Below are 72089 nucleotides of genomic sequence, written 5' to 3'. Positions count from 1 at the left end.
GGAGACTAAGCCATACCATGTCACCGTAACTCTGTTCCAACCTATTGTAAATGTGATTCATATTGCGATATACAAAGTGAAATATGACCGTCTGTCAGATCATACTAAATATAGTCTTGGGATTTTGAATAATTTTATCCTTAATATAACTCTTAATTGCACGAATATTTCTTTAAAATAATAAAACAAATAATTTTCCAACTAAAAATAAAATTTTATTACAAGGTGTAAAAAACATACAAAAGATATATAAAAGACGTTAATGCAATAATGTATAGTTAAGATTATAATAAAATATAAAGTTTTTCAAATATTTTATTATTATAATCATTAATTTGATAAGTTTTTATAAAAGTGTACATTGAACTTGAAGTATTTGCAATTTTCTTATAACATTAACCGTCCGAGTGGACTGATAACTCCAATGAGTAAATGTCACAGTTTAAAAAAAAAACTGACTCGTGGATTTATTATTGAGCTATCGCTACCAACGCATTTATACTTGAAAGTTTAACGAATCAGACGTTTGTAATTAGTAATTTGGTATGTATTATAATATTAAAATTCTCTATAAAATCTTATAAAGAAGCATTATAAAACTGCGTTATGTTTTAAGAATAACTCAATGAGTTTCCATGTAACATTTCTCTTTATTATATTAAAAAAATTGTTTGTAAAAATAAGTCCTTCTAATGAGTAGTACACAGCCGTTTGTAGGAAAAAAGACTTCATCCTTTTTTGGTCTTTCTAGTTTTAAGCAAAATAAAGACTCTTTGTGTATTTACTTAGCATAATATTATAAAACACTAAATAAGTAGAACTTAAGTAACATTAAAAAGAGATGTAAAACTTTAAAGTGAATCTTTTCTTTGCATGAAAAACTTATTATATTAAAAATAATCTAAGGCAATATTTTTTGTGAGATAAATCAGATTATAAATTTTTATAGCTTCATGGATAAATATACTATTATGTATATTTATTTTTTCTACAAAAAATATTAAATCACTAAATTAATTTATATTGAAATCATGTAGTTTTTATGCTGTTATATATTCTCATATAAATAAGATTATTTTTAACCACATAGAGTAAAGCGTGAAACTAATGAAGTCGTATATTTAAATATATAATAAATATATAATGAAGTTATTTTGGCTTAATATTCATCACAAAAAACGACTTCTCTCATAAAGGGGAACATGCGTGATTTATCCTAATAAAATATTCGTTTCGTTATACTTTTCATTAAATGAATTCTAAATTCATGTGTCATTGTATTTGTAACATAAGTACGTCTAATATTTACATAATCATATGTATTTACGACAAATGGCATTGCAATAATAAGGTCTGTATCAATAGTACATACAATAATTGATACGAAAAATAAAAGTGGGTCAATGTACAAGTTAATTATATATTTTCTAATAGGCTTAGTACGTTTCAATTAGTAGCGCCCGGCGAACCCTTACTATCCTGTCCAATAAGTTACAAAAACGCTCCAAATTAAATTACTTAGATTGTCTCGAGAATGCTACGATAAAGTTTATCTTCAATTCTTAATAAAAATAAATTATATAAATTAGAATGTTACTCCTTAGATACTATTATTTTTATATATTAGAGGAAAATTTTAGTATTGAATATTATAGTTTAAAAAAAAAACATGTAATAAAGGCTTTATAATATTCTCTTACGTTAAACTTAAAAGATGAAAAAAGAAAGTGGAATTTAATTGATCGTTAATTAAAATTAATTGTCGGTTCAACAATCAGTTATGGAGGATTGATGTTAAGTCCTGCGGGCGTGTTATTTTAAGGTAGTATGGTAACATAGAATATCTTAAGATATAATTACAGATATAATAATGGAGATGCTACTTCAAGGAGTTGCTAAATACTCAGCACCCGTGCAGTCTTCCAACCGAACCACCTCGTAATCTTGGACTTATTGCCCCGATAACACCTGATGAAACTCGGAATTGTGTTCGACGCATGAAGAATTGGAAAGCGGTGGGACCTGACGATATTTCAATCGAAGCGTAGAAATCATTGGGCTCTCTTGGTGTGCTCATACTGACAGACCTTTTTAACCGCGTCTTGAACACTGGGACTATGCCACATCAGTGGCGTTATTGTTACATTACCCCTATATACAAAGGCGGGGGCAGTATTCAAGATTGTGGTAGTTATAGGGGCGTTAAGATCATGAGTCACTCCATGAAGCTCTTTGAGCGCATGATCGACCTCAGGCTCCGCCGAGAGTGTACTGTCTCAGAATGTCAATATGGGTTCTAGCCAGGATCGGGCACCTTGGACGCCATTTTTGCCATCAGGACTCTGATGGAGGCATACAGGGAAAAAAGGAGAGCTCTGCATGTCGCATTCCTAGATCTGCAGAAGGCCTTTGACTGCGTGCCTCGTCAATGTATCTGGTGGGCATTGCGATTCAAAGGGACCCCTGAGGCCTATATTGATATCATCAGAGACATGTAACGCGATTCTGTTTCAATGGTTAGGACTGCTGTTGGCGATATAAAACCCTTTCCGATCTCAGTAGGGGTTCATCAAGGTTCCGCTCTTAGTGTTCAATGTAGTGCTAGACACTGTCTCGGCTAACATCCAGGACCAGCCTCCATGGCTGATGATGTATGCCAATGACATAGCGCTCATTGATGAGAGCAGGTTGACGCTGGAGCGAAAAGTGAACAGCGCTGCTTTGGCGAAATGGCGTGAGGACAAAGGTGTGGTCTGCGACCGCAGAATACCGCCCAAGCTCAAGGGACTAATATACAAGAGCATAATCTGACCGGTTCTCTTACATGGCAGCGAATGTTGGCCAACACTGTCCAGGCACACTCAGGAGCTTCACGTCACGGACATGAAGATGCTGAGGTGGATGTGTGGCGTTACGCGGGCTGACCGTATTCGCAACACATTTATCCGAGGTAGTCTTGGAGTCCGTGACGTAGCGGATAAGCTTCAGGAGAGTCGCCTGAGATGGTATGGCCACGTTGCACGCCGGCCTGAGAACTACGTCGGAAAAATTTGCCTTGATATGTCAGTCCCTGGAGCAAGATCCCCAGGACGCCCAAGAAAGCGATAGCTGGACACCGTGAAGCAGGATATGAGAGCCAATAGACTTACCACCGAGGATGCTAAAGACCGTGCAAAGTGGAGGAGTTTGAGCAGGAAGGCAGACTCTGGCTAATGCTGGGATAAATTGCCAGGAAGACGAAGATAATTACAGGTGTCTGTTGGTGAAAATCACCATTTACCTGTCACGGGTAAAAATGTTTTACCCTAAATATAACATACTATAGAAAAAAGGTGTATCGCTATTCTTTAAACATATCTAAACAAGTCAATTACTATTTACTGAACTGTGGCTTTTAAAAAAAGATTACATAAAGTTCACATAAAACTAAGGTAAATTATTTGTCAACATATTTCCTCTACGTCAATTGTGTTATAAATATAAAAGCTGGGCGTGTCAGCTTAAATTTTCCAAAGTAAAAAACTTTTTCTTGTAAAAATCTTAAGTAAATTAAAAACCACTTAAGAGTTTAAAAGTTAATGATTCTAACATAAAAAAAATTACATACACACAACAAGTAACAATGTTCCGATATATCTATGTCTGTGTCTAATTTACTTAACAAGCAGTTGGATGAATGCCAGGAAAACAAATTCTATTTAAAGAAGAGTGTTTCAGATCGATTTTATGAGCGTCTTTTACATTCTCGAGAAATTTCATTTTTATTCAACTAGACTCGCTGATGTCTACGGAATATATTGGAAATAATAGCTAGTAGAACCTCATACTAGATTTTTATGATTAACATTTAAAAAGAAATTGTTTATAAAGAGGGTATTTTAATAAATAAATAATAGAAATTTATTTTATGACCCTCTTAAAAGACATTTTATGTTACGTACCACTAGTAAAATATATATTTTTTTATAAAAATACCTTATATTGGAATAAATATACATATATATTTTTTTATTTTATATTTTTATGCAAGACACAAGCTTAAGAAATCATAACTAGGCGTGTGTAATGATAATAAAGCTGTTAATTTATTAATTACTCGCATTTGTCGCAGCCCTGTAATAGGAATAATCAGATTAATGCTGAGATAATAATGATTTAAGCTCTTAGCTGTTAATTAACATAATTATGATCATATGACTATGTCACTTACACATATTCGTAATTATAATTGTTTTTTATATAGGAAAATTCCGTTGATGTTAGATTTTACGAGTATGTGTATTACGTACGATCCATTATTTTTTACAGTGCATTTGTTCTACGTGCGTTGGACACCTAATCAAAGTTCATTATTTTGGATCAGATTTTTTTTAAGCGTATTTAACACTTTAAAGCACATGTTAACGTCTAAAGTAAATGTTTATCTCTTGTTTACAAAATTCCACCATACAGCCCAGGGTAAAATGTAGAAAAATAAAAATACTTGAAAATTGTTTAAAATCATAAATTTCTAAAAATTAAGCTACAGAAAAAGTACAGTAAAAAAAATTGTTTAAAATGTGTAGAGCGAATTTTTGTGTCGTTAAGGACAAAAGGTACTGGATTTAATATATTAAGTCTTCGATGTCCATTTAATTATGTTATTACATAATCACAGTATTCAATAATAAATATATATACAATTTATCATAATTACGTAATATATCATGCCTAAGAAAATATTTTTAAAACGTAATCATATAATATTATATTCGAACTTTCAATGTTTTTTTTTGTTTTTAAACCGTATCTCACTTCTAAATACATATACGATCGACAAAGTAATTTTAATATATTAAATTGTCATTGAAACGAAAAACCCACAATTAAAAAGATGGCTATTCTAGTGTTGGAATCATTAAAGAGTTGAAGCATACCACGTAAGAAGTAATTTTTTTTTCCTTAAAAATATATTCGTATATTGAAATATCTATAATCATTTATAGTATTTATCAATATTATTATAAATTTGACAAAATAACCTATAATTTTGATACAATTATATTGTAAATGTCACAAAAAAGTATCTCTTTCGTTTCAACATTATGTTAAGCAATGAATATAAGTGACAACAATAATCCATGAAGAACTGAAGGGTGAAACATAATTTTTATAATTTAAAGCACCCTTACGAATGAAATGTGAGAAGTCTCCCTCAAAAATACAATATTCAACGTTAAAGTTTCTTAGCATCCATATTATGTTCCCTCAAAAAAAGGTGTAAGAAATTTATATAAAAAAATAGACAACATAACATTTTATATATTTTTTCCTAACACATGTTAATCTTAGCATATTATTTCTTAGCACGTATAAGTGATTACATAATGAAGTCATATGTACCTATGTATTCGTAAATATTTTCCCTTCATTACTATACAGTCGGGAAGGATAAATAAAGTTTGCAGAAATTTATTTATATATAATTTTCAACACGCATATTTTAAGAAATGTTACGAATACGTATAATAATTTTTTTTTAGAGTTTCTGTCACTTTTACAGTTAAACGGTTGACTGACTCGAGTCTCTGAATTAATCTTATAAATATCTAACCGTTATGATGGAACAAAGTGAAGGTGCCACAGGTAGATGGGGTAATGATTGCTTTCTTGATAATAGCAAATAGAACGAATACAGTATATAATAGTGTAAAATAATTTTTCGTTCTAAATTTTATATTATTAGTTTTTATTCAATGTAATAGGTAATTTTAAAGAAATAAAATTGAAGGCTTATTGTTAAGAAGGTGTCGAATGCTCGGGTCGTATATTAAAAATGTAAAACACTTCAAAGGTTGTTATGTAGTACCAAATAATTTACATTAATTCTGTAAATTCCTGGAGAGGCTCTGATGTTAAAATTTAATTTATTTCCCAAAGGATAGATTTATTCAGAAGGTAAAATAGAAATAAAATATTGAGTTTGACTTCACTTTATTTTGAATGTTGTTTTGAAATAGCGTATTTAGCTTTTCTTGCATGGAGTAGTTGAATTTCGAATGTTTTATCGGTAAGGATTTGGACTGCTCCAACTTAGACAATTTTTAAGTACTAAATACTCAGGATTCTGAAATATATAAAGCTTTGTAATATTCTTACTATTCTGGTTATTACTATCTTTTTCATAATATATACTATATTCTTTTTAAAGTTTTTTTGTAGATATTATTTAAATGTTAGTTTTCTTTATAGTTTATGAACATACTATTTGAGATCAAACAAAGGTTTATTAAGAGAACTCAATATTCTGTTTAAAATATATGATACAAATAAACTTTTTCTTACCGCCTGATTGTTATACCGTTAAGTTATGATAGTGATACACGTTGACCTTTTCTGCTAGAGAATAAACACTTTTAAATCAATAAAACAATTTAATGGAAATTTTATCATGGCGTTTTACAGCACATTAATTCATCGATATTTCAATTAATTCTCATAGATATTTTCAACAACTATTTTAATTTAATTTGCATTATATGGATGCAAATTTTATTTTAGGTGAGCTTTTAATGTTATCTAATTTAATATTGTACGTAAGTTGTGCAGGAGATATAAAATTTTGCATTTTCCCAGATATAAAAGATATGGAAAATTTTAAAATCCGCCGTTCGTTTAATGGTAATGAAAGATTTGTTTATTACAAAAACTAGTATATTTTTTAGACAATGATAAGTTTATTGCTGGTTACTTACTTTAAGTTAATGTTATTAAGGTTTAAGTTTGATTTAAATAAAATCTCTATTTTTATTTGTACCTAATGTATCCAGAAGAAAAAACATTCAACCGAGAAATGTTGTGAGTCTCAATGTAATATGAAGAGACTCGGTGAACTGAGCACTTTCTACGAACTCGAATCTCTTTATCGTTAGTATAATTTTCCACTGTCAATATGAACATTAATATTTTCAAGGTTTTTCAATAATAAATCGAATTGTTTTAAGCCTTTTAATTATCATATTGCTGTCTTTGTTGCAAAAAAAAAAAAAAATGTTAAAACCAATGATCTACGAACAAAATAAATTTTTATTTTTATACAAACAATAAAGTAAACAATTAAGTGAGTTATTCGACAAAAATCCCTTGTTACTGTCTTTATACAACGTCAAGCTATTGTAATGAAATATGAAAAGTTTAAATGTCTCTTCATAAGCTCCTTCATTCTGTAACATGGAAGCAAAACTTACGGAATTGTTCATAGAAAAAACTGCAAAGTCCACTGAATATGAATTCCGAGCAGCCATTGCGTTAGTGAACTCACCGTTGACTCACAGACAAGAAATTTTCCAGGGAGAGTTGTGATTGAAAAAGAATAGCATAATAATTTTATCAAACTACCAAATATTTTTATAACAATGTTTTTCATGAAAAAAACATCGATAGGAGAAGAATTAATTTTAATTTTGATTATTATTTAGAATATTGCGATTTATTTTTTAAAAAAGCCGTAATAGCATATACAACTTATTTAACATTTAGAATATTCGTCTTAGCCATTAGTTTATCTTTAACTATGTGCACATTAATTCATTAAAAAGTTCAAAGTTTTTAAAACGATGCAAACCTATTCGAAAGACACTATTGGCGTTTAAATATTCTGCTATCACTTGTCTTCTTGGGTAGTGCAACTTTTATATTTGATTGCTAATTTTAATATAAAATAGTTATTAACTTTGTACTGTGATTTCGTTTATTAGTAGAATTGTTTATGCATTCTTATAAACAAGTTTTCAAATTACAGATTTGTGTCTAAGAGAAACTAAGCCTGAGTTGAGTAATGAGTCGAAAATATCCATCGAGATTGGTCTTTTTGATTGTGGTAATTATATATGTGTTCAAAGTATCATATTTCGCTGATCTATATTGGAGGTGAACTATATATAACTATTAATAGAGGAAATTATTTGAAATTTTACAAATAGTTTTTTTTTGGATTCTTTTCTTATTACTTTATTATAATTAAATAGAAATATATACTTTTATTATAGTAACGGCAGGAATTTTTTTTTATTTTATAAAAATAGGATAAATATTGATGTTACAAAATTTTACAGCCTTCATTGATATTTAAATCTGATCTTAATTGATTTGTGTTTTGAAAAAATATCAATTCATATTTTGTTTTATTCAATTTGGTCGATTTAACTTTTAAAATGAAACTTCTTATGTGACTCCAACAAGATTGCGTTAAAAGTTTAACGGTTCTAAGGGGGTGGGGGTGTAAAAAGAGAGCGAGAGAGAATACGTGGCGCTCGAACGCATGAGGGCAATCAATTGCGTCTTGTAAGTAATGTTAATAAAGTTTATCTTTAAGAAACACTAAAAATTCCTTAAAAATCAATTTCTACTCCTTCGTGTTTTCATCCCCTCATTACGAAGTTTCACTTCATCTGAGCGGAGGGACTCCGCGCACAATTATTTTTTTTAATTATTTAAATTGCATATGAATAAGTATATGGATACGTAAAAGTAATTTTATAAGATAAGATGTTAAAGGATAGGATATAACAAAAATTCTATTGTGGCTTTAAAAAAAAACTTAATATCTCTTTTTAATCAATACATATTTAATTTATTCAACTATGGTGTCAATTTTTTTATTTGAAATACATGCCAGTATAATGTCTGTATAGCGTCTCCTTAAAAGACTTTTAAAACGTGTGCCACCTAAAATAATAATGTAGTTATAATTTCAGCTGAGCTCGTTCTAAAGTCTCTGCTGTCGACATGGAGGCCATTTCGAGAAAAATATCGCTCCTCGGCCGCGTTGCGACAAGGCAAAGGATGTACCCGGGAACTTGTACAACGCATTACCCCAAATACATTATTTGAAAAAGAAAATAGAACGAGCATTTAATAGTGTTCTACAGACGATACTATAAATTTATACATACCTTGGGATAAACATAATTGGTAATTTTATAGTATAAAATAAAATAGAAGTATAGAAAATTATTGCAACAAGTGATTTTATTCAATTAAAGTAATAACAGTAACTTAAGCCGTCCAAAATCGTGAAGTCAATGGGAGCTTAAGAAAAAAACGAATGTCTAAATATAAATGAAAAATACATAAAATTTCTTTGCTTTTTGACGACTTTATTATATCTTAAAAAATAGTTTTCTGACATGAACGTTGGACTGATATTATTTAAATTAAATATTATTCTTGATATTAAGTTCATAAAATCTTGAATTTATTATGATACGTCTAGCATAAGCAATCCTTTAAGAATTAATTAATTATATGATACAGTATCAATAAATGTTGGTAAAGTTTTGACCCTCTCGGATTCAAACAGATTACGAAGACCAGAGAATCTATACCCTGCCCTGTAATTGGCAAAATAAATGTTAACTCAATTTCAATCCAATGCTTATTCAGCTTTCATTCGGAAATTAGCACGTTAGGAGACCCCTCGAGAGTTTTGCAAATATCTATTCTTGAGTCAGAATCAATACCACGTAAAATTGCACCTTTATTATAACGAAAATCACCTTTTTATTTGATATTCATATAATTTAGATATAACATTGCGTAAGTTTTGTTACACTTATGAAAGTATGCGTATGTCTACTGACTACTATTATGAGAATTTTTTTGTTGTTGTAATGGCTCAAGTGTATCTAATCTAATTTAATATCCCCAAATCGAAAAATAAAATAAGAAAACCAGTTTATCATCAACGAAATAGAAATTAAGCAAGGTGAATACTTACTAAAAGTTATATTACAAGAGATTTGAGGAATCCTGAATACTGGATATTTGATCGTAACTTTATACTTGTGAATAGGAACGTCGATACTTATTGTGATAATCTCCAAACAAATTTCAATATTTTTATGTTTTTTCTAATTGATCTACAAATTTAGATGGTATATATTAGTCAAAACAGATCTTAAATATTCTAGTGTATTTGCATATTTTATGGTCCGTCTGTTCTAAGCCTAGGATACTGATTCAATGATGTGTCAAAAAGTTAGATAATTTGAGTTTTGTATTTTGTTACAGAATTCTTTTGTATATATTTGTTTTTTAAGAAAAAAAGCTAAAAACACATCAATAACTATATTCCATATAATATTTCAGTCACTTGAAACAGACACTAGATAAATTTGTTTTTCCACAGAAGATATTCTTTGTGGAAATCCTTCATTTCACTTCTTTGATTAACGGCATGCTATTTGTCTTTGAAATGGAGCCTAAGCCTGTTTAGTTTCCTTTTTCATTTGAAGTTTATACTATAATGTCCTTAGTTAGTTAAATAAGTTGCTTAGCAAATATGACCTTTGTTTATTATAAAACTCAATATTAACATTTCTTCTAAAACAATATAGAGATTTAACTGTATGATTTTATTTCAATATCATATTTTGATTTTTCCTTATTGTAAACATAACTATTTAAAGTTTTAATACTAATATTCTTAATATATATATTTTAAATAATTATGTTTTAATAACAGCACGCTTAATTTTGTTTATTTTTGCTATTTATTAATTTATAATTTAAACTAACTCGTTAAATAAAGAATGATTTCAAAATCAATTAAGAATATAGAGAATAGATAATAGAACTTATTTATTAGAAGATTCACAGTCAATTCAATTAAGTTTGAAAATATCATGCTTCAGAGACCTTTTAAAAAGGAGTCTAGACTGAGCGGTCATCATGTGTACACAGTACATAGGGAGCTCAGTAGCATCTCAGACTATTCATAGTAGACGGGTAAATTTTTATAGCACTCTAGTTTTATAGGTGACCAACACAAACACTGATATAGAGTACGTAGTCCTAATTGTTAAATTCCAATCTTTCAAGAATATGGTGACTAAAATAAACAATGTAAATGATATCCATTAAGTAGTAATAAAAATTCATACGGACAGTATCACAGATGATAACTAGTATAATACAAACTTTATATTAGTGAGAAAAATTTCAATGGAGCTGACTGTGCAATGTAGATAATGGTTTATATTCACTATTTTACTATCTCCTTGTCTTTATGTAGGGATCGGGAAGTTGACGAATTCAAGTTGATTACGGTACCCGATCGTACGTCGCAGTCCCCAATCGTAAAAAATATATAAGACGTTTTTTACCCATCCCTAGAAATATTTATCGTCCCGTTATATGAATGCATTTGTCAGACCAATCTTGGAATTTTGTTTCTCTTATAAATATTTTGATATATATGATCTTTGAAGGGTTCTTCAATAATATATTATAGCATGAAATAAGTTTTATTTCATCGTTACACAACGTGGTGTAAAATTACTCTTATTTATATTTTATCGCTTAAACCAGAATCCGGAAAAGTAGAGGAAATATATTATTGTGATTAATACGTGAATAGTAACAAATTGAATATAATGTGCTTGCAAAAAGTTATAGGTTATTTTAATAAACACTAGACGAAACCTCTCAGTATTCCATGGATTCACCGTTCGGGTGCCGGGTCCATCGCGTTGCAGAACAGCTTCAACAGTGCCTGGGCCTTGCGACCCAGGTGTAGGTTTAAAGGACCACTATCTCTCGCGCGTTCAACGCTTGTTGACCTTGATGGCATATTCTTTGGGGATGTTCGTTACATAAAGAACCGTGAGCTCTATTATCACAACGCGCTTTAAAATTCGCGATTATAAAAATATGTCTGGTCTGGACGGCGACGCACAAATATCGTCTGGGATTTTAGTCCTCTTATTATTAGATATTGTAGTCCTAGTGCCTTCTCTCACAAAAGTTATTGATCAATGGTTTGTGGTTATTTATTTTTGCGCTCTGGCAACCGAAAGACAAACCGCTTCACGTATGACTTCCAGAACCCTAGCGACGCGAGTATTGACCGCTATCCAGGAGTACCCTACATCTCACCAGCAACTGCTTAGCAGTAACAACTGCCTCCCCGCAGATGTAACAAGGTTTTTCGGTACCCTTATCCCACCTTACTAAATTTACTGATCTGCGAGAGTTATCTGGAACGCATTGAGATAAAATTTTATTTTAAAATTAAGGCGTGCCATTTTAGTGCTAATGAGATGCCAAAAACTAACCACCGGTTCCGCATTTCTAAACTCATTGCATGGACCTTATATTAATATCTTGCCGAATTATATCCGTATCATTGGCCTTGTTACTTGATCAATAATGCATTGAAATTTCAGAATAACGAGACAATATTATTATAATATGGTATTATATATTAAATATGAGGTTTAATATATTGCATAGAAAATAAAATAATATTATTTTACTTCAAGGTTTTTCATGTTTTGCAAATTAAATTTTAGAAGTTGAGTTCTAGAGTTTTAAAATTTTAACTATACAAATTATATTTAAGAGAGAATCAATTAGTGGCAAAGCAAAGCACAAAGCAAAGCACAGTTTTATACAACAATTATTTATATATCTGAAGATTAAAAAAAAGAGTGAGGACCATAAAATCATAAATTCATGTAAAATTTTTGCTGTTACCATAAAGTGAAATTAAGCCACTAGGAGATTCATTAAAAGCGATATTTTATTACATTTTTGTAAGTACTTCTTGATACCTTATATAAACGACAATTATTATATTATTTTCTATCTGTGTGTAAACCCTCACAAGGTTTCTCCTTATCTCTTCCGAACAGTCTCAAGATTATCTAAAAATGAAGCAGTTTCTATGTTCATCCTTATTGCGACATGAATCTTTCTGTAATTAACAATGTAACTAACGGCATATTCCGGAGAGTTATGCAAATATTTTCAGTCTTATCTATAACTGAATCTGAGATAGAACATTCTTTCCATCAGACCTTTTAGTTTTACTCGACGAAAATTAAAGATACCTAATTTCTAAAGTTATTTTGTTAGTAGTTCTCATATCATAATCTAGCTGCTGATCCATGAAACAAACGGATAGCACTGTGTATTCGGTTGTAGTTAGTGCATCTTGTTGTGATATCTAAATTAATACATCGCATGCACAATCTGTTTTCTACCTGTAGTAATGGGTTCTACATTGTGCCTTTCATGCTATAAATTGACAATGTGGTAATAGCTGATGTACAAAGTGTATTTTTTTTGTAAACATTGAATTAAACCCTTCTTTTTATTGACAACACAGAAAATACGATTCTGATAAACTGTCATCTTTGCGAGACAATCATCTAATATTATTAAAAATACATTTCTTTATAATAGTGTTCGGTCAAAAATTATAAAACAAAATAAAATTGATAACTATTTTAGACCCAAAGTGAGATAGGAAAACATTTTGTTTCATTGATTCCGTTCATTTAACATTTGTAAAGTAAATACAAAAGGACAAGGATAATAATTTATTTTAGAAACGATAACGAACATATCCATACACATATAATTATTGTTAATAACATAAACCCTCTTTTTGGACAGACAGTAGAAGGGAAGGGAAGGGAAGGGACTGTCGTGGGAAATCAAAAATAACCACCGTACTGTAATGGTTGGTTGGATCTCGTTGAAATAAGGAAACAACATGACCCGAAATAAGATAAACATGTACCCAAGACATTTAACACATAATGAACCAATAGTTATACAACTTCAAAATTATAATTATATATATGTACTTTTTTAAATTGAAAACTCGTAGTTTCGTTTGTTTTAGTCTAAGCTCTTAATCTAGAAATTAAAAATTTTTATACATTTTACTATGTGATAAAGTTATTTAAAAGATAGCTTCATAAAAAGTGCTTGAACGATGTTTTAACAAAAACCGGCCTTCAAGTGAAGCTGCTGTTAGTGACAGTTTTGCAATATGTTTTTTTTTTCAACCTTATTCGATACATATTCAAAGCAAAAATTTTCACTGCAATTATTATCTGCTCATTCTTATCGTTTTGTTTTAATAGAAGATTTAAGCGTTCATAATTTTAAGACCATATCCGCTTTACTCGTATCATTTTACTGAGTCGTAATATAAATTTAATTTGTTGTAGGAAAAAGGAGGACATACTTATGTATTTTAACTACATTCCAAATTAAACAGAATTTTGTTATTAAGCAAAAATTGAGTTGAGAATGTATTATTTTATATAAAGACAATAAACGGAGAATGCGGATTCCGATTTTTTAAGTTATTACTGTTTATTACAAGTTGATCATTATTGTAAGTTTAGTCACTTTTAAGGAAAGAATAAAATACCTTTTGTCCGTTCGAAAGTTTATAGGTATTTTTCTTTTTGCAATTCTATTATTCTCCATGAAAATTTTATATACAGAGGCCAATCGATATTTATATATGTATAGTATCCCTGAAGCAGTTTTAATCTGTCAATTTTATTTTTATTTTTAATAAATTACTGTCTGAAACTAAAGTTCAATATATTTGAGAGTATAACCTAATATAACATTTTAGTCCACGGCATCATTTCGAATGACAGGCGCAATCTGTTCCCAAATAATATTAGTTGTGAGCGTCGAGACGTGTAAAATAAATTTCTTCACTACTCAAACAATGCTAACGAATGTTTATAATCCGTTAAATTGCAAAATACATACCATGACGAGACATTTCTTTGTAATCCACATTTGAGCACGGAATTAAAATTTGAATGCTTTATAAATTAACATAATGAAATAAATAAAAAAAATTAAAAATACCTCAATTAGTATTTGACGTTATTAACAAAGTTATAAAGACTTAAAATTAGATTTTAAAATTGAAGCAAAAGATTGAAAGCACACAAGGGAGATATATTTTATTAGACGAACATCCTTGACGCCTCCTTAATATACTTTAAAGGTTGTGCCGCCTGAAATCATAATGTAGTTATTATTTCATCTGAGCTCATACAAGAGACTGCTGTCGACATGGCGGCCATTTTGGGAAAAATATAGCTTCTCGCCCTCGTAGCAACTTTCTGAAAGACGTATCAGAAAACTCTTTTTTTTGTAAAGAAATGTAGAGAGAAAATTCTTTATATATATGCGTGTGTGTGTGTGCGTATTATACGTACGACCGATATTTTAAGTTTTATTGGTTGCAACTAATAACATAATTGGTTGAGTAAGCAAATAATCACATCCAGCTAGGTAAGTTAGTAGTTGGATTTCTTTATTAGATTATTAATAGGGTTCGGTTACATAAGTTCAATGTTATTCTATACTTTTGCAAATTACTTAATATATAATAAAGGTACTCAATATATAGGTATATATGTATAATATAGGAGACGAAGAAGGGTACAGTAGCTTCAAAGCATCTTATCGAGAGAAGAAATCGACGACCCTTACCAAAAGAATTAAAATAACCTTTCTATAACAAAAGTATAGTTAATTGTTAAGTTATTTTTATGTTTACTAATCTTAATAATTTGACGAAATGAAATAATATTTAGTAACAAAGTAAGTATTATTGTAATAAATAGCCTATTTTTATTTTATTTGTTTTGTAACAGCTAATATTGTTTTATTTACATATACTTAACAAATTTTCATATAATTCGAACCAACTACAATTGTATAAAGTAAAAACAAACAAATTTCGCAAAGTAAAAATAAATCATTTAATTTGATGGAAATTATTTTAGTGATACAGAATTTATATTTTTGTTCGTAATTGTTTTTGAACAATGGATATTTTTTTTATTAGTATATATATATATATATATATATATATATATATATATATATATATATATATATACCTTAATATATATATATATATTAAGGTAACGAAATAAAACGATATGAAAATGTTTAATTTAGGTTCCATTATTATTCTCATAAATATTTAGTACTGTTTCCATATGGATCATTATATAATTTTATTCATAAATTTGGTCTCCGCGAGACCTATTGAGAGACTTACAAATAAATACCCGAATATTAAAACGAACACTACCTATGATTGCACGTTTATTTTGGCTTTTGACGTATATCTCTAAATAAACGTATTGTATTTTATTTACCATTTAGATTTCGATTTTAGATTCACGATTTTTGGTTAAAAAGGTATTCAAATAGTTTTTAAGTAATATTATAAAATTTTTAATATTTTTTTCCAGTTATATGCTAAAATCTATATTTTTATTATGGTAAGAAATGAATGTTTTTTTTTATTTAACCGTTTATGTCACATCTGGGTCTCCGGTCCATTTATTTTTTTGAAAGGGTTGTCGTACTTGGAGTTCAGATAGACGAATTACTCCTTAAATTAAATTTCTCAGACTGACAATTTGTCTTCCTGTAACAAATATTTTATTTTACTTTTCTTACTACTTTTTAAAAAATAGTTACTTTACCGAGATTATTAATAATATTAATAGTATTAGAAACAGAACGGAAAAGTTGATTAATAAATAGAAATCTATATATAATATATATATCATTTAACTTTTTATAATTGCTAGTTATACTTAATATATGAATAAGAAACTATAGAAAAAATTTATTCTTATTATTGAAAAGCCAATTTTTATGAATACTTAATTTTATAGATCTGTTTTTGGCAATTGAAAGAATGATTTTTATGGATTAGTTCTAAATCACATTTTCATTTAATAGGAAATGTTTGTAAAGCTAATTAAAAATTCTAAACAAGAAATACAAAGAGTAACAAACAACAAATTGTAGTAATATAAATAGTTTTGTGTATCTTTTCAGCTTCGTTGTTGAGTCTAGAGGGAATAGAGTAATCGATATGGTGAAGCAAAAAGTATTTTATATGGATATTATGGGAACGTTACAATATATTTTTAATAAGTTATATTCTGTTGAAATATTGGCATTATTTAGATGAGATCAAAGAAGATACAGATTTATTAGAATCCATTATGTAAAGAGAAAAGTTTAGGTTATTTACTGAAGCTGTTAAAATAAGAGATTGGAAGTTCAGAGTTTGTTTATTTGTCTCATGCCTACAAATGTTCGTATTCATTGGGAATCCGATTTCAATGTTCATAACAAAGAAGAAATATTAATAAAATCTCAATTTACATAAGATTAATAATAATAATATTTAATAAAATCTCAATTTACATAAGATACATTAAGTATATAAGATTCAAAATTTTTTGAAATGTTATTGAATTAAAAACAGCACTACACGGTAAAAAAACAATATGACTTTTACAGTAACTTTCTTTTTTAATTATTTTTTTTTATTTAAGAAAGATTTTAAACAATTCCCTTACATTCGAAAACAAAAAATATTTACAGGATACAAATGATGATTAAAGCCTTTCCCTACTTGCCTTAAGTCTCAGACGGCTATTTTTTCTCTTGAAATTTAAGTGTTTGAACTCTTTGCTCAAATGAAAACCACGAACATGCAACGAAAATAAGAAACTAAGATTTGTATACACGCCTTAGTATCTATATAATTTTCTTGAAATAAGGTTTTCATTTCCAAGCTTATAGCTTTTAATTTTAGTTAACATCAAAGAAGAGTAAATATTTTCTGCTGTCATTACTACCAAATATTGGACTTTTTAAAATTTTGATACCATATAGGAAAATTTTAAACTATTCCTTATAAGTACTATTAAAGGATAGCAACTTTAATCTTTAAAAGAAAACAGTTTGTATGAGTTATCTTTGTATATTGAGATTTGAAAGAAACATAAGGAAACTTCATTTGACCATTCATTTCTGTACACTCCTATATCCTAAATCTCAATATAAATAAGTTACTAAAGGGATGTATTTTCTTCCAATCTTATTTATTTGATCCTTAGAAATTCTAAATGAAGTAATAAAACACACAACATATTAAGTTGAAATATCTCATGAATATTAAATAGACAAGGAAAACTTCATGTAATCGGGGTTATAATTTGTATAAATTAAAACGTTTTTAATAAAAAAAATTGCATTACAAAGCCATTTTTAATTGATATATAAAAGTAATTACGGTTATTCGTTTTTGAACTTTTATAAAGATAACAAATAAGACTCCAATGTACAGCCACGTACATCCATCACGATAAGCTCAACATCAATCTTTTTCTTACAGCAACGGTCCTCGTAAGTTTGTTGCGATATCAGGAATGAATATTAAAATAACGCTTGACTTTATAAGGTTACATGGACTCAAGTCTATTTTGCAATAGATAATTGTAAAGTTTTCACTGATATTCTTTGCAAATTTTTTTCATTACAGATAACTTTTAAATGGATACAAATTATTGATTTCATGCTATGAAGGTATATAATGGGTAAATTGTGGTGTGTATTCCTTATGGAGCAAGATCCCAGGGCCCAGACCCTGCTTATTTCCTGACAGGCAAAACGTAAATGATGGGTTAGTATTAGTGGGTATAGTAACAAACCAGCTAGCTTAGAGCGACGGCTAATTCTCAGATACCAACTAGATGGCTTAGAATCAGGAGAAAGAGAAAAAAATAATAATAATAAAATGCAAAATTTGCTTATTTAGCACCTCTAAGGCGGAATTTAGTTCGTCCGGTCAGTAATACATTTGTAATTCTGAAACTCACGCAGACCAAGTCGCGAGCAAAAACTAGTACTTGACAAAATATATTCTGATTTAATTGACAACTTCTTTCATATAATCTATAGACATTTTTCTCAGTCTTCCTTTACCCCTGTATCCACCCAATCGTCTTACGTTCTACCGATAGATAAAACCTTATACAATGTTTTTTTATTATTTGGTTCTCAATCTTTAAATCTAAAAACATAAAAAACAAATACATAACTGGTTTCTAGCCATGTCGCCTCTTATTATTTGTGATGTAATTGCAACCTGCGAAAATGGGTTCTATTTTGTGCCATTTTAATGTTAGAATTGTTAAATAGGTTGCACTTACAATAATTTATGTGATCGATTCTTTCTCTCACTTTATATAGATTCTAGTAATAGGTATGTTTAATTTATTATGGCACAAAAATATATAATTTTGGGTTGGTTTTAATATTCTTGTGAGTTTTAAAAGTTGAATGACCTTTTTAATAATAAAAATTTTCTTATATTCATAAATTTATGGGGTCTTGATTCTAATATCACCGCAATTAGTAATTGACTCACTTTTCTATAATTATTATACAAGTCATAAGAGCACTCCATATTGGTGAAAAGATCGGTAAATGGGGTAAAATGTTAAGGTATATATTTAAAAGTAACCAAATTAAAAAAATAAATAGTAACGTATTTACTTTTTATCAATAATAAATATTATAAATGTTAGAATGCTTTTACCCTACATATGTCTTGATTGGAGGCCGTTTCTGTAATGTAGAGAGGTAAAAATCATGAGTTGGGGCTTGTTTCTTCAAGACATTATTTTCCAAGAAACAAGAAACATCTTTGATAAAACTTTGCTTGTATTTAATACCACATTTTCGTATGCAAAATAACGTGATTCATATTTTATATTCCTTTATAAAATATCTCTGTAAAGCGTACTGTATAAAAGCAAAACAATTTTAAGGTCATAAACTTTATTGAGAACCATATGATACATAATAAATAAATTTTGTAGTGGTTTCTTTAAAACATGAGAGGTTTTTACAAAGTGAAATACGTCTTAAACATGTCTTTTAACAAAAATATTTGAAGGTATGTGTTTACAAATCTAGGTTCTATAATAATTTTGAAGCCTTTGTAGATGTTGTTATGAAGCATTCAATTTCTTATCATGGAATCAACAATCTCATAAAATGTAAAGTAACCAAAAAATATATATTCTGTTAATTTATCAATTACAAAATAATTTTAAAAATCGTTTGTGACTTAACGGAGATACGAAATAACATTTTAATATTATGGGCCCATAAATGAGACCTTTTTAAAAATATGTTCCATCCTCATGATTTCATAAAATTAAAGGAATCAAATGCAAAAAACATAATTTAAATTACGATGCCGATGAAAAATAAACTCGTGATACGTTAAAAACATATAAATTGGAAAACTAATTTTGTTCAGTAGATTTAAAGCAATCGAATTCGACATAATAAAACTATTAAAGAATTCGGAATGTGAAATTAATGTTTTAATTTAAATTTAACATCAATTTTCTCTGATAAATCAGCAGTTACCCAATCGGAAGTACTTATGAAATTAAATAAAATTGAAGTATATACCCTCGTAACCAGTAAATAAGTTAACTATTAAAAAAATTATGCATGTTTATATTTATCTATACATAAAATTTTAAATGGTTCCATATTTACATATGTATCTTGTCATATTTTTTTTTGGGGAAAAAAGCTTGTGAGGGATCGTCACAATGTCTGGGGATGGTAGCACAGTATGTAGAACTTCCAAGACCCTTCTGATGGAGAGGCGCACTGCTACTCAGGTATATTGTCAAGAGAGGATAACCACTACAATTTCCTGTCTCAAATAAATGCCATAAACGTCGTGATGCGTGACATATAATGCTCTGGCCTTCTGCGCTACCGTCATTGGGGTAGGCCTAAAGAAAGGCGGATTAATTGTACCTTCCAAGATGATAAAGGAGAGGCTGTTGGGACTGGACAACCGAGAGGAATCACCTCGTCGAGATTTATAAGAGTGAGTGAATACAGTGAGTGACCAAATGCAATGTCGCCGTTAATAATTCACATAAGACGTGGACCAGCCATTAGACAGTGCGACAAAATAATGTTAACACTCTCGGCTCGCATCATTTTTCCCTTGCGAATATGGGTGGGACAGGATCTTCCTCCTGTTTTCGCTCCATCGATTCCGTCCGCTCATGTTTTTCTTCCGAGAAATGCCAGTATTACCGCCGGGATAAGAGGCTGATGCCATCCAGAGGCTCTCGCTCGAAACCATTGCTACCAACATGCCCTTAAGTGAACGTTTTTGTTGACCTTGTCTATAACATTTCAACTTATCGATAACATCAGGCTTCAGAAAATATTTTCATACTTTATTACAACCATTATATTCAGCTTCTGAACCGACACAATATATGATAGAACAAGTTCAAAAATACACCCATAAAGACCTTCTCCATTTAATGGTTACGATGAGAATGCAGTCAATAAAAAATAAAATATTTTAAATTATACTTTAGGAGAGTGCAAAGCATTTGACAACATAATTATGGGTTGCAGTTAAAGTAGGCAGCCTTACCTACTCTTAAATCGGAATGTACTAACTATTTAAGTTGTTTTTAATGAGAATGTTTAAGAAAAAAATATATATTATCTATAAAACTTTCTTATAGTACTGTTTACAGTATATGTATACTGTGACCAATTGATTGTTCTTTATAAAGAGTATTATTAATCAGTGCAAATATTCTTTTTAATTATTACTAGTAAAGACAAGTAAACTACACAAGTTTTTTGTTTCTAAAATTTCATAGAAAAGCTACTTACATTAGTCATCAAACATCACAGAAACTTTTATGATGAGGAATAGTTGTATATATTAATAACAATATTAGTGTAATAATAGGTCAAAAGCTATAACAGTTATACTTATTTTTTAAGTTTAATCCCTACAATAATGAGAAGTAAAGAAAGCTTATAAATTTATTCCTGCTTTGCTTATTGTTGTGACACCTCATTTTTTTTTCAAACTTAATACAAGCTACAGTGTAATAACCACGCATTTATGGATACTTTGTATTCCCTAATTTCTTATTTCAAGTTTAATATCAGAATAGTTACTAACTATTCTACTACCTAATTTATATGAAATTGAGTTATAACACACCTAATATGGAATCTTGACCAATTGCGTATTCTATGTTTGTTTCAAAATAATGGAAGTATACATAAAGTACTTTTTATGATACATTGTGTCTCTCATAAATGTTATGTCTATATTAAAAATATATTAATGCAGTCCGTCCTCATATGAATTATGTGTTAAAATCCATGTTCATTAGCCCTGCTTTTTTTGCTTAACGTATATTGTGATAAAACATGGAAATATGTAAAAAAAATCCAAACAGAAAATAAATATACAACTAATATATGTACGAGTATATCATTATATCTTTATTTGGAATAACTTTGCAACACTGAAATTTGGTGTATAATTTTTCGACTTATAATGTTATACAAATTAATTTGGTACTCAACCGCCGGAACTAAATTAGTTTTATCCAACTTTACTGACTTCGTATCTAGAAACAATTCATAAATATGTATAGAATAATCGATTATTCTTGTTCCCATAGTGCTGCTTACAAAAACATTTCGTTGCTGAGATGTTGTTTTGTATGCGTTCTCCGTAACGTATTTTTGTACCTTATTCATTCACGCAGCAGAAAACCTGACGCTATATATAATAAATATTAAGAAATTTATGCGTTAACTTTTGATAAATAGCAATTTTATTCAATCATAAATCGAATGGAAATATAAATATCCGTGAACACTCGTATTGAGTAATATATTTATAAAATGTTAGGAAGACCATAGCCTTGAAAAAATGTTTTTTTTATGGGTAAAGGATATTGTTCTTATTTGCATTTATGGAGCACACGCCACTGAGACGACATCAAACATTTTAGGAAAGACAGACCATGATAAAGCACATTATTTTAAAATTTTACAATTTGTAAATTTCTACTACCAAACTACCAAAACGCAAGAGGAGTTCATTTACCTCTACTCAATTTATTCAAAATGTACCCTTAGAATACTTCGACCGTCTTCAGTTGTTAGGTATTGAGGTACACTCAAACCTTAATTTGGTCTGTTCATTGAGCCCAAGCCTAAGGCAGCTAAAGGAAACTATGCTTGCAAAATAATGGCAACCCTTTACGTCTTCGTATTTGTCTCTAATGAAGCACAAAATTTTGTGTCAAAATCGATTGTGTCACTTTAAGTAATTTTAGAATTAAAAATTTTTGAATGAAAAATTCAGGGATACGAACAGAATTTGCCCCTTACTTTAATTGGGCATGTTTATCGCACCCGGACACATCTATATTCTTCCACCACCATGATGTGTACTTGTACTATCATAGTTTGCCTGCGTCTGTTTCCTTTTACGAACAATTCCGATGTCTTTAAGGCAAACTTAATAGGCTTTTAAGTGACATAGTGTATTATCATCGACGACTTCATTTCTTCTTACTGTCGGATCGGATGATAAACAGTAAATATCGAGATGTTAAAGTTAAGACAACGTTTAATAAAATTAAAAAAATCTTTGATGTATAATTACAAACTAAAGGAGTATCTCAAGGTAGTCCTTAAATTGAAAATACCATTTTTTATGTCTCATTGATTATATATAATTTATAGTTTTTAAACTAAAGCGTATTAAAAATTCTGTCAGTTTATGTCAAATATTAAAGAAAAAATATAACTTCAAAGACTTTTCAAAACTAAATATTCAGTCTATGCGATTCATATAATAATATTCGTTACAGAATCACGCATCTTTTTAAGGGTGGTGAAGATAGAAAAATGTGAATAACCAAGATCTCTTCCACTTTTTATTATCCGTTTGTCTCGATATGTGGATCCGGTGTTTCCTCAAACTATATTTGATTTGATTAAGTTCTTGGGACGAACTTCTTTTCCTCGACACTAAAAGACAAAAGTATTTTTCCTTGAAGTTGGAAATGTATTTTAAATGAGTTAAATAAAATGAGCTTCTTTATAGTACATTTCTCATGAATATATGCGGCCGTCTTACTAACGAGTTGGTCATGAATATTCTTGAATATTCAAGAGAACATAAATCACAATAATTCTTGACATTTGGATATTAAAAAACAATTTAAGCTTTAACAGCTTAATTTAAATTTTAGGTCTCAGTAATAATTTTTTTTAATTTAAAACTGATACGTCAATATTATTTTGGACGGATTTAGTTCACATTCAGAATTTAACGACCACTTTCATAAGCTAATAAAATATTTGTAATGGAAACAGAAAAAGGAATCGTAGAGATATAAAATAACTATATAGTTTAAATTGCTCCTCATTCCCAAATCATTCAATGTTGCCATGTGCCGGTTTAAAAGTAGTCTGTATTTTTAATGAAATTTCATATAGTTATCATATTGAATATTAATTAAAAAAAAATTTTGTAAAAAAAAACGAACAGGGACGGATATATTTTTTGAAAGATCAATATCAACATTATACGTAATTAATAACCACTCTTCTGGACATACGTTTAACAAGTAACAGTGTTGTCATTTGAAATAACTTTTGTAAAATATTTTTGTAAGAAATTCCTAAGATAAAATTAATAAAATTCCTTAGAAAACTAAAATTTCTCTTCACTTAACAAAGCGCAGAAAGGTATATATATTTTTTATATATTTTTTACTAAATAACATGTTGTAAAAAGGAAAACAATTTGGAGGACGAAATGTTATATACTGAATATGATTTCCAAAAACAAACAAATTTTATTGGTTTTAATATTATAGAAACACGAAAGTTCTTCTAACACAACATATATTATGTTTTAGAATATTTATTTAAGGCACCGTACACTCTCGAATCACTATGTCGTTTTATCCTAAGGATTCTCTTGGATAATATTATTGCAGAACTTCACCTAATGTACATGGACATTAGATTATAATAGTGCGTTACTCAAAAGGTATTATGGAACTTAATATATGGCGTCTGTAAGATAAAATGATGTTCGACTTGTAAATCATTATAAATTTGCTGAAATTGGGCCCTAAAAATTTTAATGATTAATAAGAGCACATTTAACTTAACTTGAGAAGCATTTACATGCTCTTGCATTTTCCATTTACTTTTAAGATTTTTCTTATGGAAATAAATATTCCATCAACACGTCTGATTTTTATACGTAGAAATGAGTAATATAAAGATTTTTAATACATATATATTATATGTTTAGTTTTTCTTGTGATGTAGTGAAAGTGTTTTTTGTTTTACAATATTACAAATTGTTGACTGCTATCTCTTTTAAATAAATAAAAATAATGTTACATCTATTAATTTCACTGTATTCACAGTGAAAAATTATATTATATTCGTACATAGTAAGAAGCAGAAACAATATTCACTCATTACTTATTTTTAATAGGTAACAATGAAATAATAAAATTAGAACTTAATGAAAAAATTAGCCTAGTATAATTAAATTAAATGAAATAATTGAATTGGCACCGTTTTTATATGTAATTGTATAAGGTCGCAAAAGGTTGTATAAGGTTTGCTGATGAACCAGGTTCTTTCATGAATACCAAACGGTTGATAACAACAAAATCTTTATACCAAAGAATGCTATTTATATATTTAATAGAAAAAATTTATAAATTTAACTATCATAACTAAGGGTTAATAATAATAACTTATAAAGTGATTCTCATTAAATTTTTAGGTTGCTTGAAATATTTTTTATGATATTTATAATAAGAAAATCTAATGTATGTATTTTTTAATAAGTACAGCTATCCCGTCTCAAATTTAAATAGTCACCTAATAATGACAATATAAAAATTTAAGTCTAGAATTGTTCTTTCTTCATCTTATTAGTTCATATCAAATATCAAATTGAATTTAAAAGAAATCTCTTCCCAGTTTCCAATGCACTTTTAATTTTCTCCAAGCTTCCAAGTAAATCCATCTAGAGAGTCTTAGAGCTAAGTCTGAAAATCATCTTTGGGCTAGACCGTAGTAGTGATTTATTTCCGTTACTTAAAATAGATGTAATAGGTTTTACAATATAGCCATATTTCTTTTATTATTTCAAAAATACATATGTTAAATAATAGAAGTCATTATTGAAATTGAATTGATTTAGAAAATTGGGGATGACGTCATAAACAGTAGGAGTTTTGAATTAAAACAAGGTAATATATTAATTACTAAATGGGTAGAGAGGACAAATAACATATGCTGAGGGTATATTTGAAGATAACTTATTATTTATCCCTAATATATTATATATTTTGTTCAATATGGACTGAGTTATAATTAAAAAGTTCTTTATCATGAAATTTATAAATTTAGAGCCACCCCATATACACACACATATATATATATATTTATATTGTTAGGTATCATATAAATTGATATTCGAAGACACCCCTCAAAAGTGAATCTCGCCTGCCTTCAGGCTAAAGTCCCATCGCCTTGTAAATTGCTTATTGAGCAAACTCACAGCCTGTGTCTCTTGCCAGCAGACTAAAAATATCAACATAAACGCTTTTACATGCACGTTGCTCACTTCTTTACCAGTTTTTGCAACATATTCACAGATATCAACTAAATGGTACAGTATTGTGATTTTTTTAATGAACCCTAAATAATATGAAAATCCCTTATTTTGTTTTCCAATTATTGTGTTTGTTTTAATTTCTATGTGCACACTAATATTTAATTAACACACTATTATTTTCTTAATATAATACAATAGTTACGAGGGTTGAGTGATTCGGGACGCAAAAAGGTGGAGTTGTTGTAACTTCAAAAATATTATAAATTGTAAAACATTAAAATAAAATCATCACCAAAATATGTAGCATATATAACGGAGTGCAATATATTTTCTCAGAAATATTTATTATATTAAATTCATGAAAGTCACTCAGAGTTCGCTACTATATTATTATTTATTTGTAGACTAATATGCACTACAAATTCAGTAAATAGTTAAAAAAATAGACCCGAGAGTTTTCCAGTAAAAAAATATTTAATGTATATTTTGAAACATTATTAAAAAGGTTCAAATTTTACTTATTATTATAATAATTATTTAAAAAAAGACCTGATCAAATTTAAAAATGCAAAGTTTTATTGATATTACTTTTTGTATTATTTAAATGTATTATCAGTATACTTGTATTTTTATAAAAATAATATTATACAAAGAAATTCAATGAAATTACATATTTTTAAGATCAAATAATCTATATACGTTTCCATTATATAAATGTATGAAGAAATCGTTGATAAACATAGTCTTTTTATAAAAAAAAAATATTTTCCTAATTAATTATGACTTTCAACGAAAAATATGCAACTTTAAGTGAAATATCTCGAATTGTAGGATTCCCTTATGGTTTCTTTAGAATTTTTTAAAGATATCCTTTGTTTTATTTGTAAAAATGTCATAAAAATGTCATTTAATACACGTGAAAATAATGAAGAAGATATACATGGTGAGAAAATAGAATCGTTTTTAAGTGATCTGTAGTAATATGGAGTAATACTTATTCAAACAATATAATTCTCAATAAAATCTAACACAATTTGATAGCACAGGATGTAAATTAGAATTCATCGCACACTTAGCGAATATCGAAATTGAAAATCAAATAAAAATCCTATATTTTCCATTTTACGCATTTCCTTTAGCAAGTCATATTCATATTCCGAATTGATTTTGGTATCTCACTCTATAAAAGATTTTTTCCGTCTTTATGTGAATATCGTCCTGAACCAGTTCTTATCGTGCAAACTTACCAAATCTCACGTAGTAGTAGTAGCCATAGTATTTCTTTTTTCAACAGATGTAAAAAAAATATCGCGGGTTGACAGTAATACCCCTATATTACTAAATAAGTAGAACCAGTGTTCTAATTCGTTCTAGATAACTATATGTCTGACAAAAATTAAGTTGCAATACCAAAATGTGTAATATCGATGCGATTATCTAATAACACGTGACTTGAAAAATATTTTCGTTTTAGGAAGAGAGAGACAACAGAACATATAATGGTGAAGAATTTCTTTCATAAGTAAATTTAAATCTATTGTATTATTAAAAAAATATAAAGCTCATTAGACACTTCTTGTTAGCAAAGTTCGTACCACAAGATTCAGAATAATATTAAAAGCATAATACCTTTATTTTATTAAACTTTAATTACTAAATCATTGAAAATATCTTGAAGAATTATACAACAAAAGTATTTTCACCTCCCATGTCTCAGAATAGAAATAATTAATTACCCGGCGTTTTTAGTATAAATAAAAATGAGCAATAAATTTTTAAGAAGCTAAGAAAAAGTTTAAAGTAAGTAAGGAAGTTTATGTTTTTAAGATTAAAAAAAATTTTTCTTGGGAACAAAAATGTTATCGACGTTTAAGTAGAAATAATAAAATGCTCCAAGTGTTGTGTGTCCATTACGTGTTCATATAATAACTACAAGACTCAAGAGAACTGAGTTTAAAATTATTTCATAAAATAATGTTTCCCTTGTATATAGATCAGTGTAAGCTTGCCATCGATCTTTTCCTTATAACATAATACTTGCGAAGTCGGGTAAGTTTGTTTTTTACAGCCTCTCTATACTTATTTCAAATCATGGATTAATGAAATCCTATAAAGACATATATATTTATTATAAGTATAATATTTCTTGTCACGTAAATAGTTAAAATCAAGGTATTTTATACATATTTATTACATAACTGAGTAAGTGAGTACAGTACTGTGAAGTTACAAAAATAAGAATTATAATTTTATCATAAATAAGAGTATATACTACCTGTATAAAGATTGAGAAATTAAGCCATTATTGGTGAACATGTTGTCCTATATACAAATGTTTATGGAATAATAATAAACCATTTTAATTGTAAGAACAAATAATATAACCTAATAATCAAAAATTCCTTGCACATGTAAGATAATTTTCGTTACTCATTTTGTTTTGAGCTACTTTCGGGTAAAACTTAAGTAACACTGACTGAACGGTACGACTTGCGATTTCTTATTAGAAAATACTAAATCTGACAGACAGTAGAAATGTTAGCAAATATATATATATATATATATATATATATATTATGAAAAAATTGAAACGAACATTGTATAGAACGATTAGGACGAAACCTCTTAGCATTCAATGGATTCACCGTGCGGGTGCCGGGTCAATTGCGTTGCAGGGAGAGGGGCTTCAACAGTATCTGGGACTTGCGACCCAGGTGTAGATTTAAGGGGACCCTATCTAACGCGCGTCAAACTTCTACCTCCACCGTCCAAACTTCTCTCTACCTAACCAAATTTGAAAAGAAAAAAAAAGAAAAAGAAAAGAAAAGAACCTACTAGGGCTGCCTTGGAAGTATGTTCCAAGAATTAATTGATATAAGTTCTGGACATGCCCAACTCTATTAGTAGTTTGTAGAGAGATTGCGCCGTAATATCTCCCACTCCCACTTCTACCGCTTACAAATCGATGACGAACCTATTTCGAGTGAGTTTGTTTGTGAGCTCGTAATATTTATGGACCTTGATGGCATGGTCTTTGGGGATGTTGGTTTCCCAAGGAACCGTAAGCTCTATTACCACAACGCGCTTTAAAATTCGCGAATACATAAATATATCTGGTATGGAGGCCGACGCACAAAAATCCGCCGGGATTTTGTATTGTTTCTCATACGTATCCATCATTATAGTCCCATACTACGTGGTTGTTAATTCATAAATTCTAATTAAATCTAAATAAATATAACCATAAACAAAGTTTTAATTAAAATTTACAAAACATTATATTGGAAATAAACTCAAAATTTAGTAATTTCAAATTTAAATGAAAACGTTATTCTACAAAAAGCAATAACGCCATACACTTGCTGTAAAGTAATACGGTACTTGAATGTAAATGAAATATGAATCAATTAAAATTAAAGCTCACGTTGTTAATTACTTGGCAAAAAGCCCGTAGTAATGTTTTTCCTAGTTTAGAAGTAACTGAAAAAATTAATTTACAATAATAAACAACCAAGTTATGTTACTTTACAAATATGAGATGGATTTGACGTAGGTAGCTGATTAATGTACAGTATTTTACAAATAAAATTGATACAGAGTTCTCAATTTATATCTCTAAGAAGGATTATCTCAACATTCAATTCGTTACTAAATTCTATGCCTTGATATCGAAGGATGGAGTACTAAGAGAGTACTAAGAGTAAAATCTCTTTTATACTAATAATCCTTTACAACTATAATTGGCTATTATATGAGAATTTATAAAATGTTTCGTAAGAACTCAAAGTACCGTCTAAGGGACTTTCAGAGGAAATATTACGGATTGGATTTCTAAACTTCAAAATGATTTTCTTTAATGTTCAATTGATGTTGTTTAGGTAAATGGATTCTTAGTCCAAATTGAAATCAATTACCTAGCACACAAATTATGGTATTTTGGGTGCGATTTACACCAACCAACCTATCCCAGTAGTCAAGAGAGTGCTTTCAATGCTAGTGCCAGCTTTGTTGCTGTTTAAATGAATTGGTTGCTTAAATGAATTGCTTTTTACTTGAGTATGATTTCGTGATTATTTAATATACTTTTTACAATTTACATCGTATATTAATATGAGAAAATCCAAGAAGGTTTAAAACGATTTTGTCATTTGAGTTTGTCGAGCAATCATTAAGTTTAGTTTCATTAGGAATTGTTAAAAATACCTCAATTATAACAATACTTCAGAATTACTTGGAAGCTATTTCATTTCTACTTTAACTACTATTATGTATAAATTAAAGAAAGAAATATAACGTTGAGTGACAGGAAAAAGTTGTTAAAACATTAAATTTTGTTTTTTATAATTATTGTGGTAACAAATGATTTGCAAGGTAATTAGACTAGAAGTTTATGCACAGAAGAACATCTGATCGTAATACATTCCCTCCACTTGTTTTTTAAAACCAAGTATACCAACGCTCTCCTCAGTATAAAAGGACAATAACAAGTTGAATCAATGCCCGCAGGGGTAAGATCGCAACTTGACGTGATCCGTGAACTAGGAATATTGAGAAGTGTGAAGAGATCTTGTCTAACAGTCCTCTACTTAAATGGGTTGATTATATATTTTAAATTAATCTTAGATTTGTGAAAGTGTATAAATTGAGGATTTTACCGAATATCCAGTAAAGGGCTACCTTTGGTGTTAAGGTGGTGTACGTATGGTTCCGAATGGGAACAAGGGGATTCCATGTTATATTTGTGAGTTACTTTTAGAGATCCACCTCCCTGAACAGGATATAAACCGAACCTCTCTTCTCCTGTAACATTTCTTACACCTATCTTTGGATAACATTACAATGTAGGACATATTTAAGGTTAAAGGAAATATTTTTTTTTATTTATTTGGTACGTTTGACCTAAATATACATACAAACCTAATAACATAAACGAAATCTATAATAATTTAAGTTTTTACGTGTTTCTTCATAAAATTAAAAGTATCTATTTTAATTTTTTAATACTTTATTTTTTTGACCGGCTTATAATTAGTAAAAAAAAAAAGTAAAAAAGGCTAGTCTTTCATTAATAAGACGTGTTGCCTGGTCTGTGTAGGTGATGTACGCTTCACGCTTTAATGCTGGTAGCATAAAATTCCTCTTATTTTACTCCAATGTTTTATATATTTCAATTCAAAAATGTTTTTATTTATTTGTAAACATAGCTCTATGAAACCTTGAACATAGAAAGCTCGGCTTTAGATCTCACTTATGAGTGCTTGAAAGAGTGAATAAATTGAACTGAATATTCCAGAAAATTAATTGAAAAATTATATTTTGATATATTTATTATTTAATCTATATGACTCGGAAAAATCACATTGGTACTCGAAACCTGGCAAGTACCAATGGGATTTTTCCGAGTCATATGTATTTTCTAAGAGTATTTAGACACCACTGACGGACGGTGAAGGAAAACATCGTGAGGAAACCTGGTCTTATAATTTCAAATTATAAGATTGAAATCGCCAACCCGTCTTGAGCAAGCGTGGTGATTAATGTTCTAACCTTCTCCATGTGAGAAGAGGCCTTTGCTCAGCAGTGGGCTCCGATAGGCTGATGATGATGATGATGATGAATCTATATACCACAATTTTTGCCACATTACAGTATAAAAAATGTTGATAGGTAATTTGGACACAAAATCTACGTTTTTTTTTTACATTTCTTGTTCTTTTCAAATATGGTTAGGTAGGGAGAGGAGCTTGGACAGTGGAGGTGAGCGTTTAACGCGCGTTAGTTAGGGGCCCCTTAAACCTACACCTGGGTCGCAAGTCCCAGGCACTGTTGAAGCTCCATTCCCTGCAACGCAATGGACCCGGCACCCGCACGGTGAATCCATTGAATGCTAAGAGGTTTCGTCTCTTTAATACAAACTCACATATTTATTAGTCTAGTTACTTGGGTTTTATGTGTTAATATTTGTTGTTGTTAAATTAAATTGTAAAGGCAATGTGAGACTTTAATTTGTAGATCATTCAATTTCAATTTGCAGAATGGTTAAAAAATATATAAATAGTACAAATCATTGCTTTCAAATTTAAAACATTTGGTAGAGAAATCATACTATACTTACACTATTTCTTGCAACAGAACCAAATAAATCTGCTTTAAACATTTCTACAATATTGAAAACGCTATAAAAAAGACATTACGTAATCTCATTTATGTAAAAATCATGTTCAAAGGAGAAGCACTTACTGTTTCGTGTGATACTAAAAGTAAGTAATTTAAAAAATTAATGACACCACTTGGCCTGCATTTTTCTATACATAATTTAACATTTCATCTGAAAGGAAATCGTTCCCGGAGGATTAAAAAAAATAAAAACTTTACACTAGCTCAATTCAAATAAACCTCATAAATATGTTCTGACAATATTAATACTAAAACAGATATATTTTTAAACTTTTTTTAACATATACAATATACATATATAATTTCTAAACGTAAAAAAAATCATATATATTAGAGCTACAGTCTTTCACACAAATTTTGAAAAGGGACGTAAAAAGACACAATTTATACGTTTCAAGTAGTTGAGGCAAAATTTAAACAAGCAATTAAAGGATTAATTTTTTTTAAGTCTTTCTTTAATCTAATCGCTTGTGGTATTCATCCTAATAAATTGCAAATATTATTTAATTATTATTAAGGATACCTGATGAAATTATAAAGAAAATATAAGTAACATTATTTGATCTGTTTTGTATCTATTATAGCTAACAAATAGAAAAAAAACAATTTTATTCGACGTCTGTTAACTAACATAAAGCAGTATAAATTATATTTACATCAGTTATTTTGCACGCGCGACTAGAATTTATGGCGTTGTGGTGAGCTTAAAATGCAATATATTATTTTTGCTAAATCGAAATGTAACGTTTATATACATTTGGTTGTCTTAACTATTAATTTATAATGTGTTTTTTTAATACATCCACAACGTCACGAAAAATCAAAAGGGCTATGTAGCTCTTTGGTTCATTTAAATAAATGAGACGGAACCACAATCGAATCCCTACTTGATTGAAGCTCTCAACGAATTTGAATTCTATTGGAAACAAGTAATACAATTTTATTTGGAACGTTCTTGGGAAAAAAACGTGGAGGATATAAACGCAAACAATTTTTACGTAGACATTCAATTTTGTTTACGGAATTACTTCTGTTTAACTTACAAATGCTTTGAAGGTTCCTTTCGTGAATGATGTATCTGTTAAAAATCAGAACCACTACTTTGAAATATGATTGAGGATATATGAAATTCGGATAGTTTAAAATTTCTTAAAAATCATGAACTAAAAATCTTCGTCCAAAACGATAACAATCGTCTTTATACGAGATCATCGAGTGGTTTGTACGTAAGTTCGGTATTCCAAAAGGACTAGTTGAGTATAGATGCAAGATTCCTAATATCCCGTTCGTAATACCTGCCGTCCGTTTTTTATTAAAGGTACCAATAGAGATATAATTATTATTATTTTTTAATCTCACATAATACTAAAAAATATCAACTTTTTTAAGATAAATTATGAATGAATTCATGATGTACGTCCACTTTTACTATCAAACTTGTTATTGTGATGATTGTAGAACTCAGAAAAATGTCATGAACATCAATATCTTAGGGTACTATAGCTAACCTACGAAGAAAGTAATTTTTACCGTTATACGCTAACAGTCCATTATTTCACAAAAAAATTATCGTTATTTTTGTTTAAAATCTTAAATCTTATTTAATTTTTTTATTAATAGTTCTATTTATCTACTCGAATATTAAAATATAAAATGAAAATCTTCAAAAATAACAGTTTTACTCGTTGTAAGTCCTCCGTTTTCTTAACAAGTGACTGGAGTTTTGCCAATGAAGGAACCATTATTCAGCTTTGAATAATTTTGTAATTGGAATTTGATACTTATGATCATTTAGTGGATATTTGGGTACTTCAAAAAGTATTTGGCTTAAGTTTTAATTATAACCATATTTACTTATATATAAATATAATAATTCTCATTTAGATAACCATTTAAACAAATTATTACGATTGACTAAATATGTTTTGCAATATGAGAAATATGAAATTACAATATTTTTTTTATTTAATTTAAAATAATCAATAATAACTATAACGTTTTATACGAGCGTAAGATAGTATGTCTAAGCGAGGGACGTTTAACAGTCATGAATCTAGAAGTTCACTTAAAAAATAAGTAAGGTATGGAATAGATCAAATTGTTATCTTGAGCAACTAATGTCTGAATTATTTATTAATTTAGTACGTCTAGAACAAATAATATCTTTGTTTATATTATAATGAATTCTTTCCATGATACTCAAATGTTATCATATTATGGATCTGGTGTAGACATAAAACTACGTACACTTTCTTTTTTATTTATAAAAAAATGGTATACTTTATCCAAATTAATAAAAATGTTTCATAACGATGTTCGTAAAAGTCTTTTGATAGATAAATGTATGAAGGTTACTTAAAAATAGATCTAATTAAGAACATTATACTTTGATGAGATTAATTCTTTAAATAATTATTAATTAAAGTTTAAATGAGCTTGGAAACGATACGATTTCATGAATTTGTTTTTGTATATTAATAAAAAATTGTATATAGGTATGATAATATTAATTATCAAATTATAATAGCATTGTAATATTTACATAGGAAAACATTATATAGACGATTTTTGTGATTTAACAAGTCATTATTTTTATTGAATATTGTTGTTTCTACCAATTACCAGAACTCCGAAATTCTTGAAATATTCGGAGACTTTATTAATTTCGAAGAGAATTTTCCATTGTTTTAGTTTTAAATTCATAAATTAGTATTCTGTTAACATTTTTTTTGTAATATTATTAAATACAACAACTTGAATGATTTTATTAAATAAAATCTTTGTTTTGTTCTTTCGAAAAAAATACGTTTTAATACAATATATGAAGAATAAAACATACCAACTTTCACAGCGGAAGATTGTGTTTGAAGTTTAGAAAAATGAGCTAATAAAATATTTAAAATATTACATTAATTTTGTTGTATTTAACGAGTGTAAACTTTGTTTGTGTGTGTGTGTGTGTGTGTGTGTGTTTGTGTGCCTCTATCTATGGCATAGTAACTCAAACGGATTGACCAATCTCGATGCGGATTCGTTAATTTCAAAAGTATTTTCCTTGTGGTGATTCTTAACTATGTTTGGTTAAATTATATCAAGCAATGAAAGAGTATCAGGTTTTTTCCAAAACGATTCAGGGTATTTGGCTTATGATTACTCAATTTTATGTTTTACGTGTGCCAGTATAACTTTTAAAAGACAATCGATAATAGTTTTTTTTATTTAATAAATTTATCATTTATTTCTCAATTATTTTTCTTTAATTTTGTTTCAGCAATTGTTTTTCTTAATAAATAGATTTGAACATGAAATTTACACATATAAAATAAAATGGAAAGGGATACATTTTATTGTTTTTAAGAGATAACGAACATTTATTTAATATATAAGTAAAAGGCTTGTAGCTTTAAAAAAAATCTATTCTCTAAGAAAAGAAAAAAATGAAAAAAAAAACGCTTCATAGGTTCAGGAATATTAATATTATATATAAAATAATAATATTTGTTTTAACTCCCTACTCTTCCTCTTAAAACCCTGCTTATTTCTGTTGGAATGAGGCCGAGCGCAATAATTTTAAGGAAACGGCCACACCGTCGACCGCAGAATTCTTGATTCTTGTTCAAGTGAATAAGAAATCAAATCCTTATCCAACGTCTATACCATTAGGATATATTTGTGGCTAAATTGTGAACTGGACGGAAACTTTATAAATCTATGAGCATTTTAAAGTGTTGTCGTCGAGTGACTCATACAGACCGGTTCCGTTATTTTAGAAAATATTGTAAATGTAATCAAGATCGATAATTTTGGGAATTTTTATTTTGTCTAAATAGTGCTTAACTATCTCCCTATCTGATGTTAGGTAGAAATATAGCCGGAATAGTAAATCTCCATCACAGACTGTTCATCCAGTCTGCTTTATTTGAAAAAGGTAGTGTCACAAAGACTTTACTCCCTGATGCTTATTTTCTGACTTGTGTCTATAGCTAAGTAATTTTTAAATTAATAACTGAATTAGTTTATGCTGACCAAAAACATTAATTCTTATGATCTGTAACAATAATAGGTTTGTTTTATAAACGAAAAACTAATTTAGTACGGGGAGTGAAAATTAAATTTCATTTCATATTTTTAATAGCCACTTCTCTCGGAAGCAAACATTTAATTAAATTCTAGAAGAAATTTCAAAATAGTATTACAGAGCTCTGTACTAGTTTCTTCGGCGCTTTTAATTTTCTCCTAGCTTCCGGATGAATCCAGATCGGGCGTCTTAAAGCCATGTTTAAAAATGTTTACCACAAATTAGACACTAGCAAGGATATTATATTCATAGATTAAATTATAAATAAAATAATTTTTAACAAAAAAAAAAAGACTTGAAACAGTGAACTAAAAAGCATTAAATGATTTTATTTCGTACAATGTAATACGTATTTTCATTTAGTTAAATAGAAAATAATATAAAAAAATTATTTTATAATTTTGAAGTTGGTGCCAACTAAAGGCTACAACACCTTACTACAATATCAAATTACTAAGTACACACAATAATAGTTGAATACATTAATTAAAGAAATTACAAAACAACAACCGTATAAGAAAAAATATATTAATCGCTATCTACTAATTCTCAAACTAACTTTTAATATTATGTACTTAAATACTGGCTTACGGACTACTAGTTATGAATTATGAAAAAACACTAGTACTTACATAACAAATGTATATACTCAAAATGGACTATAACTAAAAAAATACTAAAGAAATTACAGAAATTAAAATACTCAAACATGTAATAATTATTATTTAATATTTTTTCTATTTAACTAAACGAATATACGTATTACTTTGTATGAAGTGAATTTATTTTAAATTTTTTATTTCACTGTTCGAAATTTTTTTTTTTTATTATTTTATTTCACGATTTTAAGTGATAGGTAGACCGAGCAATGGTCTTCATCATCAAATATACTGCAGACCTTTATTATAATCCATAAAGGTGAAAGTACTCATCAATATAAATAAATTAAGTCCAAACACAAGGTAACTACTGTAAACCGTTAAGGAGTTCCCTGCACTACCCTTCATCTTCATCATCAGACCCCTAATGACAGTGACCGTCTGTCTATTTGTAAAGTTCTTATCAATACAAATTATTGAAGCTGAAAGACAAAGTATCTGCTATTATTATCGAAGAGTTCCTCCGACCGCCTCTCATCTCTATCCTCACATCTAAACCAGAAATCATTTAAACTTGCCCCTACAATTTTTGAAAGTTCTCCTCGATTTCTCTGGTCTGACATCATCAGACCCAGATTTTTTGTTTCCTTATCACGGGGCCACCTTTAAAATATCTACTTTCCAATAAAAAACAATCATCAACATCGGTTCATAAACAACGAGGCTATCCGCAAACATACATAAAAAAGCATATATACGTTCGAATTGAGAAACCTCCTCCTTTTTGAAGTCGGTTAATTACATAGTAAAGTTAACTTTAAAATAGCGTCGAGTAAAAGTATATCTTTAACATTATACTGAACAAAATACTAAATTAAATCATTGTTTTACTATGCTTTATATGTACGTGGGCATACAATGTTTCTCCTAATAGCAGTCGCAATCTGTTTTCAAATAATTACGTTTGAAAGCCGAGACACAGGAAATTAATTTCTTTGTTACGAAAACGTCGTAGAGATATACTTCGTTACATTGTGATGATACAAGATGGTATTTTTTCTTTGTAATTTATTTATGTTAATGTAGTTAATAGGAAGGATATGTTGTTAATTATATTTATGTTATACATAGAAAGGTGTTTTGATTAACGTTTTGTTATATAAAATAAATTCATCATATAATTTATATATTATCATACATTTAAGTCGTATTTTGTGCTAATTTTTGCAATGATTATTTATGTTTAATATTTTAAATAAAGATGTTTTTACTAAAATTTTAAATAAATCTAAATTTAAATCCCGATATCCTTGTCCGTTTTATATGAAATTGATATATACTACTAATAATTTTAATATTTATTAACAAAAAATCTAGTTTGAAATGAAAATTATTAACATTTTTTCTATATTTAACTTGTTAATCTAAATATTGTCCAAGGTAAAAAACAATAATCAAAATGTTAACATTAGATGTCAGAAACATTAACAATATTGTTACTTTTTATTTATTGCAAACTAAAGTTTGGATATCTTTTTTAACATTGTCTTCAGCAATCATAATGCAGTTATTATAGTTAAGCCTGAAGAGCCTCTGTCGTCGACATCTCTGCCATTTTACGAAAATTATAGCTCCTCGGCTCGAGACAGAATTGAGGACGTCTAGGGAAACTTGGACACAATTCCAAAAGTATTATAAGATTAAGATATAACTTTTCTCGTACTGTTTTTAAGGACGACGTCGACGAAGCTATAAAATATCATGATACAAATTGACTTAAATTTAAATAATAATTTTATTCAGAAATTACTAAGTTGAAATTTTAAAAATCAACGTACTGAAAAGGGTTTCTGGGTTCTTCAAAAAGCAAGCACAAATACTGCTTTATTGAACACAGATTTTATAAGAGATCTTTATTTGAAAATAATTTTATAATTCATAAAATATTGCGTTAATTTTAAACCAAAAAAATTCTATTCTATAATATTCAGTTAAGCAAATTTTGCTAGTGGAGAAGGGTAAAGCTACTAAGATTTACTGCTAGGTGATGACAGAACGTGACGTAGAAAAATATCACTGAATATTCAGAGTGAAAAGTATTAAGGAAAATATTTTAGATGAAAACGAAAAAGACGATATACAAGTATTTAAAGGTTATGTGTGATATTTATTAATATTTATACAATAACCATTTTACCCGTGATTGGAGTCAAATGTATTGTAAATATTAAACATTAAGTTCAACATAAGTGCTATTACTTTATTTGTAACTAGAAAATGTTTATTTTATATGTAGAATTATAAACTTAAAATTAAAACATCATTTTCATTTATAATATGAGATATTAAAAATAATATTTTTTTAATATATGAAACATATTTGTAACTTTCTCACGTATTAAGAAATAAGTTAATATTATGCAGTATATTAAAAAAAGTGAAGTCAAGTTGCTGCCAGTCTGGTTGTCTGTCGTCCTTTACTGCTTAGAGAAAACATTCAGAAGTTTAAAAAAAAGTAATCTGTTACACAAATTGAACCTACGTTTTGTTACCTCAAAGAATTGTTTGCGTTTTTATCCCGCACGTTTTTTCAAACACACATTTCAATAAAATTGTATTACCCGTAACAAATAAATTCAAATTCGTAGAGGGGTTCAATCAAGTAGGGATTCGTTTGTGGCACCGACGTTTATATTTTAATGAAATCGTGAGTACCATAATCTTCTTGATTAAATTAAAAAGCAACAAAAGTAAAAACCAACTTTGTATCATAACAATGTGATTGTTTTAGACCTTTTTTGTTGAAATATAATATATTGAATATTATTTAAAATCCTAATTAAAGTAAGACAAAATTTTATATATTTAGTGGCATTGAAATATACTTACTAAAAATGTATATGACATAACATCCCTTTCTACGATTATCTTATAAAATATCTTTCTAAAATGTATATAAATGTAGCAAAAAGGTTGTTAATTATATTTTATATGCGCTGAAATTTATGTTAATGTTAAATTAACATTTTAATAAAATTTATATCTGAAGACGATAACTTTTTTGATGTGAACAATAGACAAAAAATCCTTGAAGTTCCCGTGGCGTATTAATGTCAATGTTATTAAAGATAAACTAGATTAAAAACTGATTATATTCAAACAGCTTTTATCTGCGGTTGCTCGTTTAAATTGAATGTTAATTTTAATAAATCTGTCTCTCAGATAAATAGTTAAAGAGGAGTTATCTCGAACACAAATTGAATACTTATTTTGATTCCTTTAAGAGATATTTATATCGCTCACGTTCTTACAAATTGTATTACTCGTTTCAAATTGAATTCACATTCGTTTTTGTTTCAACTGTTCAGGTTTCCGTTTTTCGTATCGTCTAATAAAGAAGTAGCATTATTATTTTTAATTGTGATATTTCTCACGAAACTTTAGCACCATCTAAAATATCTATTTTATTTACACGCGTAATCAAGCGTTGATCAAGTAGACTTATCTTTTAAAATGTAATCTGTATTTTAATATTTATTATTGCTTTAAAATTATCGTTGAAGTAGTGAGTTGTTTAACAAAGTTTTCTGCCAATAATGAGGTGATTAATGTAAATGAGATTTTTGTAATCAGAGCTTTGGTGTCATGTATTAAAACATCTTCTTTTATAACTTATATCATGGACTCTTAAAAAATGTATATACAAATCATATTCAAGCACAAAAGCACAAGCATATGCAAGGACAAAAAATAAAACGAAAACAGGTTTTATTTCAAACTTTAAGGTATGACTTTAAATAATGTTTATCAATTTATTTAAAGAATAAATGTATTTTTTATATCTTTATTCTTTCACAGTATCTACTGTAATTAAATTGTAACTAATAAATAGCTACATTATTACTAAACAATATCGAGAAATAGCATTGGTTTTTTATATGTAAAAATAAAATAGGTTTTTGTTTATGTTAAAGGCAAACGAGCAGACGGCCTACTTGGTGGGCAGTAGCTACCGTCGCCCATGGACATCTGCAACATCTCTGTTGCGGATGCGTTGTCTACCTTGTTTTTTTAGGAACAGGGAAGGGAGGGAATAAGGAAATGTCAGGAAGAGGTGGGAATAAGGAAAGGGCAACCGGCTCTGTCACTCATCAGACGAAACGCAACCATTAAAGGCAACTTTATCTTCTGTAGGAGGGTGGTACTTCACCGGTTGAGCCAGCCCATGTTCGATCTGTAGTTACATGACTACACCTAGGCTCTACCACCTTCAAAATTGATACGTAAATAAATCAAAAGTAAACAAATATTAAACAAAGAGTTTTGTTTGAATGTTCTAAAATATTTGTTTGTCTTTAAAACTTTCACTACTTATTAATACTCATTACATAATTTAGATGATGTAAAAAAATTATTTTAAGGACACTAAGTTTAAATATTTTAATCGTTGACATTGATTACACCAAGTTCTTTTTTTTCATAATTAAATCCCTACTTGGTATGTTGAATAAAATCTTTAAAAAAAATATTTATTTACCGTTAAGTAATAACTTTTTCGGTCAAGTTAATCACATAACATAATTTATAGAAATATTTTATCATTTTGCAGTCAGTGCTAAGCAAGATAATAACTAGTTAGACGTAGCTTTCTCATAAATGAATCTATATTCAGTAGGTAATTATCAATGTACACCTGCTCTGTGGTTTAATATTATCTTGTTATGTGACTTTGTTTCAGTATTCTTTATTATTCTATTTTAAACAGCTTATGCTAGTATAAAATATATAGTGTGTTGAGAAACTTCCTCCTTTTTTTTAGTCGGCCAAAAACTAAAATGCAATAAATATATACTTTATTTCACTGGGTTAAAGAGAGTTTTTGTAAAAGTTTTGTTCATATTATTAAATTTTAATCCTTTTTAAAACTATACACAGTAGAATTTTGTACATAAAAGCTCTGATATCGACGGATACTTTGGCACTAAGTGAATAATAAGACCAACTTACAGAACCTCATAACGAAACTGAAACAGAGGCAAATGAGGAATAAAAAAATCGTTTTTTTTTTTTTATTTTACTTGCAAATATCGTAGAAATTATTATTAAGTAGCCTTTACTTATAATAGAATAAGTAAACTACTTAAATATTCGATTTTTATCTAATTAAATTATATACACAAGTTGAATTAATCCTTATGCCCAATAAGTGTAATTGCTTGCGGTTAATTTTATTTAAAATTGTAAGTTACTTTTATAATCCAATATATTCCTATAATGTTCACGTTAACATATAATTCACATGAATTCTAACAAATTATTTTCTTGTTGTTTCATAGCACGAAAAACAATTTTGATGTCTATTGCGTATATGCATTTCATACCTATGTTGATTGTATTACTATGTCGTTAGAATGCCCCATTTAGTTTTAAACGATTTTAATCCAGTTTGACTCTAACAGGGTTTTAAATATACTAATAAATTTAGATTGCAATAGGCTACCCCTGTTTAATGCAGATTTAGAGAGATTTCAGCACTTACCAATTTCAGTTGTTCTATTATAACAGTTGGAAAGTATTTCGTCATAATTGATTCATAGTTATTTGATCATGTGAACATAGTAATTTTTTATATTATATAATTGATAAAAAAAATCTTCCGGTGGAATACAAAGCCATATAATGTGAATGTGTACTCTAAGGGCACCTTAGAAGCATCAAAAGTTTTCACTCCTTTCACAGAGTTGCAGATTCTATGTTCCACAGACATGGAGTCATCCTTACACACCCGTGTTTTATACGTTTTAATATAATTTTCATCATATTGTGGTAACATTTGTGTATATCTACAAGGACATCTACTTTTAACGTTTCTTTTATCTTGAAGATCCTAATTTCTCTTGCCCTAGATGTTGGTAGACACCGACAAGAACAAAATAATTTATGCCGTTGTTAACCGATCATATAATAACACAGTGAGGGTATTGATTTGATATAAATTTTGTTTCTACCTTTCAGCAGAGTGGATCTCTTTAGGACGTTTTAATGCCTACCACAGAGATTGCCTACTTTCATGTCAGGTGATTGATCACACTTGAGACGAAATACGGATTTTTGCATTAATGTTAAGTTTTTCACACTTTCACGTAATTATGGTTTTTAAACTAAAGCAATGCATACGGAATGCTTAAATTAAAATTCTTCCCCATTTGTTAAACGAAATTGTCGGATGTGGACACAGCCTAATGTGTGCTATTGTGCTGAAAATAGATACAGATAGATACAATATCGAATTGTCATTCCCACTGAACCTTAACCACTGTCTGGTTAAATCTTATCAATATATCCTCCACCTAGTAGTGTGCATGTTACCGTTAAAACTGAATGTGGCAGTATAAGAATGCAAAATCTCTTACCATTATATATTATTCTCGGAGTCAAATTTGTTTTTCCACTGGAGATCTATTGAAATATGAGGACGTATTTTGGGACTCCATCCTTCCATTATAAATCTTTTCGACTACGAGCAAAACGATACTTCAACTCGTTCTCTGGTCAAACATCAAATAATTGACCCAGTTTGCATGATTTCTTCAGCTTACAATTTTGATGCCTTTAGTGGGAGGGTGTATAGGCTTTTAATTGGATAAAGCGTACATTGTCCAGCGCTGCAATATACATGCGTTATAGATATAGCTAGTCATACATAAATAAATCCATATATAGTTTTACATATTGTCTATTTATTATATTCAAATTTTAAGGAAAAAATATGTTATTACTTTAATCTTTTCATTTATTTATTCAAAGAGCTTTCTTTATATTTATTATTTTAAACTGTTTGTAAAGAAAAGCAAAACTAACGGGACCGTTTTAGCGTCCCATCATGTATCCCCAGATACGATTTATCTTTGATACATAATTAATGATACTAGTATCTAAGATCCACAAGGGATTCATTCAATATACCTTGTGTTCTAAATGGTTAGTTATTTTAAAATAGTTTTGAAGCATTCCTTTTTTAAATATTATGAATCTTATCTACAATTATTAAAAAAAACTTTTTTCTATCTTTTTTTATAGTCTCGTTGTTAGTTGTTTTCGTCACTTTTTAGGTGAGAAAATTTTAACGGCTGTAAAATTAGAATAAAAATATTATAAGAGTATCAATTTTCAATATTCTCTACTTTTAAGTGATTGCGTTGTTAGCAAAATTTACAATAATAATTGTAGTTTAGTGGTTAGTTTCTGCGGTAGTCAGTAAAAAGATTAAATAGAAATATTAAAAAAATCAATCCAACTTACTATATATATGTAATTGTTTTTCTTGTGATGTTACTTGAATGTATAGATTGTTCAAATATATTTTATTGTTTGCTTAAAATTTAAACCACCTCACATGACAGGCAGCCAGCAGTTAATTGTTGAGCTGCAGTACCCAGAGGCTTTTAGACTGCCTTCCTTCCGTTAATGTTTACGCTTCCTAGACATAAATGAGAGCACTTCGACTTAATTACGACCACAGCAATTTGGAAGACGCAATTACATTTAACCCAATAATAATTTTATAAAATACCAATCTTTAAAGAATTAGATGGTTTTAATAGTTTTTAATTGTTGAAATAGGTTTTTCATTTGTTGTACTACATACACAGATATGAATTAAAAATTCAATAATAAACCGCTGAAAGCAATACTACATTCGTAACAATCCAATTATTTGTGTTTCACCTAAATGTGAGATTAATTTTTAACGATATCGTATTGGATAATACGATATCATTAAAATAAAGGAAATACCTGTTTCCTAGACATTTAATTTTTTTTTTATGACAAAGTGGGCAAACGAGGAGACGGCCTACCTGATGGAGGTAGTATCATCGTCCATGGACATCCGGAAAGTAGCGTTGTCACCCTTATTTGTGGAACACAAAAAAAAAAAAAAAAACAAAACAGAAAGATGACATTAAAATATACGAGTTATTTTTATTAACTTCGCTATTTTTAACTCTCATAATATTAATTCAACAAATTATTCTGTCAATTTAAATAAATATATATACCTGGCGATTAAATAGAAATCTCAAAAGGATAATCGTTAAAATTGTTGAATTCATAGTATCAACAGTTAACAAAATAAACGTAAACATAACAAAAAGAATTATTAAGAGCGACTATCGTTATTATTGTACATTACAATGTTAGTAATCGCTGTAAATGTACAAAAATAACAGATTGATCTTAAAAATAATGTTTACGTATGCAATAGTAAGGTTAAGCTGTTGTACCCAGCTCAACAAGGGTCAATCTTTCAACGTTACGTAATTTCAAAAAACTGGCATTCCCGATTTTATTATTTTGGCTATAAGACTTGACAGACTGAAAATTGTTGGTATTCTGCTAAATAAATCACCGGTCATATTTGTTCAAGATATTCCTTTTTTAGGCCTATTACATCAAATTTATGACCTTAGATTTGAGACTTGTATGTTATTATTATAAAACATGTCTTTGTAGTGCAAGAAGGTTTATAGATATATAAATATATATATTTGTAGCCCCTCAACTAAATATATTTTAACAATAACAATAACCAAACCGTTGAGACTGGTCTGCTGATAAATAGATTTTGGAGAATAAAGAAAAATCTGAAAAAGAATATTAAAGAATAACATATGAGTAATTTCCTTCACACTAAGTGTCATTTAAAGTTTTGTCCGTTTTCGCGCCGATTACAACCTAAATTATGAACATCATATATATATTTAGTTTGAAGATTTGATTAATATTTGTGGCGGTTCTAAGTTTGGGACAAATTCAAGATTGAAAACTAGCGACGTGACTTTGAAGCTTCCGATGACGGCGAAGGAAATGAGGAAAACGTCATGGTTAAGGTGGCAGCTGCGTCAAAGTTTCGGTAAACGGTTTAACGGTCATAAGTGGATTTACTGTTCCGTAGGCGGAAATACGAATCTGTAATTGAAGACATCCAAATCTAAATACAGTATGTGACTCTATCAAAAACAATTAACTGGTTGTATGGAAACTATTTAAAATGTACAATACAACGACGTTCTAAACAATATATGCAATAAAACCACATTCATATGCTAACAAATTCTTGAGTCCGAAATACGGAAATATATGATATTCTCAACTGTAGTACATACGACACCAGGTTTCGCTAATGATTAATAAAACATCAGATGTTCTAAACATCCACATAACACGATTTAATGTATAATAGCATGTTTACATTTTCATTATTTTTATTAAAAGTACAAACTTGGACTTTGATAACAATTTAATTATAATTAAATTATACATTTGTGTGAAATAAGTTTTTCTTTCCATAAAAAACAGAATGTTGGCGTAAAGTAGAGGGTTCATATACATAGAAGAGATTATCGTCTGGAATCTCAAGATGAAAGATCACAAAATCTAAAGGTTCGCTTTCTCTCAACGTAAAGAAATATAGCGTTTCGGACGGTACTCCATAAATTGTCTTTAAGACGCCTTACACCTGAATTTTATGGTTTTATCATTTTAACATATTTTCGATTTCTTATTTACCTGTCACATTTCTAATTAAAGGGATTAAGGGAAAATAAGTTTGATGGTTCATATTCAAATTTTAGGCCTATTTACGCTGAAGTGTCCCAAAGTTCAGTACTTATATCATCGATACTCATTCTTCAAATTAACGACATTTAGGAAACCAATGACATTTAGTACTGGCATTTGTCTAGAAAACAAGTAAAAATGAGACGTATATCGGAAATTGAGACTTCCCTGTCAGGTATTCGCATGGCGTAGTATAGACTTAGTTCAGTTTAATTTCAACAAAGCTCAAGGTTGCGATTTTGCCGCTGAAAAAAAACCATTTTCTATAGGTTCCAAATTCCAGAATATTCCCCTAAATATCAGTTCTAGTGTTTAAGAGATAGAGATATCAAAATAAATCCAGTGTCCAAGTCATTTGGAACGTTATTAGTGTTATAAGCTTCCAAAAAACTGGCATTTCTGAGTAAAACGAGACAGTTCTTTACATTGGCACATTTGATTTTCTGTACAAAGCATAGGTTTATTCCATGTGAAGTTCTGTTGTCATCTCTGGATTGATACTCACCTTTTCAACTAGTTCACTAGATTATGTACAAAAAACAGGAATCAGAGCGTTGATAACCTCAATCCAGCAGCCAACCCTAGACCTCCGTAGAGACGTCTCTATATTCGTGAAATTCGCATTCTTATTCGTTTTACAACATTAATATTCTCTAATCTATTGATTGCAGTGTTGAAAGTGATGGCGTTCCTTCTTCTTACGCACGTGCACTATGTAAGATTATCCTGCCTGACGATTTCCCGGAGAGCTATAGCATTGGTGTCTTTAAATGTCGATCGTATAGGTTTTTCTTGTGAAGACAAGGCCGGCAAATCATATATAATTCACCTTACTTTGCAGATTTGTAGGGGTAAATATTTGTCATTAGATGGGTCGCATGCTCATTTCCCATGATTGATATAAATGCACATAAATAAAAAGAATTGCATTAATTATACTAGCATTAATGAAGCAACAAGTAGATAGTGATGGTGCAGCAGTCTCATTGACGTCACATCGATTCTGCAATTAAGAAGAAATAAAAGCTAAAAAAAGTGCTCTTAGATAATAAAAAACCTATCACTTGATAAAATTTTACTTACTTAAACATACATATGTAATTATTGTAGCACATTTTACCCATCGACAACATGAAAGTGTGTTTCAGTTAGTATTTTTTTTTGTCATCTACCGTTAACAATTTCTTAACTTTCTCGCGTACTGCTCTGGATACACGCAAAAAATTCTAAATGATGTATTGAGATTCGGCAGTGTACTATTAATTGTTAATTGCAAACAAAAAGGAGCTTAAGGTTATTCATAATTTTTAAGATATACTATTTAAAAAAAGAACATTAGAAGCATTTTTGTTTCGACTATTTCAAACCAAAGTATAACTAAGACACATTAATCTTAACGGTAGTGTTGCATCATAACTCTAAACTAAAAGCAAGAGTACGCATGTTAAAGTAAGTAGTGCATATAACACGTGACATACGAGAAGTTGCAATTCAAAACATGAGAGGGATAAAATGGTGCATAATTTCAGTGCATATTCATAACATATTTCTTATTGAATCCGTGGAACAGTCGGAAGCATGAGCAAGACTAACAATGGAGCGACTACGACTATAAACTGCATGTGAAGCACGACGTTCATAATAATAGGACGATATTTTAAAAAAAAGTTCACAATTTTTCTACTTTATATAAACAGATCCAACATCCGAATAAAAGTGATTTTTGTTGCACCAATTACATTTACCATGTGTTAAAAGTATATCGAAATAATAATGAATAATAATGGATAAGTATACATCATGTCATGTTTCTCTGACGTGACTAAAAAATTACAATTACTCCGATTGTCCAATCCTTTATATGTTACGAATTTAAAAATGAAAAAGTACTCAGTTAAAAAAACCCTTCCAAGGATATCTTTAAGAGGAAAGTTTGAGTTACGGTATCTTTCTCGTTACTTGTCATGCAACCTCCAAAAAAAGTCTCTTTCAAGACGGTGCGATTTTGGATTGCAGAAAATGTAGCTCAAGAGATCAGATTAGAGTTTAGCCTAGGGCGGCGAAAAGAAACTTATCAAATATATTTATTCTACGACAACCTATAAGGAAGTGGAAGAAAAGTTGAAAATACTATCACCGTCCTTTTGACCATTTCTACGTACTGTAGGTGCATTAGAGGGGTGACTGCCCATGAAAAATGGAAAGAACTGGTTTTGATGAAGGTGAAAATTGTATCAGCAATAATCATGGCTACATCTTGGAAATCACATTGAGAATGGCTTCGAAAAGGAAAAATCCAAAGAAACATGTTTAGAAAACAATTTGTTCTAAAATGATTATTTAAATTAAAAAAATAAGAAGCAATCTGGAAGTTACACAATTCGTAACAAAAAGTGAAAAGCGAATACTGTATCTTCTCTTATACTTTTTATTTCTACCATTTGATAGAAACCAAATTTTAATATTATAAATTCTTACATAATTCAAATGATTAAGTTTATATCTACACCATTTATATATATCCAGGTATATCGACTAAATCAATATAAAATAAAACGCAACATTAAATGACTACAAACTTTATATCATAAAAACGAGTAATTTTTTTTAAATGAACAGACTTAAATGGAAAAATATTTGACAACACCGAGCAAAGTTGAGTCAAATGGCTAATAAAGCCAGCCGAGTCGTGTTCATTGATGCAGGTACAATACTTACAGATATACGTAACTTGAACTATTCAAACAAACTAGAACAATAGAAACGTCTGCAGAGAATAGCTTTTATCGTTACGCGTTACATATTTGGATATATCAATATATGTACATACGTATGTTGGCAAAACCTTGCCATATAATTATAATATCACTCAGGAGGAATTCAGAAACCAAATGAATGCGAAAACAATCTAGATCATGTTAGTTCTAACTAAATTTTATGGTGTGCTTGGGATATTTATTTCAGATAAGTCGTTCTAAAATAAAGAAAAAAACAAACGTTTTTCATGATTTTATGAAAAAAAAACTCCTATTATATAAAGTGTAAGTAGTTTAAGTATTATTCACACTTTAAAGTTTACTGTTGGGGGATAAACACGATACTGAAAACTTGTATGCTTATTCTAAGTCTGCGATGTCAAAGTGCATACGTTGAGTTGCCTATTCCTCTTTCAATAGCCTACGATAATATTATAATGTTCGAAGACTACTTAATGAAATACTTTTGACATTCGTTTGGAGTGCAAAGAAGCAAAACTTAGAATGAGCATATAGATATTCAAATGTAACTATTATTTATCAAACACAAAAACAGGATGTATACAAAAATAAATAGGTAAGGGTAGCCGAGTGCGGTCGCAGTTACGCGTTAAATTGAACGACGCTGCCGCGCCGCTATAAAACCTAATTGAGTGTGTGTCCATTAGGGAGAGAGAATCATCACTCGACGATTGATAAAAGTTTATATTATTTACATTGGCGTAACAAATAGTTATTTTGTACCAAGTTTTTCACTGGTAACGTTTATATACCTTTTAAAAATATTCTATGCTGTGATACTGTTTTGATGTATTCGTTCAGCCTAAATATACTTTCAATAGCTTGAAAAATAAAACAACAATTCCATTAGTAATACAGTTGACAAGATCACATTTTAAAACAACCCTACTCTTTGACGCATTATCGTCTCAAAGTAAGTTAAGAAAGGTTTTACTTCCCGTTAAAAAGCAAGTTTCGACGATTTCTATTATTCAAAGATCTCACTCACCATTGCTTAAGGACGACTCTATTTGAAAATTAAATTATCATTAAAACATTCCCGAACTCAGAAGTGCTTTTTGCAAATAATTCAGTTTCGTATTATAATATTCTGACAGAAGATGTTTTGGTAGAAAGACGAACTTTTCATCTTGCAGAGTTTTTTTGATCATAACCACGTTTGGTATTTTAATATTACTTTGCTCTTAATGTGAGAAAAGTTTTTCTTTTTATGAAAATATATAACCTCTTCTAGATGTTCCTTACTAACTTAGTATTGTAAAAATTAAAGCTTGAATAAAGATATTTGCATTTTGAATAGTAAAAAAAATCAAAATAAATACGTAATAATAAAATGCAAAAATTCAATTCTTTGACCTACACTACTGAGAGACACAATTACTACAGAATAATCTTAAGAATTAATGAGTGATTGCTTTAGTATTCAATATTTATTAGTTGATAAAATTTAAAACTCGCTGTCAATTATGTCTAACGTAATGGAATCTTAGAAATCCGAGAGTTATTTAATCTTTATAACTAAGTTGGGCTTCCGAAAACTTTATAACAAATTTACTCTGTTAAAATTAGCTGTCTTTTGAAAACACAATTAATTTGATAATTATTGCCAAGAATGTTAGAAAAACAATCTTTATTATTGTTTTCAATAATTTATTGTTAATTTATTGAAACACTTATATAAGAGTATGCGTTTTTCTCATATAATATTTATGCTTGATTTTTCTATTTAAGCAATGTAAACTTAAAGGTCAGTTATAATTTTTCCATTTGAACTGTTCTTATTATATTTAAGAATTAAGAGACTTATCATTGCATCCAATTATTAAATTTTAATTCAGATTTTAAAACATTATAGACGGCTTTAACCTTTGGAAAATATCAAGCAATTAAAAGTAAATACTTCAAAAAGATGCATATTTTACCAAATCCTCGTTTGTATATAATATAATATCGTTCACTGACACCCGTCAACTTCAAGGATAATAAAAAGTTAAATGTGAACCAACTTTAAACCCCTATTATAAATATTTGGGATATGTTATAAAACAAGAGATTATCATAAATGGCAACACTATTGAAGGTAACTACAATGTTATATTTTTATTTTACTTTTGGTAACCTACTTACAGTTAATGTGTTAATACTGACACAACTTTACTTGTTAAAATCATTAAAAGAAGACACAAATTTAGATGAAAAAGCACATATGAGTACACATGATATAATATGTATTATATATCTAAACATCAGGTGATTAAGGCGTACAACTACGTAACATATTTGGAGCTTCATCTTATATTTAAAAAGTCAGGGTGGAGACTTTTCAGGATGTGACACCCTACTCTCTTCCGAATTCCCTTTTAGAACCTATTCTTAGCTTCTGTTTAAGGGAACTACGTTTTGTTTAAGGGAATTAATTTTGTTCTATTTCTCCAATAATGTAAGAATCAATATCTGCCGTAGTCGCTCAAGGTATCTATGAAGCCCCTTGACAAAATTATTATTTTTTCTTCTTAAAATTTGATTCACTTCTGTGAATTCAAAATTTGCTTTTCATGATATTCCTTAAATTGTAACTTAACATAACAATTTATTTTGTTTTCTGCTTCAGGACATTTTTGTCAAACAATAAAACATCTGTTGTAAAATTTTAATAAATGTTTTTGAAAAAATTGCTTCTTTTGAAGTTATTCCTTTTTTTAGATTGTTATTCCTAAATAAGTATTCTTTACATTTTATCTGTTCTGTACTACTCAATTGCAAAATCACAGGATCTTGTCTATCACATGCCGACGAATAGTTTGAATTTTTGATTTGGAAAAACACTGTTGCTTACGTTCTCTACAACTTTTAGTTATTTTCTACTTGTTAACTATCAGTACTGTCGGAAAACTAAAGATTTTTCAAGTCGTATCAAAATACTTTCTAGTTTGCAACTTTGTACTGAAAACAAAGAGGTTTTACAATATATTTTACCTTTGCAGTCGTTCACAAAATAATTAATAATAATTTTGCCTAAACTCAAATATGCATAATATTTCAAATGCAGTAATCTTCATGTTGTATTTTATTTATTAAAATATACAATATATAATACATATGTTAGACCAAGATACATAACATCAGGCACAGGTTGGACTTCCTAAAGTAATTAAAAAATATATATTTATTTTTATACCCTGTTATATGGGTAAAGACAAAGTAAAAAAATAAAAAACTTATGTGTCATCTTTGCGCACGGACCTTGCGGCCCAGGGGCTTGCGCATATACAAATAGTATATGTACTCGCTTCGGTCGTACATATACAAAAATCGTAACGATACAGAGATAGTATAAAAAGTTATTTTGACATCTATATAAGAGAAACAAAACTTTTAAGCTCTCAATGGATTCACAGGCAGACGAGATGTGATCACGGTTGCTGAAAAGTGACCGTGTAGTGAAAATACGCGTACCAAATCGAAAAATTTTTGTTTCATTTCAATGAATATTCTCGAAAGTCTTACATAACTTTATATTATACCTCTTGCTCGTTTTGCCGTTACATCGACCGATGGACAGATCTTACACCCCCCCCCCCTCTCGGACTACCCCAGGGGAATTTTTCTTTATCGGACTTTTAGCTTGATATATATCGGGCTGGGTTAGGCCGTTGCCCTCGGCTGTCATTTCAGAGCAGTCGCTTTAAATGAGACGAAACCTCTCAGCATTCTTTGGATTCATTGTGCGGGAGCTGGGTCCATCTCGTTGCAGGGAGAGGAGCTTCAACAGTACCTGTGACTTGCGACCCAGGTGTAGTTTTAAGGATGGCCCCTGTATAACAAGCTTTAAACGCTCACCTCCACCGTGCAAGCTCCTCTCTCTACCAAACCAAATTTGAAAAGTACCTGCTGAGGCTGCCTTCAAAGTACGATCCAAGAATGGATTGATATTATAGTTCTGGACAGGTCTAAGTCTTTTAGTAGGTTGTAGAGAGATTTTGCCGTATTATCTCTCGCTCCCACTTCTACCGCGTACAAATCCACGACTAACCTATTCCTAGATATCATGGTATTTGGGGATGTTGGTTTCCCAAAGAACCGGAAGCTCCATTAACAAAACGCGCTTTAAAATTCGCGAATACATACATACATATGTCTGGCCGAAGCGCAAATATCCTCCGGGAATTTGTATGGTTTCGTATATGTATCCATCATTATAGTCCAATCCGGAGCCGATTTAATGATAGAGTAATGCTTGACGTTTGATTTTATAGCCCTAGTGCCTTCTCTCACACAAAACCTATTGATCGGTTCTTTGGGATTATTTCCCTTTGTGCTATGGCTAACGAAAGACTAACCGCTTCACTTACATATGTATGACTTCCAAAACCTTATCGTGACGACGCGAGTATTGACCGCTATCCAGGTGTACCCTACATCCCACCAGCAAATAATTAGTAGTTTCCACTGTCTGAATGAGATCTAAGACTTTCGCGAATTTCATTCAATTACGTATATCCGAAAAATATTAGTTTCATTTCCACTGTCTTCCCACAGATATAGCAAGTTGTTTTGGTGCCTTTAACTCGTCTTTCTAAAATACCCTAATGAGAGAGAGTCATTTGGAACGCAATGAGATAAAATTTTAGCAATGCTGGAGACCAATCATGAATTAAGGTGCGCCATTTTAGTATTAATGGGGTGCAAAAATGTCCTACTTCTAACCATACCATTATTACTAATAAATAAATTCGATTGTATTTTGAAACACAATGTATATTTTTTAAATAGGACAATATGGATTGTGATATAAATAAATTATCTTAGTTTAAATAAAACTAACTGCAAAACGTTTTACGACGTCTCGGGTATTTTATTACTTAACAATATTTTTGATAAAACCTCACTTTAGAACATTAGATGATTCGATATTCATTTTTTTAGAGTTCTTACAACATTGTAGAGATTTATTATATTCAAATTTTTGTATCTCCATCAACTCGGCTATGTCCCACAAGATTTTCAATATTACATTGATTGAATTTTATTTACGTTATCCTTTTTTACCTTTGCTAAATAACAATAGCATTATAAGAGCTTAGACTCACATGTTTTAGGTAAGTTAAAGCTTACGTCAATAAATAATATCTACTCACAATTTCGATTAATTACTAACGAGTTTATATATAGAATAAGCACTACTGATCATTTTACAATTAGAATAGTACATCCTGTCATGACTAAGAACAATATAGAATTAGACGGTTATATCAAAACAAAAGTCTAAACGTCTGATTCCAATTTGCTATGCGGAGTTTGTAAAGGTATAATTTTATGAATACAATATGTAGATAAAATCTCAATGGAATTAGCAAAATGGAAATGATTTTATTACTAAAATAATAGGAATTCAATTGTGATACGTCAGTTATAGAATTAATGTTTGATTGAACTGGAAAATCTAGTTACTTATTCATTTAATGAATATTTTCAGACAAATCTTTAAATAGACATTGAATAACTTTCTATAATAACCAGTAAATTAGTAATTCGAGAAACAAAAAGAAATTGATTATCAGTTTTAGTTATTTGAAATAGTATCTCATTCATAGTATTTATTTTCAAATATTAATTTAATTTGTAAATAGTAGTATTTTAAAGATTATTTAGTATTAATAGTTGATTTAGAAATGAAATATTGTTTTTAAATTAATGTAATAATTTTTTGTGAATTTTGCGACAAGATTCAATATCTGCATGGCATTTACGAGCATCGTCGGTGGCAATCAAAAGTCCAGAAGAAAAATGATATTTTGTTCTTTCTTTACTGTTGTTGATATTTTCAAAAGCTTTTTCACTAAAATCCATTCGTATTGTAGAGTTAATTATAAGCAATATTATTGTTGGTTTCATACAGAGAAGATACCATCGGTTTATACCCAAATAATAACGCATAACAAGTGAAATTTTTAGTAGAGGAGGAGGATTACTAAGAGGTAATAATTTATATCATTTCTATTTTCATTGAAGAAAGATGTTATTTACACTTTAAAGTAGTCAGAGAGCTTTCTAAGGCTTTATTATTTTGAGGATGGTAGGCAGAGATAAAAAGATTTTATATCTCTAATTGTTTAAATAAATCTGAAGAACAACAGGTACCGCTGTTAATTAATGTTATTGTAAGAAAACCAAAAAGAGATAAATTAACAAGACTTATAGCCATTTCTTCGTTAGTATAACATATTATAGGAGATGCGCTATAAAACTTAGTAAGATAATATTGTGGATTGAAAGTGAATTTTAAATTTTGAAAAATGGCTGGTAGCAGATCAGTTGTATTAAAAATTAAGTTCTCAAATGGTCTAGCGAAAGTACAAGTCATTTCCATAGGGAATTCATTCCACGTTCAAAGAACTTTGTTTATTTGACTTTTGTTTATATTCCTAGTTTGCTTTTTCTAAGTGCATATCTTTCCAAAAGTTGACTGCTTCGACTTTTCTATACAACCCATTTAATACCTGATGACCAGTAGTCGAGGATGGCTAATCATTATTTTCCTTTAACATTTTCGATACTCTGACAGATGTCAAATATATAAGTTGATTTTTGTTATTGTTTATTATAAACTAGTTTTTGCTCGCGACTTCGTCCGAGTAAATTTTCGAATTAGTTATATATAGCTTTTACCCGTGACTTCGTCCGCATTGGATAGTTTTTTTGTATAGTAGTATGAAAATACCTGACCTGTACTTTTTTGTACGTATGTTTGAATTGTGCCGAGATGGGATGAGGCCATACTAAGTGTGATTGTCATAGGTTATGTTAATACATTTTAAGAAGTAGATAGGTTACTGCAATACATTTTTATATACTATTTTTTTGTTTTTCCTTCCTTGGCCAGAAAAGTAATTTTTCCCATAGGAATGCGTTGTTTTCCCGCTGTCAAAAGTAACTCATGTCCTTTCTTAAGTCTCAAACTATCTCCTTATCAAATTTCATTTAAATCTGTTCAGTAGTTTAGGCGTAAAAGCGATCGGCCCACCTGAATTTTCCCGAGGTAAAAAGTAGCCTATGTCCTTTCTCGGGAATCAAAATATCTCCATACCGAATTTCGTGCAAATTGTTTCAGTAGTTTAGGCATGATTGAGTAACAGACAGACAGACAGAGTTACTTTCGTATTTATAATATTAGTATGGATTAGTATTACGACAAATGTAGGTGTTCATATTGTAAATTTTAATGTAAACTAATTTAGAAAAGGTATCCAAAAAGGCCGCTGTTTGTAATTATTACAGTTTTCAATAATTATTGTCTTTTAGTTTTATTTGTGGATAGTATCTTTATACTTTGTTTCTTCATAACGATGAACTTTAATGAAAAAAATAGTAAGTCGTATTCTTATCTGATATCGTTTGAATAGTGAACTGTTCACGTTCAGAATTAAGTAAGTCATGGATTTTCTGTAACGGTAATATAATTTGTTTACAGTAAGGTATAGAATAATAAAAGTGCAATGAAACAGGTCATACAGATGTTTTTAATATAGTTAAAATCTATGTTTGGAGTACATTATTTTATAATAGCATTAAAAGTTGTCGATTTATTTGTAAATTGTAGTTAAATTATTCCTCGTAAATTATATTATTTAAGTTATTACCATCAAATACCTAACTGGACAACGAGAAAGTCCATCGGTATTAGAATTGAAACAACCTTGTTTGTAAACAATTTCATAGTCATAATCTTCAAGTTTGAGGCTTAAAGGAATGAGTTTACTAACTGTATTGAACATTAAAAACTCAAACAAAGGTCCATGGTTAGTTACAATTTAAATTTTAGCGTGACATGAATAAGGGTGGAAAGTTTTGACAACAAATAGAATGACTAACAACTAATTTTCTTTATCAGCTATGATTTCCGCGTCATAAGATTCGCACTTAACAGGTTATAATTTTGAATTTCACGTGATTACATTATTTATTAAATGTTACCTTTTCGATTTATTACATTTGAATTTTGATCGGTACTGTACTATATCTTAGAGATATAATACAGTATATACAGTATAATTGTTATATATATATATCTATATATATATATATATCAGTCATAGTATTTATCAGTCGTTTCAAGATAATTGGGACAGTTTTCAACATGACAGGTATTCTGGTAAATTTATATTATCCAGACATACTGGAATCAGTACTTGTCGTAAAGCCTGTTTTTGGAGTGTCTTGTTTAGAAATTTGGAATTACTTAACTAGTCAAGAATATCTGTCATTAGAGATAGAGAATAACTTTCAGAAAGAGTGACTTTGATAAGATGGCTTAATCTATAACTATTTGCCACTTCTTTTAACTGGAAGCATCCACTTTTATAGTAAATACCTATATAGGGGTATTCCGAGGTGAAACCAATGTTAAAATTTGACTGTCAACTATTTGTGACATTCGTGAAGGCGATAAGATTTTACGTGGATAATGGTGCATTTTCTATCTTAGTAGATTGTTTGGGCTTTAGTACAAGAAAGAGGTTGGACATAACTAGAATGTAAAGCAAAAAGCAACCAGTAAGGCATTTTTACTCCACTTCAGTTAAGTGAGAAACAAATTAAAGTTAATACGTGTTTATTTTCATTGAACTTGTGAAAGAACTAGAAGTAATTTTGTGAAAACATTCATAGTTATTTTGTTGTACTTATTTGACGCCAATAGATACGAAAATGAAGTCCATAGTAGAATAAACATAATTTGGAAAAAGTACTGGACACAAAAAGAAATTCTCAATAGGAACTATGATTTAAAACGAAAGGAAATCATAATGGACTCTAACATACACAAGTCAGACATGGACATTTGTTAATAAGATAAAGAACAAAATCCTGTCATGCCAACATGGAAAGAAGCATCTTCAAACTTAAAAGACTAGATAAAACGAGAAATACAGATATACATAATAAAACTCAACTCAAAATGCTCTACTATTTGCTACGTCACTGAAATGGAAATGGGCGGGCCATCTAGCAAGGTACGGAGTCAAAAGATGGACACTACTTGTTACAAAATATTTAGGTCCTATTGGAAAAAGGAAAAGAAGACAACAAAGAAAAAGATGGGCTGATAACATTTTAAAAACAGCTGGAAAGATATGGAAAAAATGGAGGAGGCTTTCTACTATACGCCATACAATAATTAAAAAATTACAAGTTTATAAAATATTAAAATATAAACATTGTATGGAAAAATAAAGATATAACCATAAGAATGATAATATACTCTAAAATCTAATCCATGATCTTAAGGTCAGCATCAGTTGTATTCAAAACGGTAATATTGACCTTCTTATTTCATTTGATAGAGATTAAGTAGTTTGCAACATAAACACCATCAATCAAGGTGTGATCTAGAATGAGAGATTGATTGTTGTGATAAAACTCTGTTGAGCAATTTGATACAGCGCACTCAATAAAGGCCTAAGTACGTACTGGGAAGTTAAAAATTGGTGGATGAAATTTAATGAGAACCTTATGTCCATTTAAGAACATTAAAATTGATCTATAATCTATTTTAGCTCTAAACATTCCAAAGAAATCGGTGCTTAAAATATTTTCATAACTTGTCAAGTTAAATTTATTGTTTATAATAAAAAAATTTGGCTTGTACGGCTTATCTGATATAAAAAATGAAAAGTGATTCGATCTCATTAATGGACAGTGGTATAGTTTATACCTTAAATTTAATGGTATCAGAAGTTGGTTCAGGTTGATGACTCAAACTAAACGGTTTAATTATACTTATGATCGAGCTGGAATCAATGAGAAACCTGAGAACCCGTTTGATAATTATTTTATAACATTTGACGTGATAAGTTCATATCGAAATTAAGAAATGTATTAAGTTCAAAGTTATAAGAATTTTAGGAATTACAATTTGATTTATCTTTAGAATTAGAGTACGAATTAGAACTGATATGAGTATTAGTAATTTTTGATTATGATTTTGTATGGCTTAATTCATTTTTGTGTTAAGTAGTCATACTTTTAGCAATTCTATCCTTATTCTCAAAGACTTAGGTCCTATTTTAGATACTGAGATATTAATTACAACTAGATTGCTTGCACTTGGTTTACGAAAAGATTTTTGACATTGTTTTATAGTATACCTTAAATATTACAGTAGTCAAACGATTTTTAATTAAAATTGGAAATATTTTTTAAGAATCAATTGGAGTTTTAAGTAGGAATAAAATTTTATTTAAAGAATTCTAATTAACGTTGGAATTCGAATTGGTTTTCGTATTAAAATTAGATGTAACTTGGAACCTAATGTTGGTTTGATTGTTATGAAAATAATTTTTATTTTTAAATGTAATTTTACTAAATCAAAGTTTAAATGATTACTCTTCTTTTATAGCATACTTGTATATCTTCGTTAAGTGTTGATTGATGTCCACATCTTACGATGTTAGATGTAGACCTATTTTGACTTCAAATAAATGATTTGAATGCGAGATCGTACATAACGCCTAAATAACCAGCAATTTATTAACTATTTGTATTTTCTTCAATAGTGCATCTTCAGAATTCTCTTGCTTACAATTTTGTAAATATACTAAAATATGATTTACAACTTTTTTCTCTCTGAATCTTTCTTTCAAATAGGCTTTCAGGCAATTTACATTTTTTAAAACTTACTGCCACCCAGACTTTAACCTCGAGCTGAGAAATAAATAAAATAAATTAATATAAAATTTACTTTTGGCCATCGGTATTTCAAGAAATGTCATTGTCACAATTTGGGATAATTGCAGGCATTTACAATTGTTGTCATTTTATGATTTTAAATATATAGTTTTATTTTTAAATAAATTCGGATTTTTATTCTACTTTTAAAGGCATATAATATACAATTATATATAGAACAGTAGAGTTTGTGAATAAACATTTGTATATTTATATAACAAAACCCTGTAAAACACAAAATAAATTACACTTATAAAAACTTCCTAGATTTTAGAACACTTATAGAAGAAGCAATGCGGATTAATATGAAGTTTGCATTTTCATGAAACATCAAACACAAGGCTTTGCGAAATGTACCAACTGTGCGGCATTGGCGTTTAATGCACCCTTGAAGATTTAACTCTCCGTTGGAAAGTAAGTAGGAATTGTAAAACAGCGGAAATAGTAGCATTTTCAGAGAAGGTTAGATCTGGTTTCTCTAGCTTATGCTGATGTTTCTGAGAGAGTATTTGGGGTTAAGTTACTACAGGTGTGCTGAAATGTTGGAGCGGGCTCATGCTGGAGACTGGAGGCTTAACGCTGTCTAATGGTTTTTGCCACGAAACAGCTGAAGCGGGCCCATACTGAGGACTGGACGCTTATTGTCGTTTAAAGGTTTTATCGCAAAACTTCTGTTGCTTCAAACACGCAGCTAGGCACGAAAAAATATGAGCCAATACCGTAAAAAAGTGTTCGGTTTGACATATTCCACTTCTGACATCGATTTGTTAGACGGTCGAATCCATTAGGCTTTTTAAAAAAATATTTTGTGTTTAGCCCCAAATTTTATTATATAACTAAAAACACGATATATACTAAAAACAAGGTTACACATATATGGAAACAAGTTAAACAGTTTCTAAGATAACGTGTTAACTGAATCGCATCGCAGATCTATCTAACTAACTTTAATCTATTAATTTACTAACAATTTTAAAAACACTGAATTGCAACTTTGTAACACGAGGAAAATTACTAAGGAATGATAATGATTAAGTAAGCTTTAAGTTATAGAAATATGGGATATAACAGATATACTTTAAAAAAAAACATTAAGAATAATAATATTTTGCAACAATCTTCAGAAATGTCTCTGATATCTTGTAAAATTATATAATTAAAAATATATTAAATTACAAAACCAATAAGATATGTTTATTACATGGTAACATTAAATATGGATTCATTTTACCGAACAAAGTATTAAAATGTTGTTATCAAACATTACTTTTACTCAGTTATTTATGTATTAAGAAAGATATTAAGGTATCTTAATATAAAATTATTGAGGTAACACAAAGACAAAGCAAGTTGAAATTTTAAAGGACATAAATAAACTATTTAAAATTGCTTCACATTTTTCAACTATACTATTTTTTACTGCAGACAAGAGTATATGGTTGAGACTTCATAGTTTAACCCTCAGCAGCTACAAGTGGTTTATAGTCACGCATACATCATGTACTTAGTGCTGTCTACATTCTCACTAATAGAATGTGAACAAACAGTTCGCGCTCCAAGTTCCCCTCCAGACACAGATGCCAGTTGTGAGCGTGACAAATTAAAATCCTAGTTATCGATCACTTTCAGCTATTGTTATTAAACAGTTAGAAATTCGTAGTTCTTTAATATGTTCAAATTATTATTTTATAAAATATTTTTTATATAAACTGTAATTTAAAATATCTTGAAGTGCAGTCTGTTTTAAAAGATAACTAAATGCTTATATAAGTATATTATTTGGAGTTTTCACATCGGTGAACAAAGTCTTGACAAAGGTGCGTATGAAGGTGCATATTCCAAAATAAGCAAAAACATACATTTATTATTTAGTTTTACACGCTGATTAAAGAGATAACACATTTCTTATATTCAGAAAAAATAAGAATTTCATTTTATTTAAATAATTAATTAATGGAATTCGAATCTGATTTAAATTCTACGTATAATTTAAATTATAATACTTTAAATGCGTAATAGTTGTTTTATTTATTTTAATCTCGATTTAAATACTTAAACAGACAATAAACTAGTTAAAGGCACAAATATAAGTAATTGGTAATCGTCATCATCAATTTCTGACTTTCATGACATTTTTATACAAAACACTAGTAATATTTATTGTAAGAGATATTTCAGAACGATTTGAGAAAGTAAAACCTTTTTTAATTTTATAGTTTTACCTTAGCGTAAATAAAAAAAGTTTTGCTGTATGAATAAAGAACGATTCTAAAGCTATTCTCATTGTCTTTTGAGTATTTTTGAGTAAGTAGTTTTGTTAAGGGCGGTAGAGGGAGCACTTGAAGCTAGCGACCTGATAGCGCACGCACTACACCACTCTGGAGTACTTAATTCTATTATGTCTTTAAACTCGTTCTAATATCGAAACATATAGGTTTTTATTGATAAATAATTTGTAAAAATGTAATTACTGTTTGTGAAAGCCTACTGACATGACTTCAGAAATAAATGCCTTTATAAATGAAAAAAATATTTTGTTTATTCTCAGGTATAAATCTATAAATCTGAATAGAATGTCTCAGTAGTGATTCGATTTTCTATAATTATGAATGAATATTGTTGTTTTATACTAAACGATTGCGTGTAAAAATTATGTCACAAAATAATATGTTGGAAAGTTTTACAAACAATAATGTTAAAGAATTTTCTCAAAGTGAAAGCGAGTTCCATGCCAAAAAAAATTTATTTAGATAACTCATAAATTTTCATGATAGGCTAATGTTTAATAACTATACCAAATATCATATCAATCAATTACGTCGTATATTAATAAAAAAAATGCGCTAATTGTATTAATCTATTCTTTATTATGTTAGCTCCCAGTCCCATGAAATTTTTTAAACAAGAAATAGAATTTGTGTTATTTGTGTAATCCTGTAGTTTGTTCAAATTGATTGCCTAGAGAACGACAAATTTTACTAAATTAAAAGGAATTAGCATATACCTTAAATGTTTAAACACATTGCAAGCTTAGCGTTATTTTTGATACTATTCTTGTTTTTTCACTGGGCTTTATACGTACGGAAAATTACATGAAGACCGAGTAAACGATTACGTCGTGAAATACTTAGAATGGAGCCCAGTAAAGTTAGTTGTTCAATTTATTTTGGTTGCGAAAACAGGTGCAGTTTGGGAAGCTGCGGGGCTGGTCGTAGTAATTAACAAAACAATGCCTTCTCACATTACCAGTACTTAATGTTACGGGCTGGTTTATCCACCCGGATATTTTTTTGCTCTCTCCACTTTACAGTTTAAAAAGAACATAAAAAATTACTCTTATGTAGGATACAAAATTACGTTTATGTTATAAAAAAGTTTATTAAAGTTTTAGTTAAAATTAAACTTTAACAAAATTAATTAATACTGTTTTTGTTTTCAATTGCACACATAAATAAGAGAAGCTAAACCAGCTCCTCTTATTGTTTTTGTGTCTTATGTGGGTTTCCTATTTAAAAAAAATATTTTATAAAAATTTGATTACTATTTCCATTTACATTAAAGATATAATTTCAAATTGAGAGTAAAATTTGTTATTTTTCTTCACTTACGTTTGTCTACTGTTAGGCAGCATCTGCATTGCTGTAATACGGCTCGTAGGAAAGGCTAGTCTGTGAAATAATTGAACGTTAGTCTGAACAACTAGTGTCTCATTTTGGCGAATGCAAAGTGGAATTCCATCCAGCCAACGTCCTATGCTAATGTTAATGAGTGGAATCCCAACGAGGCTTAGATTTAAAATAAAGTCTTCATACAAACCTAGAACGTATAGTTTATTCATATAAAGTAGCAGATGGCACATTTACATACATAGAATGTCAGTTGGTCTTTTGCCTTGTACCAAAAAAATATGCTCAGAATTAGGAAATAAGGAAAAAACTTCCTTCCATACATTCCAAATATACACAATATTCAAGAGGTTTTTAGTAAAGAAATTTTTAAGAAATGCCACGTTTTGCAATTGTACAAATAGCCCGATTCAGTTTCTATGTTAATAGGGAAAAGTGAAACAATTAGAGCAGCACGTATAGAGAAGGCTTAGTGGAATGTGCTCCATGGAGGAACTACCATGTTTTTTTTATTTCTTTCAATTAACTTTACAATTACAAATTCATAGCAAAGTTTAACATAGAAAACATCTTGTAAATAATAATATAACGACAAAGATATCAATAGGATCACTATTTTTTATTTTTAAAACATCAAAGGTATCTTTAAAAGAAGCCAAATTATTGATCCCCATTTCAAAAATTATAAAAGAGATATTTTTTTTTATAATTAAAATTTAATTGTCATAGACATATTCAAATGTAATACTGAAGGTAATTTTTAAACATAATTATAAGTAGGATAACAAAACCAACAAGTTTCATTGTTAAACAGAAATCTCAATTGCGGTAAGCTTATATCTAATACCGAGTTCACTCTCAGCTGTATTTTAAAAAATCTAGACGTTGAAATTTGCGGTATAATCCATATTACTTTTCAATGGAAGTCGCTTTAAAACGAAAATGAGAATCAAAATGGCAACGCTGTACGTTACGATAAAACTCTGAACTCTGTTTTCTTTGAGTTCAGCTTTAATTGGATAACAAATTGGGTTTGAAATGTACACTCGAAATTCAGTAAAAATTACAAAAAGAATAAAACATATTACATTTCTGAAGATTTGTCAATTTTAAATTTGACTGTCGAAAGTGCTTCAATCGTAATTCTGTTATATAAAATGATATTTGCGACGTTGCTGATATAAAACTTTTATGTCATCAAATCTTTTAACAAGGACATCGAAAATTGGTCTGAGAAATCCTCCGTCGGAAAGCTACTTTCAGACTATATGGGGCCAAGCTCCATTACGCTCTATTTGTTTTAACGTATCTAGAATCCAGACTACAAGTTAAATTATATTATTTGGTTTGTAAACAATAAAAAAAAATATTTTATTCGCTCTAAAAAGAACTATCGGTTCATATTAAGTAAATACATTGCATGTACATATTTATAATTATGATAATTACGTATAGTAAACGTATCATATCAGGTGCTCAATTGTTGTGCTTATTTAAAATCGAATGTGTTTCAATAATATTAAGTTATTACAAAGTTTTAAATCGTCTCGAAAAGAGTTAAATTTTGGCTTTCGTGTATATTAATGAACAGTACATTATTATACATATATTTATTTATAAATATAACTAAAGCAAACTATTACTACAAAGCAAAAATTTATTAAAAATGGTTTTCACCGTCTATCACGGACGATTGTCCCGTTAGACGACTTTTATTTTAAGTTCAAGGAATATTTTATTCAAATGTTTTCTATATATTATTTTCTTTGATATTCCTTTTTATTATGATTTAAATGAAAAATAAATTATTTATTGTAATTAACTTTTGTTTAATTTTAATCAATTAATTTTTGTAATGAAGATATTGATAATACATCTCTTAAAGTTATTTACCTTTTCTATGTCTTCTTGATAACATCTTTTTAAAAATGACTTTATAGGAATTTCACTTTTAATTAGAGTGCTAAAGACAATGATAGCAAAAAGGAAATTAACGACAACCTCAATAAGCCTAACCTGTCAGCACATGGTCAAAATTATTAGTCAGTCTATCTACTTGTCAAAATAAGCTCTTTTAAATTCTCTTCAAGCTTCCTCTCACCTTCTAATAGAAGTAATTTTAAGCGTAATATATTGTTTTTCAGATAAAGATAAATTTCTTAGGATTTCCTAAAATTTTTCTTAAATATCATGTCCAGAACTACATTTTTATGACAGTATTTTTAAAGCGCTATATTATAATGATTTCAATTTATAAAATACTATTCTATCCCAGTGGTCATACGAACAAAAATAACAATAAAAATACTAGTATGTGAAATTACAAACTTCGTGAACATTGTAAGAATTATTAATAATTATTTTTAACCGAAACGCAAGAAGAAATCCACAGCCGCATTTGACGATGACAGGTGCGGGGCGAGAGTAACAATGTAATTACGCCAACAAAGGAAAACACGCCGCTCGGTTATAGCCTTTTGTAAACAAACAAAAACAAACTCCCCTAACACTCGCCTTACGAACGTAAGAGGAAAATACAAAATAAAATATAAAAGTACCAGACAAACCGTCTGTAAAAATAGCAATTTAGAAGTATATTTACATTTAAACTGTATTTATAATTATAATATGTAGATATTTAAGGCAAATAAACACAACGTGGGTTAATTTGCGGTCGTCCGCTGTTGCCACAAACAATACAATGTATGTACATGCATAATGTTTGCTTACCCTCTATAACTTACATGAAATCCACAACGGCGACGAAACATTTGGTGGATTACATAACGGGCCATCTCTAGCGTTACGGAAATCACTTGGGTATAATCCATTATGGATAATTTGAAAGAAACGTAAGTGTCGAAAAACTGAAATGTCGTTAAAAGTTTGTTACGGGCTGAAAAAGCTTATGAATTGATTGTCCACTGTCGGGAGGAAAATTGTTTAGCGTCGCATTGTTTCTGAATCTCACAAAGTCTATCCAACTTTTCTCATTAGGACGATCTGTTACGGTGCGATCGGAACGCTTACAATATTTTAGGGGTGTGCTATAAGCGATGAAAATGATTTTATTAAAATTACATCAACGAACGGAAGCTTATATCCTTTGGTAATAGGAGAAAAATGAAACTTCGGAAATTAACAGATTATGAAGATTTGATATTATTTAAGAACATAATTTTGTAGCATTTGAACTGTGAAAAAATAATAATTTAACGCGGCCACAGATACCTTGACTATAAACTGAGAGTATTATAATATATACATATATTATTTGACTACATAAAATAATATATTTTGTCATTTTTTTTTACTAATTAAGTTTTAGTTAATTAAATTCAATAGTTCACTATATATTATTAGGTTAAAATTCAAAGATTTAAATTGTAAAATTTTAGTTTTCTTGCTAAAATTTTAACATTGAAATCTTTTTTTAATTTAAATTAATTGCTGGTAATAAAAATATTTGAATTATTATCATCTCAGCCCTAATCACTAACCTCGATCTAATATTTATCGGCTCACGCCTTCGCGAGTTCGCAACATATGACGCTGATATCGCAGAGACATGTAAATTTTCATTATAATAATTTTAATTACTTATTTGCTTCGAAGTAACCTCTTTTATTTAAAGTTAAATTGATTATTGGCTGTCAAACAGTTTTGAGGTATATAAATAACGTGGGGTAGAGTGAGTAGATAACACATTTACACTCACACAATAAATAGATTTTGTCGCTGCGATTTCATTTTCCACACGCTATGTTATATTTAACAGATTTGGATTGATTTGATTTCGCCAACATGATTTGACATTTTTTTTTTAATGAATTACTGGTTTTTGTACCTGCTGTATTTCTATGATAGAGACAAGTTAAATATTAATTCTGAAACATTGTCATTAAGAAGAGTAATTTTGAAAATATAAGTAAGTGAGTAAAAAAAAAAAATCTTACAATTTTTTTGTATATTTTCGTTATTCTCGTTATCAAATATAAAAAAATACCATTATCTATAATGGATCATTATTCACAAATTATCATATATTTAAACAATCCCGTGACTGTTATTGTGTTAATATAGTAGTGTGTCATGGTATGATATGAATTAATTTATGGTATTTGGTAGACTTTCTTAATTAAGCCATATTGCTTGTAGAGTATCTTAGGCAATATAATTATAATCTAAAATCGTAAAACCATATTTTTTCATATAATAATAATAAACTTTTATTTATAACCAAAATTCTATATTAGTAATAATATAAGGTATCTTGTTATGCAAAATGCTCAAGTTTTTCTGAACATAAACGAAATAGAGCTCTGTATTACAAATTGGGATCTGATCATAGAAGTCAGACTTCGTTATTGATTGCAACATTATATTTTCAGTAAAGTTATATGTTAGGTTGCAAATATATTTCGCCTGAATATGTCTGAATATGTCAAGGTGTACGCAAATTGGAAAACACGGTGACGTTTTCATTAAAGCTCGAATATAGTAACTTAAGCGGAGGTCTCATTTGGTGTGCTAACCTTTACTTATGAGATCCGTGAAATGTTCTGGATTGCTTTCCTCCATATAAGCTTTATAAAATAACCTAATTTTTGTTTAGCTACATTTTTATTTTTTATATATCATAATTAGTTAACTTACCACTTTTAACTGCAATAAAAGTAATCATATGTGTGAGTTTGTATATTTTTTTAACTCTATTAAACAACACCTAGGTATTTTTAGAGATTTTGTCCCGCAGACGCGTTTTGAGTGGAGATGAAATTGTACAACATACTCACGTACCTCATTTCCTTAGTAATGGGCTTATATTCCGCGGCACAATTTTCAATTTCCTAAACTCTTTCTGCATTATATCCTCTCTTCGTGTCAGGAGTTAGTTCTTTGAGTTATTCTTTCCGACCCTACTAACGAGCATCGAATTGTATAAAACTAATATAATTGCACAGTTCGGGTTTTTTATGTAATTTTTGCTCGGAATGATTAACTCAGTTTTCATAAATTGATTTTTCTTATGAAACACATATTTACTGTAGACACACCAGATAAAATTAACTTCAATATTTATTTATAGTACACAAGTAGTAGTAAAATTATTTATTGTTACAATACAGCGCTTGGTTAACATTCTGCCTTTCATGAGTATATTTACAAAAAATATTAATAAGTTTTATGCAGAACAAAAATTTTATTTTATAAAGAAAAGTAAAAATTTAGTTCCTAGTAATATTCATTTTATTACCACTTCGTCGACCGCAAGTAAGTAAGCGCTTATAACGTAAACAATATTAAAAATGCCTTTAGAAGAATTTCTCTACAAATATTTATGTGCAATTTTATTTATATAGGAACAAGGTTGCATTTTTAAAATATTTTTAAAAAACCAAATTTTTCTTTAAGTGCTTAACGAATAACATAAAAGTTCAGATAACATTTCTTTATTTGGATTTAAGTACAAATCTTGGAAGAGTTCATGTAAAAGAATGTGGTTAAAATTTCATTATAAATAGACACTTTTAATGATTATTAACATATATATCAAATGTTTGGCCTCGTAAATAATTGATTTTTAAGGTTCGAGCACTATTGTAGTAATAAGTAGTGAAGTGTTAAATTATAAAAAGTTCTGTGATAACGTTCTAAGATCAGCGCTCAGTGTAAACTTCCTTAGAGTAAGCCTTTTTTGAAATAATTAATCATTAATTATTCGGAATATTATACTTTAAGCGAAGATCTTCATTATCATAGATAATTGAGATTCCATCTTACCTTATCATGTATGATTACTTAATGGCCGTGATAAAATATTTAATGAACGAATGCTTTAATGGGATATAGTAAAATTGCTACTTAGAAGCAGCCTTAAACCGAAATTTATATAAAAAATATTATCATACATTTTAATTAGAAATTCTCTTTGTCCACATCCGGTTATTTTCAAAAACATTATCATTGGTTAAATAAGTCTTAGACAAGGCTATGCATAATAAAACAAATGATTCATATTTTACTTTAATAATTTAAAGCACTTTAATGTATCTTTGGTATGGATAAATTTATATCTACTGACATTTGTATCTTTTTATTTTAAATCGCTGGGTGTGACATATCTTTTTATACTTACATTTAAAATAAGTTTACGATATTTCTTCAAAAATTTCATTAATAATCGTTAGGATTTTTTTTTTTGGGACTGATAAGCCCAAAACAGAAATTTAACTTACTATATGGGAAACTGCGAAATATTCCTAAATATTCCTCTTCCAACAAGGCTTTCAATCTTTAGCCTTTATGCATGTATGTCTGTGTCATGATTATAATTTAATTTTGTACATTTAACTAGGAGAATACAATAATTCAAAAGATAAAGGTTTAATGCTATTATGAAGTGTAATAAATTTAGCTTACTTCATATTTTATTTAACCATAAACCTATTTTAATAAATAAATTAGAAGTAATTATACAAATAAAAAATTATATGATTTCTACAGTGACTGACTTTTTGCACAATAAATGACTTACATTTCCAACTATATGAAACTCTGTGAAACCAGTTCACTCGGGCATGTTTGTAGTGAACTGTTATACACTCTTTAAAAGTAAAATATTATAAATATTGTTCATAAATTCAGGATTATTTTTATGATACTCTACTTTCCGTAATTTTTTCCCCTCAAGTTTTTAAAACATTAAATTAAACCATACAATCGACTACAACCCATGTCTTATCACAAATTTATAAATATATAGGCGTCGATAAATTCTTATAATAAAAAAATATATATATTTAGATCCCTAGTGAAATTTAAAATATTGTATTAAAATTTACTCCTTTGAAAATGCAATATAAGCTCAGTGCATATATTTTTATGCAACTTTTCTTTCAACGACGTTGTCAAATGTTCAAAGAGACTTTAGCTTTGAATTGGAATAGCGTTATAGCTTTACTCGAATTTGTGAGTGTTCTATGAAACGAAGCAACAACGAATACAGTATGAGTATTCCTCAGTAATTAACTAATTCAGTTACTACTGATTATTATTAATTTAAAAATAGGTAACAATGTAAAATATGGTAGAAAAACTTGCCCGTCAAAGTTGGAACTTTTGCTGCCAGGTAGGACTTGACACACCACTTTCTTGCTAATACTTAATTGCTACTACTGTTTCCGATCGAGCAAGGAGAATAACATCCTTCATCCTGTAAACTTTACGTGATGATGCACCTTCCATAAATACTTCTTCTAGTCCACAATTCAAAACTCTCTGTTTCACGACGATCTCACAGCCATATTGTTTCATAAAATCTAATCTCAGGTTGTCAGCCTGTATGATGTTCCCTCGACTGCGCCCTCGGTGATCAAGTTGTTCCCGCTATGAGCCTGTGAGATCAACATCCTTAAGGCTTTCCTAAACAAAGCCAGCACCCGACCCTCAGTCCTGGCGTTTACACGTTACTCTGCTGTTGTCGGGTGGGTCTATCTTCCCTCCTGCACTCGCTCCTCCTCCGCCTGTTTCCACTTCAGGCAACTAGCATAGGTGGCCCTCTCCTCATAGGTGAAATATCTAGAGCTGTACCTCTTGGTACTGTCGCGTGCAGGCGGCGCATGTACATCCATAACGCACTGTTTGTAGTGGTCTTGCCTCACTGTCTCCCCTCCCAGAGCATAGGCCAAGGTAAGTTTGAGGAACTCATGAAGCCCCAGCCTCATTGCAGCCCTTACTTCCAGGTCGCGAAAGCCGTCAATAAAACCTTTTACTAAGTTTCTAACAACGAGTGCTGGAGCAGATTAGAAGGCTTTATGCACCAGCTTCTTCACTTCTAGGGCCCATTACTGAAGGCTCTCGCCTCTACGCTAGAACCGATCTTGAACTGGAGCACATGTTCGAGGTGAACGCCTCCATATTTAGCCTCCAAAGTCTCGAGCAGCTTGTCATAGGTCACGTCTTTCCCTAACGCCTCCATCATTCACCACCTGAAGATCCGTAGAGAATTTCATGAGAATATCCTTAATCAGGAGCATTTGTTCCTCCAGACGACGGGCCTGCACTTACAGGAAGCGAGCCTGATCCTCCATCTCTGAAATTATCAATTCTCCCTGTCAGCGGGTTTGCTCCTCCTGACAGCAGGTCTGCTCTTCCTGACGGCGGGCCTGCTCCACTTGACTCTCGGAACGTCATCATCAGAGCAGAAAGATCTGCTGTAGCTGAAAACTGCCTCTGATCTACCTCTTGTTGATGTTTACTCCTTGTACGGAGCCCTCTATGCTTTCTGTCAGCAGTTATGACACCAATTGTTACGAGATAGGG

Source organism: Danaus plexippus, chromosome 4, assembly GCF_018135715.1.
Source record: "Danaus plexippus chromosome 4, MEX_DaPlex, whole genome shotgun sequence".
NCBI lineage: Eukaryota > Metazoa > Arthropoda > Insecta > Lepidoptera > Nymphalidae > Danaus > Danaus plexippus.
Note: the sequence above shows the minus strand (reverse complement) of the source record.